Below are 70,308 nucleotides of genomic sequence, written 5' to 3' on the forward strand. Positions count from 1 at the left end.
GTGAGCCAGAGGCAGGCCCTGCTCACAGAAGCTGGCAAGGAAAGGGCTGATGCTGCAAGAAGATACGTACCTAAAAGGTACTGAACACTAGTGTTGGTGTCATTAGGCATAACCCTAGGTAACTCGGGAGGGTGGAAGACCACAAGTGTCAATGAAGCCTCCCTGCACTAGGCCTAAATGAACCAAAGCCCATCCATGTTTGAACTTTAATCGACCTAACAAGCCAGCAACAGAGAATGGAAGGTGTAACAGCCAGTTATCAGTTGCAACACAGCTCAAATCGGTCTCAAGATAACTGCAGAAGGAAAAATCACTAACGAGCTGCAGCTGCCAAGGTTGATGTAACTGCTACAGGGGGAAAAAGCAGGGGAATCAGCTTGGGTATAAAAAAAGGGAAACTGCTTGTATCAGGGTGCTTGATTTGAGACATGTCTGTCTCCTGGCATCGCTTTGAGATCTCAAATAAACTTTGTCTGCTTCTCCACCTTGGTGTGTTCATTGGCGCGAAGCACACCGGGCAACAAACCCCGCTGTTGCTGTCCTCGGGCCCTCTGTGCCGGCAACACTAGATATCAGAACATTCGCATACTTGTACATTCCACACAAATAACAAGGAACAGGCCGACCCATCCCAATGACAGGGTCAGAAGGGGAATATGATGGATAGAGTTGTTTTGTTCAAACCAACATGTACAAGGTGAGAGGCGGCACCTTGCTATGTAGAGGGGTTGCACCTCAATACGTCAGGGGTGATGTGTAACTTGTTTGTACCTGTGTATAAGAACGCATCCCTGGGGCGGTGTCTTTGTCCGGCTGAGGGGGCAGTGGAAAGTCCCGCCACTGACTGAGCCGAGTCCATTGACCGTGGACGCATATTGGTAGTATGCCCGGTAGACTAAGTACTCTACGGGGAACTATTACTGTGTCCAATACGGCAATAAACCTGGTCGACGTGCCTTCGTACCTTACTAGACTCTGTGGTCATTGGGGGTTCTCGTCGGGTCTTCTATGTCAGCGATCTGCGCAGAGCCGGGGCAGCACACAGAGGGAACACACACACACAGCCGAGTGATATTAACATTGGAGAAAGCAGAGCACACACCGGTAGCATCTGACAACATGAGTGACTGTGTGTGTGTGTATGTGTGCGTGACTCTGTGTGTGTGTGAGTGACTTTGTGTATCTCTGTGTGTGTATGTGTGAATGACTGTGTCTCTGTGAGTGACTCTGTGTGTGTGTGTGTGTGAGTGACTCTGTGTCTGTGTGTGTGTCTCTGTGTGTGTGAGTGTGTGACAATGTGTCTGTGTCAGTGACTCTGTGTATCTGTGTGTCTGTGTGTGAGTGACTCTGTGTGTCTGTGTGTGTGAGTGACTTTGTGTATCTGTGTGTGTGCGTGACTCTGTGTCTGTGTGTGTGTGAGTGACTCTGTGTCTGTGTGTGTCTGTGTGTGCGTGTGAGTGATTCTGTGTGTCTGTTTGTGTGAGTGACAGTGTGTGTGTATGTGTGCATGACTCTGTGTGTTTCTGTGTGTGTGAGTGACTTTGTGTATCTGTGTGTGTGTGTGTGAATGACTGTGTGTGTCTGTGAGTGACTCTGTGTGTGTGTGTGTGTGAGTGACTGTGTGTGAGAGTGACTCTGTCTGTGTGTGTCTGTGTGTGAGAGTGACTCTGTGTGTGTGTGTGTGAGTCTGCGTCTGTGTGTGTGTGAGTGACACTGTGAGCGACTCTGTGTCTGTGTGTGTGAGTGACTCAGTGACTGTGTGTGTGTGAGAGACAGTGACTCTGTGTGTGTGCATGACTCTGTGTGTGTGTGTGTGTGTGTGTGTGAGTGACTCTGGGTCTGTATGAATGTGTTTGTGTTTGACTCTGTATGAGTGAGTCTGTGTGAGTGACTCTTTGTGTGTGTGTTTGTGTGAGTGAGTGACTCTGTGTCTCTCTATGTGTGTGTGTGTGAGTGACTCTGGGTCTCTGTGTGTGTGTGTGTGTTTGACTCTGTGTGAGTGAGTCTGTGTCTGTGTGTGCCTGTGTGAGTGTGTGTGACTCTGTGTGTGTGTATGTGTGACTCTATGTCTGTGTGTGTGTGAGTGACTTTTTGTATGTGTGTGTGCGTGACTCTGTGTCTGTGTGTGTGAGTGACTCTGTGTTTCTCTGTGTGTGAGTGACAATGTGTGTGTGTGACTCTGTGTGTGTGCATGACTCTGTGTGTGTGTGACTCTGCGTCTGTGTGTGTGTGTGCATGTGAGTGATTCTGTGTGTCTGTGTGAGTGACAGTGTGTGTATGTGTGCGTGACTCTGTGTGTCTCTGTGTGTGTGAGTGACTTTGTGTATCTGTGTGTGTGTGTGTGTGTGTGTGTGTGAATGACTGTGTGTGTCTGTGAGTGACTCTGTGTGTGTGTGTGTGTGTGAGTGACTGTGTGTGAGTGACTCTGTCTGTGTGTGTCTGTGTGTGAGAGTGACTCTGTGTGTGTGTGAGTGACTCTGTGTGTGTGTGTGTGTGTGTGTAGGTTGTTGAAATTTGTCATATTGATATTGTCAGTTGTTATTGTATGACGGAGTAGTTATTTTAACATCCATGCTATGTTGTACAAAGTGAAAACAATAACAATGTCAACACTGTCATTTATTTTCATTAAATATGTAGACTAAATAATGAAATTAATAATTTTTCAAGCCAAACGTGTATTAATTCTAATGTACAATGCCACATTATGCAATATTAATTTTTGAATGTTTATAATAAGTGATGCTCCGGGAGGAGGGAGGGTTCAAGGTTGAAGTTTCACCTAGGGCGTAAAATATCCTTGCACCGGCCCTGCTTATCATGGAATTGGCGTGTTAACTCTGAAACCTATCAATGGCGGTGGGATCTAGACCAGCCGACATGACCCGATTCCAGGAAAAGATTTTCAGATTTCAGGCCTCTGGACTCTACGCTATTACCCTAAACTTCGGGGGAAGGCCTAAAAATCAGAGCGCATTGAAATTTTTCATTTAGAAACATTAACATTTCAAATTTTTAAAAATAAGGAGAAAATGTTTGTTTAAATGTCCCTTTTTCCCCCTAGCCAACTCCACTTGAAATAAAGTGGTAGAGCCTGCTGGGACCCTCCTTTCAATTCCGTTTCAAAAACTTGATGACATGGGCTGAGTGGCTCAGGTGGAAACATATTTTGAATGGAAACCTTTTTCCTCCAAGAAAATGGCTTTTTACCAAAAACAAACGTGTGTCTGTTTGAGAGCCAAGGTGGGGGAAGTGATCTCTTTTATTGGACCAACTTCTACGGGTCGAGAGAGATGAGCTTTCAAGCTACACAGAGCTCTTCAGGTCTGGGAAACATACCCTAACCCCCCCCATATTCACACCCTACATTCCACTGCAATTATATTTGTCCAAAATATACCATGTAAGATATTATTTGAATACTAATAGCATGCTGGCCAAATACGAGAAGTTCTGAATTCCCCGTGTATCATGGTGCTAGAACAGGCCTGTCCTATAGACAATGTGGCTTTGCCTCAGTTTATATATTAGCCGGAACAAAGGTTTCAAGCAAAGCAGCAGGGGTTGTCTTGAGCCCAAACTTAAGAGACAGAGAATTAACCTGGCTCCTGCACCTCAGAGAAACACAGGCATGGGCGGAGGGTGAAGCTTCCCCTGGGGGAGATTAGCTCCCTGTCCCGCCTTTTCCCCCCATGGCTCCGCCCACACTCCACCTTTGCTCCGCCCCCTCTCCACTCCCACCCTGCCCCCTCCCATGCTCAGATGACTCCCTGCTCATCCCCCTGCTACCGTGTCCCTCCTCTCCTCCACCCTCTGTGGGGACAGGGGGGTGAGGAGTGATACAGTGAGCAGCAGGCGGGGGGGGGCCTGATGAGGGCGGGGGATGAAGAGGGACATGGCAAGTGGCGGGTGGGAGGGGCTCACGGAGAGTGGTGGAGGAGAGGAGGAACGTGGTGAGTGGTGGGGACATCTGGAGGAGGAGGAGAGGGGCAGCAGTGAGTGGAAGAGGGGGAGAACAGGCGCAGGCGTCCGGCAGCAGAGTGGCAGTGGCTGCAACTTTGAAAACAAAGACAATTCTTTGGGATTATAAGGAACGGAGAGATTCTCCATCCGGATCTGCCCCTTAAGACAACAAAGGAAACCAGCACCTTGTACTTCTATGGAAGGCCCTGAGGCCATGTCTACACTACAAACTTATGGTGACGCAAGTTACATTGGCCGAAAGCCGCCGCAGGTACGACATCGCTTGTGCGCATATATACCTGGCTCCCTGCGTTGGTGGTGCGCGTAATCACCGAGAGCGCTTGGATCCATGTACAGGGATGTGCACCATGGGTAGGTGCCACCTGCCACTGCCAAGTTTTGGCCATGCAGGATGGGGCCAATATGAGTCGCATAGGGTGAGGTGGGAACATGGAGTCAGGGCCGGCTTTAGGCCAATTCAACCAATTCCCCCGAATCGGGCCCCGCGCCTAAGAGGGCCCCGCACACAAGCCCTGACAGTGCGCTGTACCGGGGTGGCCCAGCTTCCCCAGGGGGCAATTTAAAGGGCCTGGGACTCCCAGCAGGGACTGGAGCCTCAGGCCCTTTAAATTGCCACCAGAGCCCCACTGCTAGAGCTCTGGGGGCTATTTAAAAAGTCTGGGGCTCCCCTTGCTTCTACTGCCCCAGCCCTTTAAATAGCCCCTGGAACCCCACTGCTTTGCCAAGGCTCCCGTGGCTATTTAAAGGGAGGCCCTTTAAATAGCCCCGAACTCCGGGCTGCTGCTGCTGCTACCCTGGTGGGGAGGGAGGAGGCACTATACAGGTGGGGGGTACCCTGTACCCGCACCCCCTGCCTGCACCCAGCGCCGCACTCCCTGCCCTGCCTGCAGCCAGCCCCTGCCTGCACCCAGCGCCGCACTCCCTGCCCTGCCTGCAGCCAGCCCCTGCCCGCACCAGCCCCGCACCTCCTGCCCTGTCTCCAGACAACCCCTGCCGCACGCCCCTGCCTGAAGCCAGCCAGTCCCGCACTCCTCTGTGTCCAGCGCTGCCAACCCTTGCCACACCCCTGCAGCCCTACCTGAAGCCAGTCAGCCCACCCCACACACCCCTGCCTCCAGCCAGCCCCACACCCTTGCCCTGCTTGCAGCCAGACACACCTCAGTCAGCCCCTGCCCTGCCTCCAGCCAGCCCCATGTCCACTGCTGCCCTGCAGTTCCCAGGGCAGTAACCCTGCTTCAATGAGGGGGGGCAGGGAGCAGCTGGGACCCACACATGGGCACACCCTAGGGTGTCCAGAGAGCAAATGTGAAAACTGTCCCTATAAAATCTGGACATCTGGACACTAGCACACCCCAGGGAGTGGCGGGATCCACACACATGAAACGGAGCTCAGTTCTAGTTCAGGCTCATGTTTTTAAAAAGAACTTTAGGTCTGACTTCCTAAAGCCGGCCCTGCATGGAGTCAAGTTCCCAGTGGGCCACTGCTCAGACACACAGGGAGAGACAGTCCCTGCCCCAGCTGAGATCAGGGCCCCGTTGTGCCGGGCGCTGCTCAGACACACAGGGAGAGACAGTCCCTGCCCCAGCTGAGATCAGGGCCCTGTTGTGCCAGGTGCTGCACAGACACACGGCGAGAGACAGTCCCTGCCCCCGCTGAGATCAGGATTTTGATGATACCAGAAAGTCCATACAAGGGAAACCTGCTTCTCTCTTGAAAACGCCTAGTTGTTTATTTGTTAACTCCAGCACTTGGGAGAAAAGCAGCCTGTGTTAAAGATTCACTAGCTCCGCCTCTTCCATTAGCCCTGTGTCGTGACGTGCCTGGATTGTCCTAATCCTCCCTGGTTCACATCTCATAACTGCAAGATTGCTGGACGCTTCACCCCAGCTCCCTTTAGGCTGAGAGCCGGCGTGACCATGAACAACAGCAGAGGACAGAAACAGCGTGAGAACTTTCCGTTCAGTAGAGGTGTGATAACATCTCGGGTGCGAGGTGTCTAGAGCTCTGTTAACCACACGCTTGTTTGTTGTCTGGTTTTGCTAAAACACTGGCCATGTTTCTCCCTTGCCCTACCCCTCCCAACACCGTCTGGCTCACAGAACCCATTGTCACTGACCTCACAGATGTTATCCACGTAACAGGGTCAGACACCCCCTGCATAGCCCCTCATGGCCAGGTGTGGTGCCTCGGCACCCTGCCTCGGTTTCCAACAATCCGCAAGTCCAAACAAAGCCCTTCTTGGGGTACCATAAATTCCAAAACAAACAAGAAAAGGTCTCCCGGCCTAGCCTTAAGCTGGGTCTAGACCCTGGACCTCCTCCCTGAGTGTTCTCTGGACGGCTGGCAGAGACGCAAGACCTGGTCTGCCTTCCCCCCAACAGAAACCAAAACTTTCAGCTGGGTTTTTCTACCCAACCACACCACCCTTCCTCCAGGACCACTGCAGCAGCTTTCACTTCTTGTTCCTCTCTGGCTCTTTATAGAGACCAGCTACCCTCTCTGGGTACTTCGACCCTGCACTAAAAGCCCCACAGCATAGCTGGCCAAGATCAACTGACATGTGTTTCTTTAATGCCTTTATTACTGATTCCTAGCAGCACCCACTACGCGCTTGGAATTTTCCAAGAAGCCAGGAGAGGGAGTTCAGGATTAGAGATGATTTTACAAAACAAACTCACAGAATTTCCATCCCATGGGAAATTCCCATATTTTGAGATTTTTGTTTCATCCCAAATTGTGACAGAAAGTCAAGAGACTGATATTTTTCTAGGAGTAAAAAGTTCCAAAACCTTTTTGGTTTGGGGAAATGTCAATGAAAATTACATTTTTTTTTTCAGTTTTTGGTGACATTTTCAGCAGAAAACTTTAACTTGTTGAAAACTAAACATTTTCAGAGAAAACCTGGGGGGTGGAGGTGGGAATCGGTGTTTGGGTTTCCGATGGAAAAATCAAATATTTCCAAGGCAAGCAGAAACTTTCCGTGGAAATGGGCATTTAGCCAAAACATGCCAATTGTCCATCCAAAAAACATGGATGGAAAATTCCCCACCAGCCCTACTTTCAAACCCGTTTCTGAGCTGTTGGACATGAAAAAACAAGACGAACATTGAGAGCTGACGGCTGTGGGTGGCCGTCTCACTGGGTCCGGTTTTATTACCATTTATTCCTATAACGCAGACTAAAGCCGTGGGAAACAAGCGGTGATCCCAGACACATTGGCTCTGTCTGGTGCTCCAAGCTGGGTTCTACTACCTATCTGGGGTAGGATCCCCACTGATATTCATTAAAGTTGGGCACCTACCTCCATTAGAGACCTCTGCAAGAGCAGCCTAGAGCACAAGTGTGTTGGGGGAGAAAGTACAATATACTTAAGCCATTCCCCTAAGCCCACACAGTAAGGAGGGGGATGGGACTTCAGTTGAGATGACATTTCCTGGTATGGGGGGTGCTGGCCATTTTAGCTCACACACAAGCTGCCATTACACAGTACAACCCCGCTCACCTCCTCCAGTGACAGCCATGGCTGGGGAAATAGTCTATGCTGATTTAAACATCCCTGGAGATCCTTCCTCCAGAGGCAAAGTAGCTCCATCTCAGCATCACGGTGAGTTTTGCTTCGTGGTATTTTAACAGGGCTGGTGGATTTGGGGGGCTGGGATTGTGTCGGCTGTAATAGGTTTTTAACCAGCAGCTTGAGCATTGCATGGGGGTCGGGGAGGCAGGCCCCCAGATGGTGGACATGGACATAGCTCCACTGAATTTAGTGGGGACACTCTGGATGTATCCTGGTATAACTCAGATGAGAAGCTGGTCCTAACTCCAGCGATTTCACTGAGGTCACTCAATTTTCAATAGGGTAACAGGTCAGATCAGCATCGAGCCCTGACTCCAGGAGGGGGAGAAAATACCTAACATGTCGTTAAAATCAGTGTAACCTAACCTGGGACCAGTGAAATCTAACTCTGCATGTCCTGGGCTTGTTAAGCTTGGCTTTGGGATAATTACAGCCCCCCGGAAGGTTTTGAAGCATAAAATCCTGATACATGCTCTCAGCCTTTCCATCTTCATGTATGTTTTTGCCTTGAACTAAACAGAGGACTATGTGCTTAGCTTCGGGTTACCATCCGTCTGGGTTTTCCCAGAGATGACCTCTTTTTTGGTCCTCCGATCTCCGTCCGGGTGGGCTTCCGAAATATGAACAAGTGTCTTCAGAACTGGGTAGTCAGAGAGCAATGGGTGCTGGATGGCCACCCAGCTCTGAAGACAGTGCTGCTGCTGGGAGCAGCGCAGCAGTAAAGGTGGCATGGTACCTGTGACATTGCACCTCATAATGCTCTATAGAAATATGCTTATGTGTGTAAATATGACATAACTGGAATATGTTTTACGCTACATAGGCTATGTAACATAGCTCTGCAAAGGTTATGGGCTACTGAATATATTCATTCTATTTGTATGCATGGGTCATTTTTGTATTCGGAGTTATGAATAGTGGCTGTGTACTGGCTTGATTTTAAGTAGCCTCCGTGAAGCACTTGGTCAGCTTCTTGAGAAAAGACTATTCTCAGTAAAAGCAGCAAAGAGTCCTGTGGCACCTTATAGACTAACAGACGTTTTGCAGCAGGAGCTTTCGTGGGTGAATACCCACTTCGTCGGATGCAAGTAGTGGAAATTTCCAGGGGCAGGTATATATATGCAAGCAAGAAGCAAGCTAGAGAGAAACCTCGATGCCAACTCTGCCCACATATCTACACCAGCAACACCATCACAGGACCTAGCCAGATTAGCCACACCATCACTGGTTCATTCACCTGCACGTCCACCAATGTAATATATTCCATCATATGCCAGCAATGCCCCTCTGCTATGTACATCGGCCAAACTGGACAGTCTCTAAGGAAAAGAATAAATGGACACAAATCAGATATTAGGAATGACAATATACAAAAACCTGTAGGAGAACACTTCAACCTCCCTGGCCACACAATAGCAGATCTAAAGGTGGCCATCCTGCAGCAAAAAAACTTTAGGACCAGACTTCAAAGAGAAACTGCTGAACTTCAGTTCATCTGCAAATTTGACACCATCAGCTCAGGATTAAACAAAGACTGTGAATGGCTTGCCAATTACAGAACCAGTTTCTCCTCCCTTGGTTTTCACTCAACTGCTAGAACAGGGCCTCATCTTCCCTGATTGAACTAACCTTGTTATCTCTAGCTTGCTTCTTGCTTGCATATATATACCTGCCCCTGGAAATTTCCACTCTTGCATCCGACGAAGTGGGGATTCACCCACGAAAGCTCATGCTGCAAAATGTCTGTTAGTCTATAAGGTGCCACAGGACTCTTTGCTGCTTTTACAGAACCAGACTAACACGGCTCCCCCTCTGATATTCTCAGTAAGTGCCCAGTCAAGAAATACTTACTCTGACAATAGACTTTAAAAGGTGCCAGTCCACATCTGAGCTTTCCTGCGAACATTCCTGTAGAGAACTAAGTCATGCATGGACATGTGACTTGCCCAGGTGACACCAAAACTCCGTCTTGTAGAGGGGATTCTACACGCGGGGGGAGGGAGGAGTTTCTACCCACAAGAGAGAAACTATATAAAGTCCTGGGAGACCCCTCCATTTTGTCTTCAGCTGGCTCAAGAGATAGTCTCTCCACCCCCAAAGGATACGTGAAAGAAACTGGAACAAAGGACAGTAACCACTGGGGTATGAGCGATTGCTGGACCCAGACTAGAAGGAGGCTAGTCTGTAAAAGAAGCTGACTGGACCATCTCTGAGGGTGAGGTTTCATCTGGAATCACTTTCTTACTGTACTAGGCATAGACTTGTGTGTTTTATTTTATTTGGCTTGGCAACTCACATTGTTCTGTCTGTTATTACTTGGAACCACTTCAATCCTACTTTTTGTATTTAATAAAATCACTTTTTATTTATTAATTAACCCAGAATAGGTATTAATACCTGGGGGAGGGGCAAACAGCTGTGCATATCTCTCTATCAGTGTTATAGATGGCGAACAATTTATGAATTTACCCTGCATAAGCTTTATACAGGGTTAAAAGGATTTATTTGGGGTTCAGACCCCATTGGGAGCCGGGTATCTGAGTGCTGGAGACAGGAGCACTTCTTAAGCTGTTTTCGGTTAAGCCTGCAACTTTTGGGGGATGTGGTTCAAACCTAGGTCCTGGTTTGTAGCAGGCTAGCGTGTCTGGCTCAAACCGGGCAGGGCACTGAAGTCCCAAGCTGCCAGGGAAAACGGGCTCAGGGGTAGTCTCAGCACATCAGGTGGCAGTTCCAAAGGGGGGTTCTGTGATCCAACCTGGCATAGTACCCCTCATCCCCTTCCAATTCCCCTCCTCCTGGCAGTGTCCTGTCCTCTATTTGGAAACTTGAAAGATGGTAACCCTACCTCAGCTGGTATAAATTTGCATAACTCTATGCACTTTAGTGGAGCCAGAGTCGCGTTACAGCAACTACGGAGGAGTCCCTAAGTTCCTCTAGCCCCTAGGGACAGATCAGTGTAACGTGAAATGCTTTGACTTGCTTGTGAGACGGCATCACTGACCTCATTGCCTGTTACAGTCTGACTGCCAGATCCCCAGCAGGTGCACAGCACGGTAGCTCTCTTGCAACCTACAGAGCTTTGCTGATTCACAGCCGCTGAGGATCTGGCCTTGATGGCTCCATTTCCCAAGGTGCTCAGCACTCACAAGTGGCACCAGGGCTTCGGAGGATCTCAGCTCTCATTTAGGCACCAAAATAAGTGCCTAGATTTTCAGGAGGGTCCAGCAGGTTAGGTGCTGAGTGAAATTGGCTGGGAATCTGCCACCAAAATGTCTTTCCACTGGGAAAAATGAAACAGTTTGACTGGAACCTGTGTCTATTTGAGCTGCTGCAGTGCCTCATGGGAGTTGTAGTTCACCTCCCTCCTGCCCCCATTCTCTGCTATGCGCTGGAACAGGCTACATCTCCCATGGTGCACAGCAGCCTCCCCTCTGGCTGAGTCACCACAGTGCACCAGGGGCGTGCAACACAGACACGACCACATATGTCCAGCCATGCCCTGGCAGGTATATTACATCTGTGTCTGAGCATCATCTCGCTGTTTCACCAAAAGGGGTGGCGGGGGTTTCTGAGTTATTGTGCGATGTTTGTGTAACACAGAGACACTGGTTGTCAGCAGGCAGGATTGAACCTGGGGCCTCTGCAGCTTACCGCATGAGCTAAAAGCAAACTGGCTGTTAGCTAAGGCTGTAGAGCAGACTCATTTTGTCTCTCTCTCTAAGTGGTCTCGGTGCTATTAGCAGGGACAGAACAGCCCATCCCAAAGTTGTGTGGGTTACATTTGCACAGGAAACAGTTCGAGAGTTACGTAACATTCAGAATATTGGTTTCTAAAACTGGTGGAGAAGAAACTTGTCACCTGAGGCTGGGTGGGTGTCAAAGCTGACTCAATCAGCACTGAGAACAATCAACATCCACAAAGATGTGGACAAATTGAAAGCAACAAAAGTGATTGAAGGTCTAGAAAACATGAACTATGAGGAAAGATCGAAAAAAAATGGGCTCGTTTAGTCTGGAGAGGAGAAGACTGAGGGAGGACACGATGATAGTTTTCACATACATAAATGTTGTTACAAGGAAGAGGGTCAAAAATTGTTCTCATTAACCTCTGAGGATAGGAGAAACAATGGGCTTAAATTGCAGCAAGGGAGATTTAGATTGGACCTTAGGAAAAAAACTTCCTAACTGTCAGGGTGGTTAAACACTGGAATAAATTGCCCAGGGAGGTTGTGGAATCTCCATCACTGGAGGTTTCCACAGACAACCTGTGGAACTCTCTGCCAGGGGATGTTGTGAAGGCCAAGACTATCACAGGGTTCAAAAAAGAACAAGATAAATTCATGGAGGAAAGGTCCATCGATGGCTATTAGCCAGGATGGGCAGGGATGGTGTCCCTGGCCTCTGTTTGCCAGAAGCTGGGAATGGGCAACAGGGGATGGATCACCTGATGATTCCCTGTTCTGTTCATTCCCTCTGGGGCACCTGGCACTGGCCACTGTCGGAAGAGAGGACACTGGGCTAGATGGAACTTTGGTCTGACCCCATATGGCCATTCTCGTGTTAATAGGTTCGACAAACACCTGTCAGGACTGGTCTAGTTATTACATAGTCCTGCTGTGAGCACAGGGGACTGAACTAGATGACCTCTTTAGGTTCCCTCCAGTCCTACACGTCTATGATTCTATGACCCAGCCCTGAGTTTTCAGTCTGGGGCAGATGCCAACTTGATTTTGACAAAGATAAAGCTCTGGGACTGTGTAAGAGAAGGGAAGGAGATACAAATGTTACATGGCAGCAACAGTTCTGCCAGCAGGTGTCTCATGAAAAGTGGATCTCAGCTCTCTGGAAGAACGGACCATTGTGTGAGAAATACCTTATTAGCCAGGAAAGGACCATGTTAACAAGTACAGGCTGCAGACTAAGATTTCTGATTTTTTTTTTACCTATAACTGTATGTTTCCACATTATTTTACTGGCTTTAGTTTTGAATCTGTAGCTCACGCACCCTTAAAATAAACTTCAATTTGGTTTTACTAGAGACACGTCTAAGTGCCGTGTGCTAATGAGAGGGCCAAAGTGACGTGAAACCTGTAAACTGGGGCGCGGTGCTTTCCCAGAGCAGCGAATCGGTGTGCATTGCAGGTGTCCAGAAGACAAGGGATGGGGCGCCCGAGTGTGACAAAGTGGGGCTTATAAACTACACAAAGACGGGACTCACGGAGCCCGGAGCGGAACCCTGGAGCTGCCGACAGCTGGTAGCTTTGGGAGGGTTTTCCCTGGTGGGCACAGACAAGGCTCCCTCCTGCTGGGAGCGGGTAGCAGCGATTTACCCTGGACTCCTTGGGTTTCCCCAAAAAAGTGTCACAGGGAGTCCCTTGTTTGCAGTGAGAAGTGGAAACATGCAAGGCCAAATCCTCGGAGGGTAGAGACCCCCTTGCAAGCTCCAGAGGCCTGTGAGTGAAGCACATGGTATTAGCTCAACAGTGCACATTGACTCTTGCAGATCACCCGAGGTGCCCGCGCTGGCATCGGCTGGCTCTGGGCCTCACCTTGGCTGGGAACGTCGTGCTGCTGGGAGTTGTGACGGCGCTGGCTGTTTGCGGTGAGTGTGCCAAGACCGTGCATTTGGGCTGCACAGCAACGCACCACGAATGCAGCACAAGTTGCTGGGCTCAGTGCAGGAATGGCTGGGGGGACTTCTCTGGCCTGTGTAATACAGGAGGTCAGACTAGATCAAGGGTGGGCAAATTATGGCCCGGGGGCCACATCTGGCCCACCAGACATTTTAATGCGGCCCTCGAGCTCCCACCGGGGAGCAGGGTCTGTGGCTTGCCCTGTTCCACGTGTGCCATGGCTCCGCACGGCTCCCATAAGCAGCGGCACGTCCCTCCTCCAGCTCCTACACGTAGGGGCAGCCAGAGGGCTCCCACACACTGCCTCTGCCCCAAGCGCTGCCCTGCAGCTCCCATTGGCTGGGAATTGAGGCCATGGCAGGGGGGCCCAGCCCAGCCCCAGCCAGCGCGGCGCGCGGCTGCCAGCTCTGCCAGTCGAGGCAGGCAGGGGGCCTTCCAGCCTTCCGCCTGCTGCTGCAGGGTCCGCTGGTCCGCTGGTGGACCCTCTCCTCTCCCGCTGCAGACAGCAGCAGCCTGCCTGCCGTGCTTGGGACGGCAAAATGCCTAGAACCGTCTCTGCCAATGGGAACTGCAGGGGAGGCACCTGCGGATGGGCCAGTGTGAATAGCCGCCTGGGCACGCCTCCGCATAGGAGCCAGAGGGGGGACATGCCGCTGCTTCCAGGAGATGCTTGAGGTAAGTGCCGCCTGGAGCCTGTACCCCTGACCTCCTCCCGTGCCCCAATCATCTGCCCCAGACCTGCTGCTCCTACTCTCCAGACCTCTTGGTCCCAGACCGGAGCACCTTCCTGCACCCCAAACTCCTCATCCCCAGCCCCACCCCAGAGCTCAGACCCCCAGATGGAGCTGTCACCACCACTCCCGGCACACCTGCCCCAGCCCAGAGCCCCCGTCCACGCCCTGAACTCCTCATTTCTGGCCTCACCCCCAAGCCTACAACCCCAGCTAGAGCCCACACCTCCTCCTGCACCCCAACCCCAATTTCATGAGCATTCATGACCCGCTGTACAATTTCAATAACCAGATGTAGCCCTTGGGCCAAAAGGTTTGCCCACCCCTGGACTAGACCATTGTAATGCTGCCGTCTGACCTTGGAATGGAGGAATCCATTACACTTCTGCACACCAGGCCAGATTCTAGCTGCTGCAACTAACTGGTCTTGCTCCATTCATTTGCGCCAGCTCGGAGTCTGCCCCCATTGACTCCAATGGGACTTTGGCCAATTCACACCAGGTGGAGATCTGGCCTATTGACTCCCATGGAGCTCTGGCTGATTCACCCCAGCCCTGTCTTTTCCAATCTCTGGCTTGCAACAACCATCCACAGAACAATTTTTCTCCAAGGTTCCCTGAACCCATCATTGACCGGAGCCGTCCCCAAAACGATGGAGAACAAAACCTCAGCTCAGCCCAGTCCTAAAGGAAGAGGATGCAGCGACTTGGATGAGTTCCGCTCTCACCTGCGGCAACATTTGTGTTATACACAAAACAACAAGCCAGCAGGTAACCCCAGCTCATGCTGCCTCCCGCAGGCACCAATACAGGCACTGATGGTTCACAAAGCAGAGCCGCTCTCACACCCCCCTTCTAGCCCATCCCTCAGATCTGTTTAATAGCTCCAGTGACAGTGAGTGGCCAGTGCAGGTAACCGCAGGCTTGAATCATTCTGGGAATTATAACAGAATCCTGTAGTTTAGCTGCCATGAGACCAAGAGATGCTGAGATGGCCCCTGCCCCATCAAGTTCAGAGTGTTAATAGACAAGACACTCTGAAGGGGAAACTGAGGCACAGGGCAGGCCATGACCTGCCCAAGGACACAGCAAGCTAGTGACAGGGCCCAGAACAGAACATGGCTCTTCTGAGTCTTAGGTCAGGGTCTCAACCACAAGACCAACCTCCATTCTAATGATCATCAGAGCTCTATGCCTCTATTTTATCCTTCACCTGAAAGATGGCACCTCCTGGGGAACAGCATCTGGTATGGAGTCAAGAGCCCCCCACTACTGAGTCATACACCCCTCCTCCCGCTGCACAGCACCCCCTAGTTCAATGGCAGTGGGCTCAGCCCTGACTGTGAGGGGAGAGCGCCCCCTACAGAGTCCCCCATCCCACTCCCTGCAGCACAGCTAGGCCAACCAGCCAGCAAGTGTGAAAAATCAGGACAGGGGGTGGGGGGTAATAGGAGCCTATATAAGAAAAAGACCCAAATATTGGGACTGTCCCTATAAAATCGGGACATCTGGTCACCCTAAGCACAACATCCCCCAGTGCTGGAGCATTGGGGTCAGCCCTGCGTGTGAGCAGCCATGAACCCCCATCTCGGTCCCTACGGCGCCCAATGGCCCCACACTGGGGCATTGGGGCCAGCACGGACTGCGGAGAGAGAACGCCTCCTACTGAGCCCTCACCCTGTCCCGGCAGCACAGCGCCCCCTGCTGCTGGGACATTGGGGTCTGAACCCACTGAGGTTTTAGTCTTGCCCACATACTGATCCTGTCTCGCCCACATACTCACCCCATCTCTGCCGCTAGGCCCCAGTCCTGGGCTGAGTAAACCCCTCAGCGTGAAGGCCTCATGCCTCTCTGTAGAGGTGGTCAGCCCTGTTCAGAATGATCATTAATGACACCTCTCTTCCATTTCCCCCTCCAGAGGGTTCCAGCTGCAAACTCTGCCCCAGGGACTGGCTGCTGCATGGTGACAAGTGTTACTGGGTTTCCAAAGTGATTAAAGGCTGGGAGCAGAGCCGTGAGGACTGTTTAATGAAGCGAGCACAACTGCTAGTGATCAATGACTGGGAGGAGATGGTAAAGAACGTGCTATATGCAACTGGGGGATGTGTGTTGCTATTAATTACAGCTGGTCCAAAATCATAGGTTTTCCCCTAGTGGCAAATGAAATAAACATTTTTATATTTTTTGCAGGAAACTTTTGCTGTGAAAATGAAACCAACTTTTCGCTTCAGTTGCTTAAAACTGAAAAATGTTGAATTTTTTTCTCATTCCCCTTTTCCCCCGTACTGAATCCAACAGACTGAGTCATGTCCCTAGGAGATTTGTCTGCCCCTTGACCTTGACCAGGGTGGAGATGAGGTCCCACGTGCACAGCAAGCAATGGAGCCAGCGAATCAGAGCATGTTCTGGTCACTGACGTGTCGTCCATTTCACAGGCGTTTGTAGGAAATAGTACACAAGACCAACGTCAGATGTGGATTGGACTTAACATCACATCTCCAGGCAAGACGTGGACCTGGCAGGATGGATCCCCGGTAAATCAAACACTGTGAGTGATTCCTCTAGATTTTTTATCAATCTACAATAAATAAACCAATTTTGTCATGGATTTCAATGGGGCCAGGATTTCACACACACGATTTTATGGTATAAGGCCCTAATCCTGAAAATGCTTCTAGACGTGCTTAACGTTAACTCTCCTTGAAGCCAATGGGATGACTCACATGAGCCAAGTTAAGTGAGCAGATAAGTCTTTGCGAGATTGGGGGCTCCATCTGCATATCCCATCAATCCTTGGCAGAGCTGGCTGTGAAGCAGGAAAAAGAAAAAAAATATCACCCCCCCTCCATTTTTCATCAAAATCTGAAATTTGATCCGTTTCAAAATTCAGAAGGTTCCAACCAACTCTACCGTTGGTCAGATAAGATGAAAACAATTCACCCCATTTAACCAATTTTGTGTGTCCATTTTCTCCCGACACACAACGATGGCTGCAGTTTAAATGGAAATTGCAAAATTTGAAAAAATATTGAACCACTTTGATCTTTGGCCTCTCTGCTAAACTGTGCTCGTTTCTGTAGCATGGACCCCCTTTTCCCCCCCAAAAAAAAACTGGCTTTAAACTTATCAACTCGTTCCATATACTTGACCATCCGGGGAAAGGCTAGAAGTGCTGGATAAAACTGCAGCACCCTCTGAGGAGACGCACAGCTACTATCGATCCTCTTCTCCAACTCTGAACACACGGACAGCGACTGTCCCCTTTGCTCTTCAGGTTCCCAGTTTTCGATCCTAAAAAAGAGAACAACTGTGCATCTGTGAAGAAGAACAAGATCCATTCTGATATCTGCCCAACTGAGTTGAAATGGATTTGCCAGAAAGCAGCTGTCCTGGTTTAAGGAGATGGATTTGTGAGCTCTGTTTGCACAGGAGGAATGTAAAAAGCTCTGTGTGTTTCATCTTTATTTAGCTATTAAAAACGATGGGTGAGATGCTCAGCTGGTGTAAATCAGTATAAACGTCAATGGAACTACACCAATGACTGATTGATTGGGGGGGGCGGGAACCAGCGGGAGGGTTGAGGGGAATCAAAACTATCCAATCCATGTGACAGTAGAGAACAAAATTTAGAAGTGAAAATGGCCTATAGAAGTGGCCATGAAAAATCTCAGCTCAACAGAAATGGTTCCTTCAAAAAACAAAAGGACTTTGAAATTCTCTTGCATGTTTTGACCAGCTCCAGGCCTGCTCCATTGTGAGATAACGCCACCAGGCCGGATTAATTGTGGGAAGAAGGGATCCAACTCCCATCATTCCCCAGGCGTGTGGAGGATTCCCAGAGGGATTATATTACAGTAGTAACTAGGCGTGGGGGTCTCAACCTTTTTCTTTGGGAGGCCTTCCCAAGGTGCTATAAAAACTCCAGGGCCCAGTGGGGGCAGGGCTGTCCCTACCTGTTGCATCGCACTCGAGCAGGAACAGAGCCCAAGCAGAGAGAGAGAGAGACAGCGTGTGTGTGTATGCATATGCTTCTTTATTCATTTCCCAGCATGCTCTTATATACAAGATGGTGGCTAATTGATTAATCAAATCAATACAGCTGCAGCTATAACCCATAGGGTAATTATCCTACACACCTGTATCCTATTTACAATTAGCTGGCCAATGAGAACAAGCCCAAGGCCAGTCCTTCACACACAACTCCCAGCATAATCAGATCAGTATCTCACATTCTAATCCCACACCTACCCATATGCAAAGTACGTGGCTGCGTTGGGCACCAGGAAATTTGGGTCACCACATTTCCTGGTGCCCTACGCAGCTGCGTGTGGCTCCAGCTCCTGCTCTGCCTCCCCCGCTCTGCCCCAGCCTCGCCTCTTCCCACCTGTGGTCCTCCCCAGCCCTGCCCCCACTCCACCCCTTCCCCAAAGCCCCCGCCCTGCTCCGCCCCAACCCACCACTTCCCACCCCTACTCCGCCCCCACCCCGCCCCCACTCCAGCCCTTCCCCTGAGGACTGCAGCAGGGGTGGGGTGCCCTGCACTCACCAGGGGGCAGGAAATGGAGCGACCCGGGACCAACCCGCTCCGCTCCGCCCCTCCAGCTCCTGCTGGTGCGTAGGGCACCAAAATGGCCAGGGACGGCCCTGAGTGGGGGATGAGTGGAGGGGCTCCAGGCTTCAGCCGCTGGGCAGGGCGGGGGCAGGGCTCAGGCTTCTCCCTGTAGGGAGCCCAGGCTCCAAAGGGGCCCCAGCCCAACCCAGCCTGCTCTGCTTGGCTGCAGTCCAAGGCCCCCCAGCTCTTCTCTGCTCCCCCAATCTGTCCTGCACCCACCAGCAGCCAAGCTCCCCCCTCCCCCGCCTCTTCTCCGCCTCCTCCCCCAGCGTGCCACGTTCCCGCTCCTCCCCGTCCCTCCCAGCGCTTCCCCCGCCGCCAAACAGCTCTTTGCTGGCGCTCCGGGAGGGAGGGGGAGAAGTGGGGTCGCAGCGCGCTCGGGGGAGGTGGCTGAGAAGATGCGGGAGGGGCCTTGAAGAAGGGGGTGGAATTGGGGCAGGGCAGAGCAAAGGCAGGGCCCCCGCACTGCCCCTACACATCCCCCCCACTGTGAGCCGCTTAGGGCAGGGGGTGGGGTGGGGTGGGGGGCTGGGAGCACCTCCACAAGCCCCGCCCAGACTCCCAGGCCCCTGCCTTGACTCTTGCACCCCCCACATATACCCAGGCCCCCCATACCCCATGCCCTGACTCCTGCATCTCCCCCACATCCCCCGCCACCCTGAGCACCAAATGGGAGCTCCTTCACCCATCCAACCCCACATTCCCACCTGCACCCCTCCCACCAAACAGGAGCCGCCCCAGCTAAGCTCTCCACACCCCAACCTCCTGCCCCATCCCTGAGCCCCTAACTCTTGGCCAGACCCTGCACCCCAGTTCCCAGCCTGCTCCTGCACCTAACTCCCTCCCAGATCCTGTACCCCCAGCCCTGAGCTCCCTCCCACGCCCTAAGTCCTAGCCAGACCCCACACCCGATTTTTTTGTACATTTTTTAAATAAAGCATTCTTATCCAAAGCGCTTTACAATAGTTCGCTAACGGTACAAACAATATTTGGAAAGATCATTAAGTGGTCCGCCGAGACCCCCTGTGGTTTTCAAGTGGTCTGTGGAAAAATAAGTTAAGACTACAAAAAAAATCAAGGTACCTCACTTTATTTTCATTTACTTCCTATTACTTATAGGAGGAGGATGAAGAAATAAAGAATGAAAAAAGGGGGCAGGGGGGAGATAAGAGAGAATATTCTGAATTGTGACAGAAAGTCAAGAGACTGATTTTTTTCTAGGAGAAAAAAGTTCCAAAACATTTTTGGTTTGGGAAAATGTCAATGAAAATTACATTATTTTTTAGACTTTTTGGTGACATTTTCAGTGGAAAACTTTGACTTGTTGAAAACCAAACATTTGCAGAGAAAAACTGGGGGGTGGGAATCAGTGTTTGGTTTTCTGATGGAAAAATCAAATATTTCCGAGGCAAGCAGAAACTTGCCATGGAAATGGGCATTTAGCCAAAACATGCCAATTGTCCATCCCAAAAACATGGATGGAAAATTCCCCACCAGCCCTACTTTCAAACCTGTTTCTGGGCTGTTGGATGCGAAACAACAAGATGAACGTTGAGAGCTGATGGGTGGCCGTCTCACTGGGTCCGGTTTTATTACCATTTATTCCTATAATGCAGACTAAAGCCGTGGGAAACAAGCGGTGATCCCAGACACATTGGCTCTGTCTGGTGCTCCAAGCTGGGTTCTACTACCTATCTGGGGTAGGATCCCCACTGATATTCATTAAAGTTGGGCACCTACCTCCATTAGAGACCTCTGCAAGAGCAGCCTAGAGCACAAGTGTGTTGGGGGAGAAAGTACAATATATTAAAGCCATTCCCCTAAGCCTACACAGTAAGGAGGGGGATGGGACGTCAGTTGAGATGACATTTCCTGGTATGGGGGGTGTTGGCCATTTTAGCTCACACACAAGCTGCCTTTACACAGTAAAACCCCGCTCACCTCCTCCGGTGACAGCCATGGCTGGGGAAATAGTCCCTGCTGATTTAAACATCGCTGAAGATCCTTCCTCCGGAGGCAAAGTGGCTCCATCTCAGCATCACAGTGAGTTTTGCTTCGTGGTGTTTTAACAGGGCTGGTGGATTTGAGGGGGCTGGAATTGTGTCGGCTGTAATAGGTTTTTAACCAGCAGCTTGAGCGATGTATGGAGGTCGGGGGGGGTCAGGCCCCCAGATGGTGGACATGGACATAGCTCCACTGAATTTAGTGGGGCACTCTGGATGTACCTGGGTATAACTCAGATGAGAAGCCGGTTCTAACTCCAGCAATTTCACTGAGGTCACTCAATTTTCAACGGGGTAACAGGTCAGATCAGAATCTAGCTCTAACTCCAGTAGGGGGGAGAAAATACCTAATATGTCATTAAAATCAGTGTAACCCAACCTGGGACCAGTGAAATCTAACTCTGCATGTCCTGGGCTTGTTATGCGGCTTTGGGATAATTACAGCCCCCCTGGAAGGTTTTGAAGCATAAAAACCTGATACTTGCTCTCAGCCTTTCCATCTTCATGTATGCTTTTGCCTTGAACTAAACAGAGGACTATGTGCTTGGCTTCGGGTTACCATCAGTCCGGGTTTTCCCAGAGATGACCTCTTTTATGGTCCTCCAATCTCCGCCCGGGTGGGCTTCTGAAATATGCACACGTGTCTTCTGAACTGGGTAGCCGGAGAGCAGTGGGTGCTGGATGGCCACCCAGCTCTGAAGACAGCGCTGCTGGCGGCAGCAGCGCAGCAGTAAGGCTGGCATGGTACCCCTCCTTCCTTTCCAACTCCCCCTCCTCCCGTCCTCCTGGCAGTGTCCTATATTCGGGAGCTTGAAAGATGGTAACCCTACATCAGCTGGTATAAATTTGCATAACTCTATGCACTTCAGTGGAGCCAGAGCCGCATTACAGCAGCTGGGGAGGTGTCCCTAGGTTCCTCTAGCCCCTAGGGACAGGTCAGTGTAATGTGAAATGCTTTGACTTGCTTAAGCAGCAAAGAGTCCTGTGGCACCTTATAGACTAGCAGACGTATTGGAGCATGAGCTTTTGTGGGTGAATACCCACTTCGTCAGATGTATGCATTCACCCACGAAAGCTCATGCTCCAATACGTCTGTTAGTCTATAAGGTGCCACAGGACTCTTTGCTGCTTTTACAGATCAAGGCTAACATGGCTACCCCTCTGATATTTGACTTGCTTGTGAGACGGCATCACTGACCTCATTACCTGTTACTGTTTGACTGCCAGATCCACAGCAGCTCTATAGCACAGTAGCTCTGCTGCAACGTACAGAGCTTTGCTGATTCACAGCTGCTGAGAATCTGGCCTTGATGGCTCCATTTCCCAAGGTGCTCAGCACTCACAAGTGGCACCAGGGCTTCAGAGGATCTCTGCTCTCATTTAGGCACCAAAATATGTGCCTAGATTTTCAGGAGGGCCCAGCAGGTTGGGTGCTGAGTAAAATTGGCTGGGAATCTGCCACCAAAATGTCTTTCCACTGCGAAAAATGAAACAAAATGTCAAAGTCAGTTTGACTTAAACCTGTGTTCCAGTCGAGCTGCTGCAGTGTCTCATGGGAGTTGTAGTTCACCTCCCTCCTGCCTTGATTCTCCTCTATGGGCTGGAACATTTCTAGAGTTATGTAACATTCAGAATATTGGTTTCCAAAATTAGTGGCGAAGAAACTTGTCACCTGAGGCTGGGTGGGTCTCAAACAATTGACATCCAGACACAAAGATGTGGACAAATTGGAGAAAGTCCAGACGAGAGCAACAAAAGTGATTGAAGGTCTAGAAAACATGAACTATGAGGAAAGATTGAAAAAAGCAGGCTCGTTTAGTCTGGAGAGGTGAAGACTTGATAATAGTTTTCACATACATAAAAGGTTGTTACAAGGAAGAGGGTCAAAAATTGTTCTCTTTAACCTCTGAGAATAGGAGAAACAATGGGCTTAAATTGCAGCAAGGGAGGTTTAGGTTGGATCGTAGGAAAAACTTCCTAATGTCAGGGTGGTTAAACACTGGAATAAATTGCCCAGGGAGGTTGCGGAATCTCCATCATTGGAGGTTTCCACATTCAACCTGTGGAACTCTTTGCCAGAGGATGTTGTGAAGGCCAAGACTATAACAGCATTCAAAAAAGAACAAGATAAATTCATGGAGAATAGGTCTATCAATGTCTATTAGCCAGGATGGGCAGGGATGGTGTCCCTAGCCTCTGTTTGCCAGAAGCTGGGAATGGGCGACAGGGGATGGATCACTTGATGATCCCCTGTTCTGTTCATTCCCTCTGGGTCACCTGGCACTGGCCACTGTCAGAAGAGAGGACACTGGTCTGACCCCATATGGCCATTCTCATGTTATCAGGTTAGACAAACCCTTGTCAGGACTGGTCTAGTTATTACGTAGTCCTGCTGTGAGCACAGGGGACTGGACTAGATGACCTCTTGAGGTCCCCTCCAGTCCTACATGGCTATGATTCCCTGTGTTTTCAGTCTGGGGCAGATGCCAACTTGATTTTGACAAAGATAAAGCTCTGGGACTGTGTAAGAGAAGGGAAGCAGGTACAAGTGTTATATGGCAGCGAGAATTCTGCCAGCCGGTGTCTCATGAAAAGTGGATCCCAGCTCTCTGGAAGAACGGACAAGGCTCCCTCCTGCTGGGAGCAAGTAGCAGCGATTTACCCTGGACTCCTTGTGTTTCCTCAGAAAGTGTCACAGGGAGTCCCTTGTTTGTAGTGGGAAGTGGAAACATGTAAAGCCACAATATCTGAGGGTAGAAACCCCCTTGCAAGCTCCAGAGGCCTGTGAGTGAAGCACATGGTATTAGCTCAACAGTGCACATTGACTCTTGCAGATCACCCGAGGTGCCCGCGCTGGCATCTGCTGGCTCTGGGCCTCACATTGGCTGGGAACATCGTGCTGCTGAGAGTTGTGATGGCGCTGGCTGTTCGGGGTGAGTGTGCCAAGACCGTGCGTTTGGGCTGCACAGCAACGCACCATGAATGCAGCACAAGTTGCTGGGCTCAGTGCAGGAATGGCTGGGTGGACTTCTCTGGCCTGTGTGATACAGGAGGTCAGACTAGACCAGAGGTGGGCAAACTACGGCCCACAAGGCACATCTGACTCGTCAAACATTTTAATCCGTCCCTCGAGGTCCTGCCAGGGAGCACGGTCTGGGGCTTGCCCTGATCCGCGTGTGCCCTGGTTCTACACAGCTCCCAGAAGCAGCGGCAAGTCTCTCCTCCAGCGTCTATGTGTAGGGGCAGCCAGAGGGCTCCGCAGACTGCCCCCGCCCCAAACACTGCCCCCACAACTCTCATTGGCCAGTAACTGTGACCAATGGGAGCTGTGGAGGCAGCGCCTGCCGTCGGGGTAGCGCCGAAGCGCCTGGCCACACCTCCACATAGGAGCCGGAGGAGGGACATGCCGCTCCTTCTGGGAGATGCTTGGGGTTAGCGTTACCAGGAGCCTCCACCCCAACCTCCTCCCATGCCCCAACCCTCTGCCCCAGCCCTGATCCCCCTCCCACTCTCTGAACCCCTCTGTCCCAGACCGGAGCACCCTCCTGCACCCCAACCCCAATTTTGTGAGCATTCGTGAACCAATGTTCAATTTCCGTACACAGATGTGGCCCTTTGGCCAAAAAGTTTGCCCACCCCAGACTAGACCATCGTAATGCTGCCATCTGACCTTGGAATGGAGGAATCTATGACACTTCTGCACTCTAGGCCAGATTCTAGCTGCTGCAACTAACTGGTCTTGCTCCATTAATTTGCGCCAGCTCGGAGTCTGCCCCCATTGACTCCAATGGGACTTTGGCCAATTCACACCAGGTGGAGATCTGGCATATTGACTCCAATGGAGCTCTGGCTGATTCACCCCAGCCCTGTCTTTTCCAATCTTTGGCTTGCAACAACCATCCACAGAACAATTTTCTCCAAGGTTCCCTGGACCCATCATTGACCAGAGCTGTCCCCAAAACGATGGAGAACGAAACCTCAGCTGAGCCCAGTCCTAAAGGAAGAGGATCCAGCGACTTGGATGAGTTCCGCTCTCACCTGCGGCAACATTTGTGTTTTACACAAAACAAGAAGCCAGCAGGTAACCCCAGCTCATGCTGCCTCCCGCAGGCACCAATACAGGCACTGATGGTTCACAAAGCAGAGCTGCTCTCACACCCCCCTTCTATCCCATCCCTCAGATCTGTTTAATAGCTCCAGTGACAGGGAGTGGCCAGTGCAGGTAACTGCAGGCTTGAATCATTCTGGGAATTATAATAGAATCCTGTAGTTTAGCTGCCATGGGACCAAGAGATGCTGAGATGGCCCCTGCCCCAACAAGTTCAGAGTGTTAATAGACAAGACACTCAGAAGGGGAAACTGAGGCATGGGGCAGGCCATGACCTGCCCAAGGACACAGCAGGCTAGTGACAGGGCCCAGAACAGAACATGGCTCTTCTGAGTCTTAGGTCAGGGTCTCAACCACAAGACCAACCTCCATTCTAATGACCACCAGAGCTCTGTGCCTCTATATTATCCTTCACCTGAAAGATGGCACCTTCTGGGGAACAGCATCTGGTATGGAGTCAAGAGCCCCCCACTATTGAGTCATACACCCCTCCTCTCGCTGCACAGCACCCCCTAGTTCAATGGAAGTGGGATCAGCCCTGACTGTGAGGGGAGAGCGCCCCCTACAGAGTCCCCCATCCCACTCCCTGCAGCACAGCTAGGCTGACCAGACAGCAAGTGTGAAAAATCAAGACAGGGGGTGGGGAGGGGGGGGGGTAATAGCAGCCTATATAAGAAAAAGCTCCAAATATTGGGACTGTCCCTATAAAATCAGGACATCTGGTCACCCTAAGCACGGCATCCCCCACTGCTAGGGCATTGGGGTCAGCCCTGCGTGTGAGCAGCCATGAACCCCCATCTCGTTCCCTACAGCGCCCCCTGGCCTCACACTGGGGCATTGGGGCCAGCACGGACTGCGGAGAGAGAACGCCTCCTACTGAGCCTCACCCTGTCCCGGCAGCACAGCGCCCTCTGCTGCTGGGACATTGGGGTCTGAACCCACTGAGGTTTTAGTCTTGCCCACATACTGATCCTGTCTCGCTCACATACTCACCCTGTCTCTGCCGCTAGGCCCCAGTCCTGGGCTGAGTAAACCCCACAGCGTGAAGGCTCCATGCCTCTCTGTGAAGGTGATCAGCCCTGTTCAGAATGATCATTAACGACACCTCTCTTCCATTTCCCCCTCCAGAGGGTTCCAGCTGCAAACTCTGCCCCAAGGACTGGCTGCTGCATGGGGACAAGTGTTACTGGGTTTCCAAAGCGATTAAAGGCTGGGAGCAGAGCCGTGAGGACTGTTTAATGAAGAGAGCACAACTGCTAGTGATCAATGACTGGGAGGAGATGGTAAAGAACGTGCTATATTCAACTGGGGGATGTGTGTTGTTATTAATTACAGCTGGTCCAAAATCACAGGTTTTCCCCTCGGTGGCAAATGAAATAAACATTTTTGTATTTTTTACAGGAAACTTTTGCTGTGAAAATGAAACCAACTTGAATTTTTTCCTCATTCTCCTTTTCCCCCCTACTGAATCCAACAGACTGAGTCATGTCCCTAGGAGATTTGTCTGCCCCTTGACCTTGACCAGGGTTGAGATGAGGTCCCATGTGCACAGCAAGCAACAGAGCCAGCGAATCAGAGCATGTTCTGGTCACTGACGTGTCGTCCATTTCACAGGTGTTCGTAGGAAATAGTACACAAGACCAACGTCAGATGTGGATTGGACTTAACATCACCTCTCCAGGCAGGACGTGGACCTGGCAGGACGGATCCCCGTTAAATCAAACACTGTGAGTGATTCCTCTAGGATTTTTATCAATCTACAATAAATAAACCAGTTAACAAGAGTTTTGTCACGGATTTCAATGGGGCCAGGATTTCATACACACGAGTTTATGGTATAAGGCCCTAATCCTGCAAATGCTTCTATACGTGCTTAACTTTAACTCTCCTTGAAGCCAATGGGATGACTCACGTGAGCCAAGTTAAGTGAGCAGATAAGTCTTAGCGAGATTGGGGGCTTGTAGCAGGGTGAACCCCTGCTCCGGCCCTGAAGGGGTTAAAAACAGCCCTGGGAAGGGTCCGAGGCTTGAGAAGACAGCCTTTAGGCTGGGCTGATTGGGGAAGTGGCTGCAGCTGGGGCCACGCCCCAAACTGAGCAACAGGGCCACAGCTGGCCCTTATAAAAGGCCAGGGAAGCCAGAAGCACAGACAGTCTCTCTCTGCCTTCAGAGAGAGAAGGGCCTAGCTGTAGGGAGCTTGAGACTGGATACCTGAGTGAAGTAGGGCTGGGGAAAGGCTGAGGAGCTGGGGAGTTGCAGCCTGGAAAGCCCCAGGCTGAGGCCTAGCAAAGGGCTAACAGGTACTGGGGGTTGCAGAGGGCAGCCCAGGGGTAGGCCAAAGCAGCAGGTCCAAACCCCTTTGCCAGTGATGAATAGGCTGATACTGCAGTCTGCCCCAGGATGTGGGGCTAGACAATGACTGGCAGTAGCCAATACTGAGGCAAGGTGGGGATAGAACGTGGGGGTTCCCCAAGGAGGGGAGACCCAGAGAGAAAGGGGTTACCGCCAGGGGCAGCACCCCATGTGAAAGGGCACTGGGTCCAGGGAGGGACATGGAGGGGCCTGAAGACAGGCGGATCACTGGCCTGCAGAGGGTGCTCCAGCGCTGGAACAGAGCTAATTCCCAGAGTCACCAGCAGGAGGCGCCGCAGGGGTGAGTCCGGCCTGTCTTCAGGGCTCCATCTGCATATCCCATCAATCCTTGGCAGAGCTGGCTGTGAAGCAGGAAAAAGAAAAAAAATATCACCCCCCTCCCCATTTTTCCTCAAAATTTGAAATTTGATCCGTTTCAAAATTCTGAAGGTTTCAACCAACTCTGCTCTTGGTCAGATAAGATGAAAACAATTCACACCATTTAACCAATTTTGTGTGTCCATTTCCCCCCGACACACAACAATGGCTGCAGTTTAAATGGAAATTGCAAAATTTGAAAAAATATTGAACCACTTTGATCTTTGGCCTCTCTGCTGAACTGTGCTCATTTCTGTAGCATGGACCCCCCCCCCCCCCGCAAACTGGCTTTAAACTTATCAATTCATTCCATATACTTGACCATCTGGGGAAAGGCTAGAAGTGCTGGATAAAACTGCAGCATCCTCTGAGGAGATGCACAGCTACTACCGATCCTCTTCCCCAACTCTGAACACACGGACAGCGACTGTCCCCTTTGCTCTTCAGGTTCCCAGTTTTCGATCCAGCTAAAGAGAACAAATGTGCCTCTGTGAAGAAGAACAAGATCCATTCTGAAATCTGCCAAACTGAGTTGAAATGGATTTGCCAGAAAGCAGCTGTCCTGGTTTAAGGAGATGGATTTGTGAGCTCTGTTTGCACAGGAGGAATGTAAAAAGCTCTGTGTGTTTCATCTTTATTTCAGCTATTAAAAACGATGGGTGAGATGCTCAGCTGGTGTAAATCAGTATAAACGTCAATGGAACTACACCAATGAATGATTGATTGGGGGGGCAGGAACCAGCGGGAGGGTTGAGGGGAATCAAAACTATCCAATCCATGAGACAGTAGAAAACAAAATTTAGAAGTGAAAATGGCCTATAGAAGTGGCCATGAAAAATCTCAGCTCAACAGAAATGGTTCCTTCAAAAACGAAAGGACTTTGAAATTCTCTTGCATGTTTTGACCAGCTCCAGGCCTGCTACATTGTGGGATAACGCCACCAGGCCGGGTTAATTGTGGGAAGAAGGGATCCAACTCCCATCATTCCCCAGGCGTGTGGAGGATTCCCAGAGGGATTATATTACAGTAGTAACTAGGCCAGGGGGTCTCAACCTTTTTCTTTCGGAGGCCTTCCCAAGGTGCTATAAAAACTCCAGGGCCCAGTGGGGGCAGGGCCGTCCCTACCCATATGCAAAGTACACAGCTGCGTTGGGCACCAGGAAATTTGGGTCACCACATTTCCTGGTGCCCTACGCAGCTGCATGCGGCTCCAGCTCCTGCTCTGCCTCTTCCCCATGGACCCCCCGCTCTGCCCCAGCCTCGCCTCTTCCCACCTGTGGTCCTCCCCAGCCCTGCCCCCACTCCACCCCTTCCCCAAAGCCCCTGCCCCTGCTCCGCCCCAGCCCACCACTTCCCAGCCCTACTCCGCCCCCACCCCGCCCCCACTCCAGCCCTTCCCCTGAGGGCTGCAGCAGGGGTCGGGCGCCCTGCACTCACCAGGCAGCAGGAAATGGAGCGACCCGGGACCAACCCGCTCCACTCCGCCCCTCCAGCTCGTGCTGGTGCGTAGGGCACCAAAATGGCCAGGGACGGCCCTGAGTGGGGGATGAGTGGAGGGGCTCCAGGCTTCAGCCGCTGGGCAGGGCGGGGGCAGGGCTGAGGCTTCTCCCTGTAGGGAGCCCAGGCTCCAAAGGGGCCCTGGCCCAACCCGGCCTGCTCTGCTTGGGCTGCAGTCCAAGGCCCCCCAGCTCTTCTCTGCTCCCCCCATCTGTCCCGCACCCCCCAGCAGCCAAGCTCCCCCCTCCCCCGCCTCTTCTCCGCCTCCTCCCCCAGCGTGCCACGTTCCCGCTCCTCCCCATCCCTCCCAGCGCTTCCCCCGCCACCAAACAGCTCTTTGCTGGTGCTCCGGGAGGGAGGGGGAGAAGGGGGGTCGCAGCACGCTCGGGGGAGGTGGTTGAGAAGATGCGGGAGGGGCCTTGAGGAAGGGGGTGGAATTGGGGCAGGGCAGAGCAAAGGCAGGGCCCCCGCAATCCCCCTACACATACCCCCCCCACTGTGAGCCGCTTACGGCAGGGGGTGGGGCGGGGGGCTGGGAGCACCCCCACAAGCCCCGCCCATACCCCCAGGCTCCTGCCCTGACTCTTGCACCCCCCACATATACCCAGCCCCCCCACACCCCGTGCCCTGACTCCTGCATCTCCCCCACATCCCCCGCCACCCTGAGCACCAAACGGGAGCTCCTTCACCCACCCAACCCCACACTCCCACCCGCACCCCTCCCACCAAACAGGAGCCGCCCCAGCTAAGCTCTCCACACCCCAACCTCCTGCCCCATCCCTGAGCCCCTAACTCTTGGCCAGACCCTGCACCCCAGTTCCCAGCCTAACTCCCTCCCAGATCCTGTACCCACAGCCCTGAGCTCCCTCCCACAGACCCCGCACCCGATTTTTTTGTACATTTTTTAAATAAAGCCCTCTTATCCAAAGCGCTTTACAATAGTTGGCTAACGGTACAAACAATATTTGGAAAGACCATTAAGTGGTCCACCGAGACCCCCTGTGGTTTTCAAGTGGTCTATGGAAAAATAAGCTAGACTACAAAAAAAATCAAGGTGCCTCACTTTATTTTCATTTACTTCCTATTACTTATAGGAGGAGGATGAAGAAATAAAGAATGAAAAAAGGGGGCAGGAGGGAAATAAGAGAGAATGTTCTGAATTGTGACAGAAAGTCAAGAGACTGATTTTTTTCTAGGAGAAAAAAGTTCCAAAACATTTTTGGTTTGGGGAAATAATGAAAATTACATTTTTTTTAGATTTTTGGCGACATTTTCAGTGGAAAACTTTGACTTGTTGAAAAACAAAAATTTGCAGAGAAAAACGGGGGTGGGAATCAGTGTCTGGTTTTCTGATGGAAAAATCAAATATTTCCGAGGCAAGCAGAAACTTGCCATGGAAATGGGCATTTAGCCAAAACACGCCAATTGTCCATCCCAAAAACATGGATGGAAAATTCCCCACCAGCCCTACTTTCAAACCTGTTTCTGGGCTGTTGGATGCGAAACAACAAGATGAACGTTGAGAGCTGACGGCTGTGGGTGGCCGTCTCACTGGGTCCGGTTTTATTACCATTTATTCCTATAACGCAGACTAAAGCCGTGGGAAACAAGTGGTGATCCCGGACACATTGGCTCTGTCTGGTGCTCCAAGCTGGGTTCTGCTACCTATCTGGGGTAGGATCCCCACTGATATTCATTAAAGTTGGGCACCTACCTCCATTAGAGACCTCTGCAAGAGCAGCCTAGAGCACAAGTGTGTTGGGGGAGAAAGTACAATATATTTAAGCCATTCCCCTAAGCCCACACAGTAAGGAGGGGGATGGGACGTCAGTTGAGATGACATTTCCTGGTATGGGGGGTGTTGGCCATTTTAGCTTACACACAAGCTGCCTTTACACAGTAAAACCCTGCTCACCTCCTCCGGTGACAGCCATGGCTGGGGAAATAGTCCCTGCTGATTTAAACATCGCTGAAGATCCTTCCTGCGGAGGCAAAGTGGCTCCATCTCAGCATCACAGTGAGTTTTGCTTTGTGGTATTTTAACAGGGCTGGTGGATTTGAGGGGGCTGGAATTGTGTCGGCTGTAATAGGTTTTTAACCAGCAGCTTGAGCGATGTATGGAGGTCGGGGGGGTCAGGCCCCCAGATGGTGGACATGGACATAGCTCCACTGAATTTAGTGGGGTCACTCTGGCTGTACCTGGGTATAACTCAGATGAGAAGCCGGTTCTAACTCCAGCGATTTCACTGCGGTCACTCAATTTTCAACGGGGTAACAGGTCAGATCAGAATCTAGCCCTAACTCCAGTAGGGGGGAGAAAATACCTAACATGTCATTAAAATCAGTGTAACCCAACCTGGGACCAGTGAAATCTAACTCTGCATGTCCTGGGCTTGTTATGCAGCTTTGGGATAATTACAGCCCCCCAGGAAGGTTTTGAAGCATAAAAACCTGATGCATGCTCTCAGCCTTTCTATCTTCATGTATGCTTTTGCCTTGAACTAAACAGAGGACTATGTGCTTGGCTTCGGGTTACCATCAGTCCGGGTTTTCCCAGAGATGACCTCTTTTATGGTCCTCCGATCTCCGCCTGGGTGGGCTTCCTAAATATGAACAAGTGTCTTCAGAACTGGGCAGCCGGAGAGCAGTGGGTGCTGGATGGCCATCCAGCTCTGAAGACAGCGCTGCTGGCGGCAGCAGCGCAGCAGTAAGGCTGGCATGGTACCCCTCCTTCCTTTCCAACTCCCCCTCCTCCCGTCCTCCTGGCAGTGTCCTATATTCGGGAGCTTGAAAGATGGTAACCCTACATCAGCTGGTATAAATTTGCATAACTCTATGCACTTTAGTGGAGCCAGAGCCGCATTACAGAAGCTGGGGAGGTGTCCCTAGGTTCCTCTAGCCCCTAGGGACAGGTCAGTGTAATGTGAAATGCTTTGACTTGCTTAAGCAGCAAAGAGTCCTGTGGCACCTTATAGACTAGCAGACGTATTGGAGCATGAGCTTTTGTGGGTGAATACCCACTTCGTCAGATGTATGCATTCACCCACGAAAGCTCATGCTCCAATACGTCTGTTAGTCTATAAGGTGCCACAGGACTCTTTGCTGCTTTTACAGATCAAGGCTAACATGGCTACCCCTCTGATATTTGACTTGCTTGTGAGACGGCATCACTGACCTCATTACCTGTTACTGTTTGACTGCCAGATCCACAGCAGCTCTATAGCACAGTAGCTCTGCTGCAACGTACAGAGCTTTGCTGATTCACAGCTGCTGAGAATCTGGCCTTGATGGCTCCATTTCCCAAGGTGCTCAGCACTCACAAGTGGCACCAGGGCTTCGGAGGATCTCTGCTCTCATTTAGGCACCAAAATAAGTGCCTAGATTTTCAGGAGGGCCCAGCAGGTTGGGTGCTGAGTGAAATTGGCTGGGAATCTGCCACCAAAATGTCTTTCCACTGGGAAAAATGAAACAAAATGTCAAAGTCAGTTTGACTTGAACCTGTGTTCCAGTCAAGCTGCTGCAGTGTCTCATGGGAGTTGTAGTTCACCTCCCTTCTGCTCCCATTCTCCTCTATGGGCTGGAACATTTCTAGAGTTATATAACATTCAGAATATTGGTTTCCAAAATTAGTGGAGAAGAAACTTGTCACCTGAGGCTGGGTGGGTCTCAAACCTGACTCAGTCAACAATGAGAACAATCAACATCCACAGACACAAAGATGTGGACAAATTGGAGAAAGTCCAGACGAGAGAAACAAAAGTGATTGAAGGTCTAGAAAACTTGAACTATGAGGAAAGACTGAAAAAACCAGGCTCGTTTAGTCTGGAGAGGAGAAGACTGAAGGAGGACATGATAATAGTTTTAAGTACATAAAAGGCTGTTACAAGGAGGAGGGTCAAAAATTGTTCTCATTAACCTCTGAGGATAGGAGAAACAATGGGCTTAAATTGCAGCAAGGGAGGTTTAGGTTGGACCGTAGGAAAAACTTCCTAATGTCAGGGTGGTTAAGCACTGGAATAACTTGCTCAGGGAGGTTGTGGAATCTCCATCATTGGAGGTTTCCACAGTCAACCTGTGGAACTCTTTGGCAGAGGATGTTGTGAAGGCCAAGACTATCACAGGGTTCAAAAAAGAACAAGATAAATTCATGGAGAATAAGTCCATCGATGGCTATTAGCCAGGATGGGCAGGGATGGTGTCCCTAGCCTCTGTTGGCCAGAAGCTGGGAATGGGCGACAGGGGATGGATCACTTGATGATTCCTTGTTCTGTTCATTCCCTCTGGGGCACCTGGCATTGGCCACTGTCGGAAGAGAGGACACTGGGCTAGATGGACCTTTAGTCTGACCCCATATGGCTGTTCTCATGTTAACAGGTTAGACAAACACCTGTCAGGACTGGTCTAGTTATTACGTAGTCCTGCTGTGAGCACAGGGGACTGGACTAGATGACCTCTTGAGGTCCCCTCCAGTCCTACACGTCTATGATACTATGACCCAGCCCTGTGTTTTCAGTCTGGGGCAGATGCCAACTTGATTTTGACAAAGATAAAGCTCTGGGACTGTGTAAGAGAAGGGAAGCAGGTACAAGTATTATATGGCAGCGAGAATTCTGCCAGCAGGTGTCTCATGAAAAGTGGATCCCAGCTCTCTGGAAGAACGGACAAGGCTCCCTCCTGCTGGGAGCAAGTAGCAGCGATTTGCCCTGGACCCCTCAGGTTTCCCCGAAAAGTGTCACAGGGAGTCCCGTTTGTAGTGGGAATTGGAAACATGTAAAGCCACAATATCCGAGGGTAGAACTCCAGAGGCCTGTGAGTGAAGCACATGGTATTAGCTCAACAGTGCACATTGACTCTTGCAGATCACCCGAGGTGCCTGTGCTGGAATCTGCTGGTTCTGGGCCTCACACTGGCTGGGAACGTCGTGCTGCTGAGAGTTGTGATGGCGCTGGCTGCTCGGGGTGAGTGTGTTTGGGCTGCACAGCAACACACCATGAATGCAGCACAAGTTGCTGGGCTCAGTGCAGGAATGGCCGGGGGGACTTCTCTGGCCTGAGTGATACAGGAGGTCAGACTAGACCAGGGGTGGGCAAACTATGGCCCACAAGGCACATCTGGCTCATCAGATGTTTTAGTCCGGCCCTCGAGCTCCTGCCAGGGAGCACGGTCTGGGGCTTGCCCCGATCCGCGTGTGTCATGGTTCTACATGGCTCCCAGAAGCAGCGGCATGTCTCTCCTCCAGCGTCTACACGTAGGGGCAGCCAGAGGGCTCCGCAGACTGCCCCGTCCCCAAACACTGCCCCCGCTACTCTCATTGGCCAGTAACTGTGGCCACGGGAGCTGTGGGGGCAGCACCTGCCGTCGGGGTAGCACAGAGCCACCTGGCCACACCTCCACATAGGAGCCGGAGGAGGGACATGCCGCTCCTTCTGGGAGATGCTTGGGGTTAGCGCTACCAGGAGCCTCCACCCCGACTTCCTTCCGCGCCCCAACCCTCTGCCCCAGCCCTGATCCCCTCCCACTCTCTGAACCCCTCGATTCCAGACCAGAGCACCCTCCTGCACCCCAACCCCAATTTTCTGAGCATTCGTGACCTACTGTTCAATTTCCATACACAGATGTGGCCCTCAGCCCAAAAAGTTTGCCCGCCCCTGAACTAGACCATCGTAATGCTGCCGTCTGACCTTGGAATGAAGGAATCCATTACACTTCTGCACTCTAGGCCAGATTCTAGCTGCTGCAACTAACTGGTCTTGCTCCATTCGTTTGCGCCAGCTCTGAATCTGCCCCCACTGATTCCAATGGGACTTTGGCCAATTCACACCAGGTGGAGCTCTGGCCTATTGATTCCACTGGAGCTCTGGCTGATTCACCCCAGCACTGTCTTTTCCAATCTCTGGCTTGCAACAACCATTCACAGAACAATTTTTCTCCAAGGTTCCCTGAACCCATCACTGACCAGAGCTGTCCCCAAAACCTCAGCTCAGCCCAGTCCTAAAGGAAGAGGATGCAGTGACTTGGATGAGTTCCGCTCTCACCTGCGGCAACATTTGTGTTATACACAAAACAACAAGCCAGCAGGTAACCCCAGCTCATGCTGCCTCCCGCAGGCACCATTACATGCACTGATGGTTCACAAAGCAGAGCCGCTCTCGCACCCCCCTTCTAGCCCATCCCTCAGATCTGTTTAATATCTCCAGCACCACTCAGCCTCAGCAGTGACAGCAAGTGGCCAGTGCAAGTAACTGCAGGCTTGAATCATTCCGGCAATTTTAATAGAATCCTGTAGTTTAGCTGTCAGGGGACCAACAGACACTGAGATGGCCCCTGCCCCAACAAGTTCACAGTATAAATAAAGAAGACAGTCAGAAGGGGAAACTGAGGCACAGGGCAGGCCATGACCTGCCCAAGGACACAGCAGGCTAGTGGCAGGGTCCAGAATAGAACATGGCTTTTCTGAGACTCAGGTCAGGATCTAAACCACAAGACCAACCTTCATTCTAATGATCACCTCAGCTCTGTGCCTGAAAGATGGCACCTCCTGGGGAACAGCATCTGGTATGAAGTCAAGAGCCCCCCACTACTGAATTATACACCCCTCCTCCCTGCCGCACAGCACCCCCTAGTTCAATGGAAGTGAGATCAGCCTGACTGTGAGGGGAGAGCGCCCCCTACAGAGTCCCCCATCCCACTCCCTGTAGCACAGCGCCCCCCAGTGCTGGGGTATTGGGGTCAGCCCTGCGTATGAGCAGCCACGAACCCCCATCTCATTCCCTACAGCGCCCCCTGGCCCCACACTGGGCACTGGGGCCAGCACGGACTGCAGGGAGAGTGCGCCTCCTACCGAGCCCTCACCCTGCACCCTGCAGCACAGCGCCCCCCAGTGCTGGGCAGCAGGGAGTGTGTGAGCAGCCATGAACCCCCATCTCATTCCCTACAGTGCCCTCTAGCCCCACACTGGGGCACTGGGGCCAGCACGAGAACATCTCCTACCGAGCCCCCACCCTGCTCCCTGCAGCACAGCGCCCCCTGCTGCTGGGACATTGCGATACGAACTGACTGATGTTTTAGTCCTGCCCACATACTGATCCTGTCTTGCCCACATACCCCGTCTCTGCCACTAGGCCCCAGTCCTGGGCTGAGTAAACCCCTCAGCGTGAAGGCCTCATGCCTCTCTGTGAAGGTGGCCAGCCCCGTTCAGAATGATCATTAACGACACCTCTCTTCCATTTCCCCCTCCAGAGGGTTCCAGCTGCAAACTCTGCCCCAGGGACTGGCTGCTGCATGGGGACAAGTGTTACTGGGTTTCCAAAGCGATTAAAGGCTGGGAGCAGAGCCGTGAGGACTGTTTAATGAAGACAGCACTACTGCTAGTGATCAATGACTGGGAGGAGATGGTAAAGAACGTGCTATATTCAACTGGGGGATGTGTGTTGCTATTAATTACAGCTGGTCCGAAATCACAGGTTTCCCCCCGGTGGGAAATGAAATAAACATTTTTGTACTTTTTGCAGGAAACTTTTGCTGTGAAAATGAAACCAACTCTTCGCTTCACTTGCCTAAAACTGAAAAATGTTGAATTTTTCTCTCATTCTCCTTTTCCCCCTGACTGAATCCAACAGACTGAGTCATGTCCCTAGGAGATTTGTCTGCCCCTTGACCTTGACCAGGGTGGAGATGAGGTCCCATCTGCACAGCAAGCAATGGAGCCAGCCAATCAGAGCATGTTCTGGTCACTGACGTGTCGTCCATTTCACAGGTGTTCGTAGGAAGCAGTACACAAGACCAACGTCAGATGTGGATTGGACTTAACATCACATCTCCAGGGAGGACGTGGACCTGGCAGGATGGATCCCCGTTAAATCAGACACTGTGAGTGATTCCTCATTAGGATTTTGATCAGTCTACAATAAATAAATCAGTTAACAAGAGTTTTGTCCTGGATTTCAATGGGGCCAGGATTTCACACACACCGTTTTATGGTATCAGGCCCTAATCCTGAAAATGCTTCTAGATGTGCTTAACGTTAACTCTCCTTGAAGCCAATGGGATGACTCACGTGAGCCAAGTTAAGTGAGCAGATAAGTCTTTGTGAGATTGTGGGCTCAATCTGCAGGTCCCATCAATCCTTGGCAGAGCTTGCTGTGAAACAGGAAAAAGAAAAAAAATATACCCCCTTTTCATCAAAATTTGAAATTTGATCCATTTCAAAATTCAGAAGATTCCAACCAACTCTACAGTTGGCTGGATAAAATGAAAATAATTCACACAATTTAGCCAATTTTTGTGTCCTTTTCCCCCCGACACACAAAAATGGCTGCAGTTTAAATGGAAATTGCAAAATTTGAAAAAATATTGAACCACTTTGATCTTTGGCCTCTCTGCTGAAATGTGCTCATTTCTGTAGCATGGACACCCCCCCACACACACACAAACTGGCTTTAAACTTACCAACTCTTTCCATATACTTGACCATCCGGGGAATGGATAAAACTGCAGCACCCTCTGAGGAGACGCACAGCTACTATCGATCCTCTTCCCCAACTCTGAACACACAGACAGTGACTGTCCCCTTTGCTCTTTAGGTTCCCAGTTTGGGATCCTTCTAAATGGAACAACTGTGCCTCTGTGAAGAAGAACAAGATCCATTCTGAAATCTGCCAAACTGAGTTGAAATGGATTTGCCAGAAGGCAGCTGTCCTGGTTTAAGGAGATGGATTTGTGAGCTCTGTTTGCACGGGAGGAATGTAAAAAGCTCTGTGTGTTCCATCTTTATTTCAGCTATTAAAAACGATGGGTGAGATGTTCAGCCGGTGTAAATCAGTGTAAAAGTCAATGGAACTAGAGCAATGAATGAAACTCCCATCATTCCCCCTGCTGTATCCCAGAAAACAGCAGGCGTGTGGAGGATTCCCAGAGGGATTATTTTACAGTAGTAACTAGGCCAGGGGTCCTCAACCTTTTTCTCTCTGAGCCTTCACAAGATGGGGAGGGGGGTATGAAGTGGGGGCTGTAGTCTGCAGCCACTGAGGCTGGAGGTGCAGGGCAGGGCGCAGGCTTCTGCCCCACAGGGCTCCAAGGCATTGGCCTCGTGGGGCATCGGGGCTCAGGGCTTCGAACTTCAGCTGCTGAGCACCAGGGCTCAGGCTCTGAGCTTTCTGCCCTGGGCCCAAGCAGTCTAATGCTGGTCCTGCTTCACTGATCCCCAGTTCAGAACCACGGAACTAGAGGACCCAGCTGAGACAGGCCCCGTTGCGCCGGGTGCTGCAGAACATACCAAGTGGAAGGAACAGCTCCTGTCCTGAAGAGCTTCCGATCTCAATAAGGCGGGAGGGGAAACAGAGGCACAGAGACGTGAAGTGACTTAGCCAAGCAAGGCAGTGGCAGATCTCCTGAGTGACAGTCCAGGGCCCTCAGCCTCTGGACTATGCGGTCTCTCCAGTCCCAGATGGCCGCTGCGATCCCGTCCATCGCTGAGACAGAAGGGCCGAACCAGAGCATTTGGGAGTCCACAGCCTGGCATCCCAAGCAGCAAGAAGAGGGTGACTTGGCAGCCATCCAAGCAGAGACTCAGAGAAGCAATTATTCAGACAAAGGAAAGGGGCTGCCAGAATCAGTAGCATGAGCCAGGAGCAATCGCAGCACCTCGGAATCTAGGCGTATACACCTGCAAACACTAATCTAACCTTACGGCAGTGCAGACGTGTTTAACCGCAAACTGACCTACAGAAGGGCACAGGAAGCTGCCTTTGGTCAACAAGCTGTATGATGCCCCGTGGTGTGAACAGGTTTCAACACCCGCTGATGCCTCTGATCAGTCCACCCCATTGTCCTCACGGTCTCTGAGAGAACTGCTTCTCGTGCTGCTGCATTTCACTCCATGCACATTTGGTAGCACGTCTGAAAAAGTGGATGTGTAAATCATGTAATTCTCGTAGCATATAGAGATAGTAACTGAGATCAGGGTTCCCTGGGTACCAGGTTCTGCACAGACACACAGTGACAGACAGTCCCTGCCCCCAAAAAGTTCAGTCTTAATAGACAAGACAGATAAACCTTCCCAGTCTCCCCTTTGCAGACGCATGCCAATATGGGTCACATAAGCCCCTACGTTCAAATGGGTTTATCCAATAATTCCACAGCCGAGCTGAGATTAGAATGTAAATGTTCCTGGCTCTTAGTCCACTAAGTCACACGGCCTCTTATCCAGTTTGTCACTATACACCCATCTACACTTGTCACTGGCTGGTGAAGAGATGTGAAGGGGAGATGAGCTCTACCCACAGGCTGTGACATGAGGATCACAAAGGAAATATGAGAATGAGCAAAAGATGATTAAGGACTGTGTGCTTTATAGCAAAAGCCTCAAGCTGCTCAGTCTGTTTAGCTTAACCAAGAGACGGTTAAAGGGTGACTTGATCACACTCTATAGGTGCCTACGTGGATGAAATGTGATAATAGAGGGTTCTTCCATCTAGCAGACAAAGGTATAACAAGAGGAGATCCAATGGCTGGAAGTTGAAGCTTGAAAAATTTGGACTAGGAATACAGTGCCCATTGTTGAGTGTAATTAACCATTGGGAGAACTTACCAAGGGTCACCTCAGATTCTCCATCCATGGAACATTTTCCATGAGAACTGGATGTTTTTCTAAAAGATGTGTCCTGGTTCAAACAGGGAATTCCTATGACATGGGTTATACAAGAGGCAAGAGTGCAAGTAGGCTGGTACCCTCCAGTATGCAGTACCGGCAAGATTTTTTTTAGCGGGTATGGGGTACCGGAAAGCCTTGGGCCTATCCCCCGCCCCACTCCAGGGAGGGTGTGGGGCTGCGCTCTGCTCCTTAAAGGAGCAGAACGTGACTAGGGAGGGCATTCGTTCTTATGGCTTTAACAGCTCTGTTTAAGTCTGTTAACATCTGTATTGTGCTATTATCTTGGGCAGGAATCCTCAAGAGGAGAGGGGTGGAGGAGGGACGGAAGGTGTTTAAACAGTGTTTTTTATTCTGTTTCCCCCCCCATTGGTCTGAATTACCCATGACATTCATACCGCATCACATCAAGTCCAAATCATTAGAGGAATGCCTCTGCTTGCACTGACCGGAGGAAGTTTGAATTCGGATGTCAGCTCAGTTCTGCAGCCTGAGGGAAATCAGGTGTTGTCCCCAGTGTACATAGAATTCTTCTTTGCAGCCAAACTAGTCTAACATGCATTTTGTTAACTGGAATTGGAGCAGCAAAACAAAGAAAACAAATGCTTTATTTTCCAGCTTTGTGGGTGAGAGAACTATAAGTGAAGATTATAATGCCGGACACTGATGGCCTTAAACCAGCTCCCTCAGGAATCTGCCAAGAACTTCGCAGAAAATATGTTCCTCATCTTAGCAACGGAGCTAACACTTATCACACACCTGCTCACCTTTAGTGGCTCCTTCTGAGCCGACAGCTCAGGCATTGTCAGTTTCATCCAGAACAATTTACACACTTGGAACCTAATCCTGTAGACCCGTAATCATTTGCTCAAGCCCACTGAAGACAATGGGACTATTTGCATGACTATGGACCACTTTTGTGGACTAGTAAGAATTTCCGGAGTCTGTTCCTATCAAGGCAGTTGAATCCCCCATTGAAATGTAATGTTTGGGTACAATACCATAATGCAGTTTAAGATACAGTTCTACTTAAAATTTGTCTTTTAATAAGTCTTACATATGCTGAAATGGCTCCTTACCTAACTCCCATATTCCATCTAAACAGACTGAATACTACATATCTGGGGGGAAGGTGAGTAGTTAAGCATGTTGATGTTTGTATATACAAATGGCGGTGCTGGAGGGGACAGGGAGAGTGGGGGCCCCAGGCTGGGGGCAGGGCAGGGAGGAGTCACATGGAGGGTCACATGGGAAGGTCATGTGCCCCCCATGTCCCTCCCATGAGGGCAGTACCTCTGATTTCTACTTGTGCCACTGACAAGAGGTCAAAGTAGGTGAGCACAGAGGTCCCTTCTTCTGGCTTTGTAAGCTATGAATTTTGCACAGGGGGAGTTTGGTGCCGCTATAATCTACTCGGACTCCCCCTGTGATACTGAAGATCTCTTGACCCCTCTGTGGGGAGCAGTGGACGCAGAAGGGGAAATATACTAAGTCTCAATTGCGGATTGATCCTTTCACACTGTCCCTGACCCGTCTGTGCCAGAGGAGTGACTCTCCCCTGCGCTCTGCTGCCATCTCAGAGCTGCTCCCCATTCAGAGCCGGAAAGGCGGAAGTTGCCTGATTCACTCTCCAGCGGGAGCAGATTCTGTCACTGACACAATCAAACCCTCCTCCAAGGGCTCAGCTCGCCCCCTAGCGGTCAATTCTCTTTCTGCAGCAAGTGTGACTAGATCAGTGGTTCCCAAACTTGAACAACGTGTGAACCCCTTTCACTAGCACGTCAAACCCCCTCCTAAAAATGAATATTCCCAGGAATTTTCTCCTTTGCCTGAGTATAAATTATAAAAGCAGGGATCTTGGAAATATAACATTTGTTTTTATGACATGCTTACTACACACTATTATTATTATTTATCATTTCAGTATTTTTATTACATTATGAAAAAGGCGACACTCTTCCCAGATCTCACTTTCATAGTGTGTATCACTTTTCATAAGCCTGTTATGAGACAAGGCTCCTATGTTTCATCCAGGAGTATCAGATGTGACACAGCATGTTTTTAAGATGCCAACTCAAAGAGTTCCTCCTACACAAGCATTCAGGGCTTGAGCAATCCAGGCAAACAACACACGTTACAACAAAGCTTAAACTTGTTCTTCATAATAATTTTAAAAACAAGACTAGCTGCCTATTTAATTTAAAAAACAGCAAAAAAATATCCTTCTCCCTTTCCATTTCTGATAGAGTCTTGAAGTTTCAATCTCCTCAGTGTGATAGAGATGCTTTCTTTGATCTGCTTAGCTCTTGGAAGTCCAGGGGCTCCGGGCTGCTGGCCCCGTGCTGCCCAGGATCCCTAGGGACAGCTCTGTCTGCCATTAGGGGATTTTTCCCCCATGAATCCCCTGTAACATTTCACAAACCCTGAGGGGCTCACGAACCCCAGTTTGGGAACCACTGCTCTTGATCCAGACACAGCTCACCCTCAGCTCATCCTGCCTCTGCCTGACAATCCCCCGAGAGTTGAGTCTGCTGCCTGTGTGCTGGGCTGTGACTGATTCACCTCCCGGAGGCATTACTGGGAGCTGGGTCCAGGTGGAGGGAGCCTGTGAGCGGGAAGGGATGCATCAGCTTTAACCCTGAAGAGGGGGACGAAGGCTGTAGAGTGGAGCAGGGGCCAATACTGGGATCTCACTTCCCCTGTGCATATCCCCCTCACTCTGAGCTGCGACTCCATCAAGATCCAGGTTTATCTGGACTACGAAGCGAGACAGGCAGCATTTTTCTATGCTAATACTTGGGAGCCAATGTTCACTTTACCTCCGGCCTCTTTCACTGGGGGGCAATGCACCCATTCCTCTGGGTGGGATTCAAGGGACTCCCTGCTTTGTTCATGACCCTGAGCCAATAACTGGGGCTCATACTCTGTCCCTGAGACATGCCCCATGAAACACACTCCTGCAGCCTCCAGCATCTTACTCTCTATGACCCTGGAGGACCCAGCCAGCCTCTCCCCATGGAGCTGCAGCCATGAGCCATCCACAAAGCCATAGAGATAGTTATAAAGAGGGGTTGGGGTGCATCACTCCAGCCATCTCTCTGTGTCTGGGGGAGCTGTGTGAAGGGCAGAGAGGCCCTCGACGCTGGGCCTCTGTGCGCTTGGAGGCCAACTTTGTCAGGAGTGAGAAAATGCTGCTTTCAGCCTATTTTTACCTTCAATAAAGCTCACCCCATGTATTGGACCAAATTACCCCCTTGGGTTTGTCCACAGTGAGAAAAGACATCCTGGTTTAAAAAAAAAAGTGTGTTTTATCTAACCTAAAACTAAACACAGCTATGCAGCTAGCACACACATGGACAGTCCTTTTTAAAATCATGCCAGCTGGTCACTGGGCAGAACCAGCTCAAGACATTTTTAAATACAGTTGTTAGTCTCTATACGAGGTACTAATGCTGTGATTTGCAAAAGAACCAGAGACTTGAGACTCATTGAGTTTCAGTGGAACTTGTGCTGCTAAGTAACTTGGGGTGAGATTTTCAAAAGCATCTAAGTCCTATTTAGTGTTGTGTTAGTCAATCCATTTTCTCAGGGTAGGTAAACTCCTGGTGTTCACATTAGAGTCCCCCAATGATGATTGGGGCCTGGTAGGACCACCCCATTTGTAAGCCTAACTGGGGGAAACGGATAAAAGTGTTACAATATCCTATAGCTATAAATGTTAATGGGTTAAGGTGTAAAAGAAAGACAAACAGACTTAGTCAGTCTGCACAAAAAGGCCTATTGATATAACTCAAGGACGGTGTTAAGATCATGCCTGGTAAACAAGATGTGTGGAGCCAGAAACCTATGAACCAAAAGTGGTGTGTCAGAAATTAGACCTAACTGGTGGACAAAATAATGAGGAGATGAGAGATGCTACCCACCCTTCCCTTTTGGGCTCTGTAAAAGAAAAGACTTTAGGAGGAAAAGCAATGGCAACATTGGCAAAGACAGGAGAACAGTAAGGAGCAAGATTCACCATCACACCGTCTCTTGAGACCCTGGGGATCCACAGTAACCTCATTGGGCTTTTGTTGTCCTGATCCTGAGAGATGTTCAGACTAGTGGGCCAGAGAGAGGGACCCAGATGACATTTCTAGGTCTACCGTCTCCAGCTAATTCCTAAGCTGCAACGTGAGACTGTCTCCCCACCTCTGTGTGGGTCCTTTTACTTCCCCACCTTACTTCTTTTCTTTCCCATCCCTCTTCTTTTGCCTTCTGTTTAAAGCTGTTTATTTTGCAACACCGCTGTAAACCTGTGACAAGAAAGAGGCAGCTAAAATCAGTGCCCTATCCCAGCCCAACGCTGGTTTAAATTTGCCAGGTCTTGGAGTAGCTAATAAGACCTATGTCTGTGTTTCTCCAACAGAGGTCACATGTGAGAGGTAACACCAAAGACAAAAGCTGCATTGTCTCTCTTTGCTGTTCTTTATTTTTACCTCTCGTGTGTGTTTTATTGTTTTGTCTTTTAGGAAGGAGCCGCTCAGACATTAGGCAGTAGCTCCAGCCTTTCTCCTAATTATTAGCATCTTTAATACCATATAAAGACTGTCAAGCAGGGGTGATGCGTTCTTTATAAAAAGACTCTACAGCGAAAGGGAAAGGGAACAGGCAAGGCTGTTAAAATGAAGCCTTAATACTTTACATTTCAAATGCTTTAATTGGTTTTCCTTCTTTTGAGTACCTTTCATAAAAGCTTAAAGGGATTTTTAATTATGGATTTGCCATGGTACTAAGCAGCTTGAGATTTTTGTATACCAAACCCCGAACCTTGTTTAGTAAACTGTTCAGTGTTGGACAATGATGAGCTCTTTTTAATCAAGCGTTCACATATTTCATTTAAATTAATACAACATTAATTCTATGGGGAATTTGTCTCAAAACCTTTGACAAGTTATGGTTTGCTATCGAGCTGATAAAACTTCCAGTTTTGCATGACACCATCTGATAACTAATATCTGCAATGCTGTTAAACTGTAGTCTTTTAAAGCAGGAAATTTAGGAGCAGATCATATAAACTGAATTGAATATAAAACTAAACATCCCAAAGGAAGCTACTCCCGTGACAGAGATGATAAGATGACACTCATAAAGGTACAATTCCCCACAGACACACGGCTCTGGTTAGTGGACGCCTGGTTTGGGACTCAGGTGATCTGGATTCTATTCCCAGATCTCCCCACAGACTCACCATGTGACATAAGCCCCCTGAGGAACTGACTCAGGCCAACTGTTTCCTTCCAAAAGCGAAAGTAGGTGCAGTTTGAAATGGGAGGGAAAAGGAGTCTCAAAATTATGGAGCTTTTGTAATAAATATTTAATAGATAGAAGAGGGACCAAATATAAGGGGATTTTATATCAACATTGTAGAATCAGAGGGGAAAAGGGGCAAAATGTCAGGAAATTTGATATCAATATTTCAATAATTAGAACAGGGGCCAAATCTGAGGGGATTTTATATCAGTATTTGAGAACTGAAGGGGGAAGGCACAAAGTCTGAAGCAATTTTACATCAATATTCAATTAATCAAAAGAAAAGGTCATCTGGTGGAACTCATTGCCAAGGGGTGTTGTGAAGGCCAAAAGTATAACTGGATTCAAAAAAGAACTAGATATGTTCATGGAGGATAGGTCCATCCATGGTTATTAGCCAAGTGATGCAACCCCATGAAGCTGGGGGTTGGCCGACAGGGGATGGATCACTTGATAATTGCCCTGCTCTGTTCATTCCCTCTGAAGCATCTGGACTGGCTTCTGTCGGAAGACAAGATACTTGGTTGTTGGATGGACCATTGGTCTGACCCAGTATGGCCACTCTTATGTTCTTAAAATCTGAAGGAGTTTGCAGCCCGTATTTGAAAATCAGAGGGAAAAGACGTCAAATCTGAAGGGATGTTTTATCAACAATTGATCATTGGAGAGAAAAGGCATTTAATCTGAAGTGACAGTTATTCACAGGGGGTTTAACCCCTACCACATCATCTATCCATGATGTGGGGCAATAGTTCAGGCCAACTGTTTTCCTCCAAACCCAGAACTGCTTGCAGTTTAATATGGGGGGAGACCTCCAGATTGAGGGGATATTTTCATCTGTATTTGAGAATTAGAGGGGAAAGGAGGCAAAATTAGAATGGATTTGAGATCAATATTCAAAAATAAACAAGTGTCAACAGCTGAAGGGATTTTAGAGAAATGTTTGAAAATTTGAGATGTATCAACATCTGAGGAGCTTTTTGATCAATATTTGATCATTATGGAAGTGGGGGAATGGTCCCGCTATTGTGGGGAACTTTCCTGGCTTCTGTGCTACCTCGGTGAAGTGGGCTAGCGAAAGGATCTAAGTCCTCGCTCCCACTTCCTTTACCCAGAGGCCTCCCTGCCCTTGAGGACTCTCCTGTCTGGCAGAGTTCTCATAGCCCCAACAAGGCTGGGCCCAGGATTCCTGGGGGGCTCGACCCCCAACCCTGCTGTGGTCACCTAGGACAGGGGCTAAGGTGTCCCCACTCTGGGGTACCCTTTCTGCACTGGGCACCTCCCTGACCCACTGATTACTTCATACAATTTAAAGCAAATACAAGTTGTTTACTTAACAATTAATTTAAAGAAAAGAATAAGAAAAAACGGGAAAGGTTAAAGGAAAACACATCACCCTGCTCTGTGGCAGGGAACATTACAAACAGTGTCTCTGAACATCAAGGCACTTTGCAGTCTGTTCCTTGTAGGCCCCAGGCCTCCTTCTCAGGCCCTGGCTGTGCTGCAGGTATGCTGCTGGTTAGACACTTGCAATGGTGGTGACCACACACCTCCAGGCTTTGGGTGGTAGGACCCTTTTTCCCAGTGTCAGCCCCCCGGTCAGGTTAGGATCCCCCTCCCAGCCTGGCCTGCATGGACCCTTGGCTGGGGGTGTCTTTCTGCGCTGGGCCCTTTTACCAAGGTTCCCCCCTTGGCTGGCACCAGTTGCTCACCACACCTGGCTCTCTGGCTGCAGCTCTGCTCCCAGCACAGGATCTGCTCCCCCTGGGCTGTGCCTCTGGCTCTCTGGCTGCGGCTTTGACCCCTCTGAGTCTGTCCGGGCTCTGCTCTCCAGCTCAGTTTGGGCCCCTGCTTTCTCCTTAGCTCGGCCCCACTCCATCTGACCCAGGCAAATTCCTGCTCACAAGGAGGATGGGACCCACCCTGGCCTTCTGTCTCCTTGATTAGCTGGCCCGCCCTGTCAATCAGGCTGACCTGGAGCATTGGCCTCTTGCCATTGTTCCTGGGGACTGTCAGTCTCAGGGTCCTGATTTGCCATCGACCCCTCCCCTTTTAGTGCTGGGAGCAGCCAACCAACCCCCCCCCCCTCCCCGCCGCCACTGAATGTTAGCAAGGGGGCAATGGGCCCCTTACAATTAGACAAAATAGTGACGGACTCTGAGGGATTTCAGGTCAATATCTGAAAATGACAGAAGTGTCAGCAGCCGAGGGGATTTTAGAGCAATATTTGCTCATTAGAGAGACCAGCTGAATCGAAGGGATGTTAGATCCATATTCAATCACTTGGGGGAAGGGGTTAAATCTGAGAGCACTTTACACCCATAACTGATCACTGAGGGCTAAAAGGACCAGCATGGGAGGGTTTTCGCTAGATAATATTATGTCCCTGTAGCAGGATCCGCTCACTAGGGCACAGACTGGTCTGCGACTGCACGGTGAGTGTAACTTGAGTGTTTACCGCCAGTCGCCTTTTTGCAGAGCCTGCTCTGAGGGCCCTTTCCTGTACACTTCCTGTCAGCCTGTAGAAAACCCACATACGCAGGAAGTCTTGGGGGGGCGGTCAACCGCAGTAGGAGGTTCAACCACAAATAACTGAACATCATCCCACCTCGGGGGTGCAGCCAATCCCTGGCAGCGACTGAACGGATGTGCTTATTACAGTCCCGCCCATATGCGCACTTCCGCTAGGTTGTGTTCTCTCCGCTTTGTCAGCAGAGGCAGCAAGGACGGTGAGTGTCTGTTACTGCCCGGCTGGGGCAAAGGGTGCGCGGCTCTGAGGGGAGAGACCCAGCCCCTGAGGCACCCCGGGGGGATGGGGGATATTGGGGGGGCTGGTGGAGACCCGGCCGGGGTGCGGAGGAAAGGGAGTGGGGTGGAGGGAGCTGGAAGAGAAGAGGCGGGGGGGGGGGGGAGTGACACGTTGGTGACGGAGAAACCGACTCACTCCGAGTACATGGCGGCGGGGTGGAGGCAGATCACGCTGGTCGCAGGGTAATTTCTGGGGGGGCTGATTCCCCACTTAGCTCGGGACCGAGCTGCCGATGGGCTCAGCCCCGGGCTGAGGAGACCCGGGGTGGGCCAGATGCAGGGGGTGTGTGTGTGTCAGGCTGGGGGAGCTGCCTGGGCAGAGGTGCTGGAACTAGGGGTTCTGGGGGTGCTGCAGCAGCCTCTGGCTTGAAGAGGTTTCTATTATATACAAGGTTTACAGTTGGATCTTATATCAGAGGGGTAGCCGTGTTAGTCTGGTTCTGTAGAAGCAGGAAAGAATCCTGTGGCACCTTATAGACTAACAGATGTTTTGCAGCATGAGCTTTCGTGGGTGAATACCCACTTCTTCGGATGCAAGAAGTTGGATCTTGTGGCACCTTATAGACTTAACAAATTTATCTGGGCATAAGCTTTTTGTGGGCTACAGCTCACTTGGGATTTTAGTCCACAAAAGCTTATGCCCAGATACATTTGTTAGTCTCTAACGTGCCACAAGGCCTCCTCCTTGTTTTTGCTACTACAGACAACCTGGCTACACTCTGAAACTTGTTGGCTCTTGCAACGGCTCTCAGCACTAACAAGATCACTAACAGGGAGTTTCACAAGGGAGTTTGGAAGGGGGCAAGGTTCACTTGCTTTTCTTTAAAAGCTTATAGTAGGAAGATATAAATAGCAGTATGTGAAAAGATGGGAGTTGCCTTGCCAAGTGGGGAGTCAACACAATTTAATTAAAGTGGTAATCAGGGTGGCTCATTTCAAACAGTTACCAAGGTGTGAGTAACAGTAGGGGCAAATTAGCACGGGGAAATTAGTGGGTTTTTTTTTAAGTTCTTGTAGTGACCCAGCCACTCCCAGTCTTTATTCGGGCCTAATTTGATGGTGTCCAGTTTACAGATTAATTTCAGTTCTGCAGCTTCTCGTTGGAGTCTTTTTTTGTTGAAGAATTGCCACTTTTAAGTCTGTTGTTGAGTGACCAGGGAGGTTGAAGTGTTCTCCTACTGTTTTTTGAATGTTATAATTCTTGACGTCTGATTTGTGTCCATTCTTTTGTGTAGAGACTGTCCAGTTTGGCCAATGTACATGGCAGAGGGGCATTGCTGGCACATGATGGCATATATCACATTGGTAGATGTGCAGGTGAATGAGCCCCTGATGGCATGGCTGGTGTGGTTAGGTCCTATGATGGTGTCTCTTGAATAGATATGTGGACAGAGTTAGTGATGGGGTTTGTTGCAGGGATAGGTTCCTGGGTTAGTGCTTTTGTTGTGTGGTGTGTAGTTGCTGGTGAGTATTTGCTTCAGGTTGGGGGGCTGTCTGTAAGCGAGGACTGGCCTGTCTCCCAAGATCTGTGAGAGTGAGTGATGGTCCTTCAGGACAGGTTGTAGATCCTTGATGATGCGCTGGAGAGGTTTTAGCTGGGGGCTGAAGGTGACAGCTAGCTATTAGAATGCCACTAGCCATCACCAACAACCTGTCCTGTGAGAATCCAGAGCTCTGCTGCACCCATGAGGTGTGAGTAGGAATTGCGCGTTTTCCGGTTGTTTTTAACACTCCTGGTTACAGTTTCATTAGCGTGCTTTCAGTACCCTCACTACTGAAGGGGGGAGGGGGATGTGAATCTCTCCTGCTCGCTCTCCTCCCGCCCCCCCCCCCACCCCTAGCCTTGAGGACTGCAAGCCTGGGAGGCAGAAGAAGTGAAGCAGCGATGCGTGCTTGGGGAGGAGGCAGGGCAGGGGTGAGCTGGGGCGGAGGAGCTGCTGGGGGGGGGGGGGGGACTCAGGGCAGGGGCTCGGGGCCAGGGGAGGATGCAAGGTGGAAGTTTTGCCTAGGGCGCGAAACATCCTTGCACCGGCCCTGCCCAAACCCTGATGTAAGAGGCACTCTTTGCTGTTTGGTTTCTGAACCTTTTGGCTGGAAAAAGGTCACATTTTGTATCCTCTGCATCCACTAGGGCTAGAAACTCAATTTTGTTATTACTGAGTTCAGTGTAAGCTGGTCACTTTCTGTGCTTCTTTTTTTAGCCAAAAAAGTGTTGTATATCCCTTGTAGCGCACACACAATGTGAAGCAACTCTTGTGGTGGGGGCTGCCTTTGCCAGTGGGTTCCTCCCAACTGGACCCTTTGGGGAGACTGCTGGTGGCTGTGCACCAGGATGCTCTGTGTGTGGTGCTGCAGCAGTAGTAGTCTGTGTACTCTCCCTGCTGGACCCCTACAGTCACTGCTGTGCCCGCCAGCCCTGGAGCTGCTTGTGGGGCTCAGCAGAGAGATGTAGCCTCTCTCCCTGCCAGCATCTTCCTGCTTCTGCTTCCTCCTCTCATGCTGTGTGATGAAGCAACAACAGAGCAGAATCATCCATTGCATAACAGTCACCTGCTTCTGGCTGGCTCCTCCCCCTGCAAACTGATTAGCTTAGAGCCATGGTGCCCTTGGTGAGTGACACTGCCCTCTTCCAATGGAAGTGAGCAGGGAAACAGGGCAGTCTGGCTAATCAGGGCCCTGCAGCTAGTGCCCCTTATGAATCAAGAGAAGGCAGGCAGGGAGAGAGGGCTCATTCCGTCCCACATCCAGAAGCACCAGCAGCCTTGCTAGGCTCAATGAAACACCCCCAGGCTCACTAGGGATGGGGCTCTGGCATCCCAAAAGTTGTGGTGGCTGCATGCAAAGTCTCTGGTAGCAGCACTTGACAATCACTGGCCTAGATGATCCAATCTTGATCTAATCTTGTGCACTTATCTTCCTTTAATTTTAGTGGAAGATGTGTCCAGATCTCAAAGATTTGAGGGGGGGGCATTAAAACCATAGATTTGGTGTTTTTTGGAGGAGGAGGAGTACTCCTGCAGCTGTACCTCCTTCTGTCTTATTAGTGGCCAAGATATCCTTACTCAATCCCTTATTTCACTACATTTAACTTTCTGGAGGGGGAATCACTCAAATGTAATTTTCCGTGAGATGACATGGGGAAGATAAGCCGGAAGGAGCAGTATTTATATCTTCCTTTTTCCCCTGGGGAAAGATAGGGGAAAGCAAACTGAAATTGACTTCTGCTAAAGTAGTTGCTTGATTGTCGGTGTGGAAGAGTTGCTGTTTCCCTTCAGGTGATTTAAAAGACATATGGGTCTCCACAGTGAGAGTGAGGACTTGGGCTCTGTACTGGTTCCTGGGATGGGCGCGAGGTCTAATGTTTGGAGCACAGACTTTATGCCCAGCTCAGGTCTGGGGAGTTGTACAATGGTTAAAGTAGAGCAGCAGTCCTCAACCTTTCCTGTGGGGCGGTGGCCAGATGGCTTGCTGCCGAGGACTATGGCCACCAGACAAGCAGCCGCTGAAATGCTGCCATGAAGCAGCAGCATCAAGAGGTGTCGCTGCTGAAGTTGGGCAGCATTTCAGCAGTAGCACTTCTTGACGTTGCCACTTCTCAGCGACATTTCGGTGGCTGCTTGTCCAGTGGCCAGTACGCGGGCGCACATGGCGAGGACCCCTGAAGTAGAGGATGAATCAGGATATACAGTTCTAGTCCAATGTCTGTTACTGCAGTAACAATGTGAAGATGGCGGAGGGTTGGTTACTGCTTCTACCTTAATTTCACCCTCTGGGAAGTGGATGTAAGCATGCTCACCTTATCCAGACATCTCAACGTGGTTCTGTTTAAATGAAAGTAGGGATAATCCATTAGTGTTGTCAAGCCATTGAACTCCTCAGATGAAGTTATAGAAAACAAGCTAATTCTGGCCTTGATTAACCAGAGGGAATGTAATGCTGACACCTAGTGGTGTTTTACAGCATTGCAGCAGACTGAGGGGGGAGGCAGTACAGACTTTACTCATTGCATTACATTGGTATCCTGCCATCAAAGAAAAGCTAACTGGAGAGGAAATAAGCCGGAAGAGCCAACCTCCAGTGTAGTTAATGGGCTGGGCTGGCCAGCTATAGGCCCTGTGAATGGAGCTAGGGTTGCAGATACCTTGCAGAGCTCCAGCTACTCTTCAGGCAAGCCCCTTCTGCTAGTGTAACTGTTGGCTCAGTATTGCCCATGAGCTCATCCTACAGACCAATCCAATGGAGTTAACAAGAAAAGAGTAAAAATGGGACCAAGGACTATAGAATGGGGCAGCAGCAATACCTACCAGAGTTACATAATTCTGCAGTTTACAATATTTTATTTGGTTGCTTAAGTATGTAAAGAGAAATCTTAAATGACTGTTTAACAATCACCCCCCAATAAAATAAATGAATGTTTAAGTACATCAGAAACAGGAAGCCTGCTAAACAACCAGTGGGGCCCCTTGACGATCGAAATACAAAAGGAGCGCTTAAAGACGATAAAGTCATTGCGGAGAAACTAAATGGATTCTTTGCTTCAGTCTTCACGGTTGAGAGTGGTAGGGAGATTCCCAAACCTGAGCTGGCTTTTGTAGGTGACAAATCTGAGGAACTGTCACAGATTGAAGTGTCACTAGAGGAGGTTTTGGAATTAATTGATAAACTCAACATTAACAAATCACTGGGGCCAGATGGCATTCACCCAAGAGTTCTGAAAGAACTCAAATGTGAAGTTGCAGAACTATTAATTAAGGTTTGTAACCTGAAGATGTACATGCAGTGTGCAGAGGTGGTCAAAAAAGCAAACAGGATGTTAGGAATCATTAAAAAGGGGCTAGGGAATAAGATGGAGAATATATTACTGCCCTTATATAAATCCATGGTACACCTACATCTCGAATACTGTGTACAGATGTGGTCTCCTCACCTCAAAAAAGATATACTGGCACTAGAAAAGGTTCAGAAAAGGGCAACTAAAATGATTAGGGGTTTGGAGAGGGTCCCATATGAGGAGAGATTAAAGAGGCTAGGACTCTTCAGCTTGGAAAAGAGGAGACTAAGGGGGGATATGATAGAGGTCTATAAAATCATGAGTGATGTGGAGAAAGTGGATAAGGAAAAATTGTTTACTTATTCGCATAATACAAGAACTAGGGGTCACCAAACGAAATTAATAGGCAGCAGGTTTAAAACACATAAAAGGAAGTTCTTCATGCAGCACACAGTCAACTTGTGGAACTCCTTGCCTGAGGAGCTTGTGAAGGTTAGGACTATAACAGCGTTTAAAAGAGAACTGGATAAATTCATGGTGGTTAAGTCCATAAATGGCTATTAGCCAGGATGGGTAAGGAATGGTGTCCCTAGCATCTGTTTGTTAGAGGGTGGTGATGGATGGCAGGAGAGAGATCACTTGATCATTGCCTGTTAGGTGCCCCAGAGGGAGTGAACCTGGCATTGGCCATTGTCAGTAGACAGGATACTGGGCTAGATGGACCTTTGGTCTGACCCAGTACGGCCGTTCTTATGTTCTTAGAAACGGTTTCCTTGTCAAATCCCCCCCTCTCCTTTTTTTTTTTTTTAGTAGTTTATGCGTAACATAGTATTGGGTTTTTTTCTGTCACTGTTGTTGCCTGATTGTGTACTTCTGGTTCTAAATGATGTGTGGTTGACCAATCAGTTCATAACTCTTGTGTTCTACTCTACTGAGAGTAAATTGGTGTTTTCATCATGAAACAAGTAGAAACTCTTTGGGTCTGAACATTGAGTGGCAAAGCTACAATGAAAAGTGAATTAAACCTAGAAGGCAATGCTGAATAATTAACCCCCCCCCCCCCCAGCACTATCCCCTATCCTTTTCTCCTCCCTCACTAGCCAGGAAAGTGTGTGCTGTGGGATGTATGGAGAGATGCTGTAGTAGCAGGACTTCTTTACAAGGGTGATCAATACATTTGGATCTTGACAGAAAATAATTGGTCAAAGTATAGTCAAGGTCCAGACTCCCGAAAAACAAATATAATAAGTAAATAAAGAGTTTGCAGTCAATTCAAAAGTATCTGGCAGTCTGGCTTTGGCCCACCATGTTATGCAGACAAAACTACATAGGATTGTTTTGGGGGACAAGGCAAAGATACCACATTTATTATAACAATTTGATCTAGCTAATACATAAATACACACACACACTCCAAGTGTTCTGCAGCTGCTGGATAGTTACCAATCCTGAAGGTAGCTTGAGTTCATGGCTTGAGTGTGCAGCTTGGGTTCATAGCTTGTGGCAGCTAACTGGTCAGGAAAGCTGGGCACAAGGAAGGACTGGGTCTGCCTCCCATGTTGACAGCAGAACGTTCTCTCCTTCCGCCCCCCCCCCCCCTCCCCCCCAGTCTTCCATCTCACATCTCACCCATCTTTGTTTAATAGGCTTTTAGTTTGAATCCAGAGTCTATAGGTCTTGCTGTGTCACGCTGCCTCATTTGCAGACATGACTTTCAGCCTGGGACCTGGCTTTGATCTTCCTTCTATTGTACCTTTGTTCTTTGCTGTTTAGGGTGGACTCTTCTTACTTTGTTAGGGAAGTTGTCTGCATCTTCAGCTCTTGGTGTTGGAACTCTGTTTCATCAGGACAGGCTGATTCCATCATCCATACATACCTCATTCACACATCTAAACTAAACTAATAAGATTACAGGAAGCTTTTACAAGCAAGCATTTTAAAATGGAGTTTGAATTACAATATGGACAAGTGTAAGGAATGACAAAGAGTGAACAGAAGCTACAATGTAGACAAGAATAAGGAATGGCAAACAGTGAGCAGAAGTTACAATGTTGAAACAGTGCAAGTTTCAGTCATTTAAGCAGCAATTGGATTGAAAGTGAAACTTACAAGGGCAGCTGGCTGAAGGCTATGGCTCTTAACAAGCATCTTAATTGTCAATTAGCCAGTTATTGGGGTAACCAGTTTTATGAATGAATGTTGTTTCATGAAACGTTACTTATGAAGTTACATTAATAATGTCGGAGGAAAAACTCAGTTCTCGCTTTTTGTTTGGGTGCAGCAAAATCAAATACTTTATTATTTCTCAAGCAATTGCCATAAAGGGAGGGAGTGTCCTAGGACACAGGGTCACCCCAGTCCTGGACAGGTCTCTCAACAGGTAAACAATTCCATCAAGCATTTATACCTTTAGTTACAGACAATAATAATCAACAGCTGCATTTTGTTTATACATAGACCATCCTGCTATCTTATTTTTCTCACTTCTATTTAGATGCCAGTCTACATATTTTATCATTAGTGCAAGGTCGCAACAACTTCTCACACAGTTCTTTCCCACTTGCCTCACACCATCCTTGCTTCTACAAATCTCGCGTCATTAGGGTTACAGTTAGCCTGACTCTTGCTAACAGACTGTCATGCATTAAGATCCCCTACAAATCCCTGTCAGTTCTTTCTCTGCTTCCACAGTAAAGTGTCAAGTATCAGAGGGGTAGCCATGCTAATCTGGATCTGTAAAAGCAGCAAAGAGTCCTGTGGCACCTTATAGACTAACAGACATATTGGAGGAGGAGCTTTCGTGGGTGAATACCCACTTCCTCGGATATAAGTGGGGATTAAACCTCGAAAACAATGCTGAATAATTAACCCCCCGGCACTACCCCCAATCCTTTTCTTCTCCCTCACTAGCCAGGAAAGTGTGTGCTGCAGGATGTATGGAGAGATGCTGTAGTAGCAGGACCTATTTACAAGGGTAATCAATAAATTTGGACCTTGACAAAAATAATTGGTCAAAGTATAGTCAAGGTCCAGACTCCAGAGAAATTAAATATAATAAAGAGTTTACTGTCTATTCAAAATCATCTGGCTTTGTCCCACGGTCCAAATATTTACCCCTGATTTTTACATTCTTCTGATTTGGATTCCTTCCTCTTCTCCTGAAGACAGTATAGAATTAGCTGGCTCTTGATCCATCTCTTCTTGGACAAAATCTTTTTACAACATAGTAAATGACTATTGTAGCAATAATCAGAATGGGGAATAGAGCCCACAAAGCTGGATCTGAAATCAAGCCAAACAGAACAGGAGTCAAGTTAAACTATTTGGAGAACAGGTGTATATACACACACAACCACCTCTGCCTTCATTTGGTTGGAAGGCTGCAAAATACCAGTATTCATGTGGGTTAACATGGCTCCATAACAAATTTTATTGTGTAATATTATGGGGACAGGGAGGAGCTCCTGATGGATTTTCATTTAGTTAGTAATCAGCCTTGGCTTTGGAGTCAGAGGATGAACAGCACTTAAATTTAGCTGATATCACTGCCCCTCAGATAAGTCCTTCTTCGAATCCAAGAACATCCTGCAGCAGAGAAGTTCCACAGGTTGCCTTTTTTTTTTTTAAAAAAGCACACTGTAAAATGAGCAGTTTGAGATTAGAGCAGATCAATATCCACCCGAGTAATTATTTGCTGAAAGATGGGCCATGAGGGACTTGCTGACAGGAGCTGTGCAAAAATGAGAGCAGTGAGCATGCCTGGAGGGATTTAAAAAAAATCCTTCATGTCTCTGCAAGATTGCCTGCGACTCCAAAATAACTTCAAATGTGGATCACTAACCCTGCCCTGCACCTCCATGAGGCACACCAAATTTTAAGACAATCCAGCTATGCCTGTGGATTTTAGAGCACTAAGAGGAATCTTCCTTTAAACAGCAAAGTCTTCTCACTCTTAAATGTAGCAGAGCTGGCACTCCATTATAATACAGTAACTCCTCACTTAGTCATCCTGGTTAATGCTGTTATGTTGCTGATCAATTACGGAACGTGCTCATTTAAAGTTGTTGTGCAACGCTCTTATAGTTGTTCGGCAGCCGCCTGCTTTGTCCACTGCTTTCATAAAGAACAGCCCGTTGGAGCTAGCTGGTGGGGGCCTGGAACCAGGGTGGACCAGCAGGTCCCCCCCCCCCCCCCCCATCAGCTCCCTCTCCCCTAAGTTCCCCCATTTACATTAATTCTTATGGGGAAATTGGATTTGCTTAACAATTGTTTTGCTTAAAGTCGCATTTTTCAGGAACATAACTACAGCGTTAAGTGAGGAGTTCCTGTACTGTATTAGATTAATCACCAACCGCTTTGCTCTATCCAGATCTCCAGCACAGGATGATGCTGAAAGAGGGGACATATTAGGAAGGATAGAGGTATGATGGGGAGAAGGGGCTGATCTCACTGTGACACACTTAGCTGAATGAGAACACCCTAGGGAGGAGAATACAGCCTGAAACAACAGCTCAGAGACTAACTGCTCCCTGGGTGTTCCCGTCTCCCTCTCCCCAGTGGTAGAGACCCTGGGATAGGCATCAAGCACACCCATCCTCAGTGCCCTGCCCCAGTGTCAGTGGTGTGTTCTTGCTGCATGCTCCCAGTGTGCCTATTGATACTCAGCACTGCCTTCAGAGGGGAAGAACTGCTCCAGGTCCTGGCTTACGTGCGGGAGGCAGGGATAAGGGTCAGACCCCACAGCTGGAACCTCCAGATCTCAGCACACATACAGTGGAAGGGGGAAAAACACAAACCTCCCCCCCCCCCCCCCCCCGGCCAATCCTAAGGTGCGCGCACAGCAGGGAAGAATGTTGGACTCACAGGCACACCTGCTACCTGCCACCAGGTTCCCCTTCCCAATGTCAGTCCATTTCCACTAGCCCTAATGTGAGCTCCCCAACCCCTCTTTCCCTACCTTCCTCTGGCTGCAGTCCCAAACCTCTGTCACTCATATGCCCTGATGGGCCACTATACCAGGGTAATGAAGGCAGTGTCTACACTAGTGATTTTTGGGGGGGGGGTCAAGGGTGTGAAAAACACCCCCACAAATGTCACTGACAGAAGCACCAGTGTGTACAACGCTAGAGATGAGCTTTAGGAAAAGAATAAGTGCTTACGTGCTGCAGGAGCTTGGTTCCCAGGTATAACCGATGGAGGTGCCGTAGGAGCTGGAAGACAGAGGAGATCAGGGTGAGGATTTAAAGCACCCTGCAGGAAAGGGAAGTGCTGCAGACTTCCCCAGTTGCCACAAGGCTTCTTCCAGGAGTGTCCATACAGCAGGCAGCTATTCTCAATACAGTGCAGCCCCTCAAGTGATCACTGCTCTTAGCCACCCCCCTCAGGAGGCCTTGGAAATGCACGACATTCTGCCTTATCCCAGGGGTGGGAGTTTGGTGCAGCTGGTGATTTGTCGTTTGATAGCACATGCTAGCTGGTCCATTACTCCATCGACGCAAACCCTCATACCCACTGCTAATCCGTGGCATTCACAGCTCTTCGTCTGCAAAGTGCCTCACAATCACTAACATGACACATGAAGTTAGGGCTCTATAGGGCAGTGGGCCCCAAACTTTGTGCCTCCTTTACCTAGTGCATGGCCCCTCCCCCATTCTGCCCCACTCACCCCTCCACCCTGGGGGAGGGGAAAGAGAGAGCTTGGATCAGGTGTGTGTGTCTGGGGTGGGGGTGCAATCAAAAAAGTCTGGGGGCCACTGCCCTAGAGTCACTTGGGGTTATCAGGGGATCAGTGTGGAACTTACCCTGCACTGTCAGATTGATAAGAGCCACACACTTCCCAGACAGGGATAGTCTAACCCTGTAAACTCCTTGTGCCTCTCTGCTCATGTTCTTCACTATGAAATGCCCCAGGAATACAGTGAACCGATCTGTGAACTTGCTAGTCCAAAGAGGAGACTTTCCATTGTTGATAAGAAGAACCGATTCCCAACTGGAATGGGTGGAGTTCCATTTCGCCACCTCTGTCACCTCTGATGTGTTGAGCGGAACAGCCATGGTGTCTCCTTCAGTCACTAATCTGGAGATATTGTGACAGTCTTTGAAATCTAAAGAACAACAGAGTAGATTTAGTTTGGCTCAGGGAGGCCTCTTCATGTCAGATACTAAGAAACTGGTAACAAGGGGTGGAAGCAGGTAGTGTTCAGGGTACCCCACACCACACACTATTCATGCACATAGCTATTCCTTCTGCCTTTGTCTCCCTCACGCTCTACCATCCTCTGAGGAAGCTCTCAAGATAGACCCCATGTCAACTCCTCTTGTTGTGAGTATATGAGGCTGTTGAAAAGAGTAGCAGAGACACAGGTTGTGGTGTTGATGACCCACAGCCTTCTATCTTGTATCCAACCAGAACAGTCACCTGTACTGGGCATTGTTTGGACAAGACTGGAGCATGGATAAGAGAGCTGACTGTGACTTAAACTGGATGAGACTACGGTGATGTTGGTTGAGGGTGGCAAGGCCTCTGGAAGCATCAGGGTCTGTGTGCCATTTGATACTTAAGTTTGCAGTCTGAGGAGGGGGGTGTCTTGTCAGACACCCAGGTGCTTGCTGAAGATCAGGTGGCAGGAAAAGTCAGGTTGGCTCTATTGCTGATGTACAGCCACGATTTTACAACTGTGCCTTTATCCTCTGTGCCTTTGTCACCTTGAGGCTAGACCAGCCCAACATGCTCTGCTTGGGGCCATGAAACCATTTGGAAATTTAAGCCGGTGCAGAATTTAGCAGCCCACTTGGCAAGCTGTGTTGTTGTTGTTTTTTGGGACTTGGGGATACATTAAAACTCAGGCTCTACAGAGTGCACTAGTTGCCTATCAGCTTCCAGGTTGATTAAAGTGTTGGTTTTGACCTAGAAAGGCCTAAATGGCCTGGGACCTGCCTAAGAAACTCTCTCTCTCGTTTTGCTGTAATTTGTTCAGTGGGGGCACGTGAGCTGGAGTCTCTTGAGCATAAATCAGGGGACTGTTGGCAGTGTTTTGTTAGACACAAGTCTTGAGAATTCTCTTTTTCCCCCCCTATATCCTGGTCTCTGACAACCCAACTCTGTTCCTAAGCAACAACCCCTCAGACTCTCCAATGCCATGCCCTCCCCCCCCAGCCTTCAGTGTCCCCAGTCACAGCCCCTCCTCAAGGGCTGTGGGGCTGCTGTCCACCCCACTGCCAGTCACTATAGCCCTGGTGCAATCTCACAGTGGCCACTGGATCCCAGACTTCGATACCCCCTGCCCCCTTGGAAACTGGCTGTGGTACTCTGGGCCCTGCTTGCTATGGAGACCCCCTCCCCAAAGCCCACCAGATAAGTCTAATACCCCCCCCCAAAAAAAAACCTTAGCATCCCACTTAATCAGACTCTGGGATCAGTTACCCCCCTGCAATGGCCTCGGCACCCCCAACTTCTACCACATGCTCCCGTTCTCTGCTTCCCCCCCCCCCTTAACCTCCTGTCTCCTCTCCCCCAGTTCCTCCCTTGCCGCCGCCCGGAGTGTCCCCTCAGCACCGTCCCCCACCCCCAGGCCCGGCCCGGCCCGGCCCGGCCCGGCCTTCTGTCCACAGCCTCCCCACCACACTCCGGTCCCGCCTCTCCAGTTGCCCCAGGTGGGGGGAGGAGCAACCGGAAGAGGGCAGCCGCAGCCACTTCCGGTGCCTCCGACGCTGTCCCCCCATCCCTGGGGGTAGCAACAAGCTCCCCCTCCCCCCCCTTACCAGCCTCGGCCTGGGTCCCCGGGGTGCGGGGGGCCGCCGCCAGCAAGCCCAGGGCGAGGGCAGACAGGGCCGCTGGCAGCCCCATGTTTTTATTCCGGGCTCGGCCAGGGGCGCGCTGGGTCGGGTCGGGTCGCGTCACGTCCGGGCTGCCCTCCCCACACGCCGGAGGGAGGGAGTCGCCGCCGGCAGCCCCTCCCGCCACTTCCGCTTTAGCACGCACTGTTGTTTTACGACAGCCCCCCCCTCCCCGGCTGTTCCTGTGCCTTCATGGCCACGCAGCATCCCCCTTGCAACAGCCGTGAGCCCAGCACCACCGAGCCCCGGTGCATAGAGCCCCCACCCGGCATCCACCCCTCACTAGCCAAAACCCCCCCTCCGCGGCAACAGCCCGCCCCCCCTTCCCAGCTACTCTCCCTCCCTAGCAGAAACGCAGGCACCCCCTTGCTGTGACAACCCCTGAGCCACCCCCACCCTTGCTGCGTATCTGCCCCCCCACTGCCCCGACCCCCAGCAACAGGCTCATCCAAACCCCTCTCACAGCTGAGTCCCCCTCCTTAAAATCCCTGCCGTGGGGAACATTGACATCAATAACAATTTTTAAAAAGCTTAAAAACGAGCGTTGGTGTTGAGCACCTTTAACCTCAGCTGGATGCTGCTGTTCTGTTTAATTCAAATTAATAAAGGAGGAGCATCTAAACAGGGCCACCCAGAGGATTCAGGGGGCCTGGGGCAAAGCAATTCTGGGGGCCCCTTCCAAAAAAAAATGTTGCAATACTATAGTATGTATTTGGAAATGTAAAAAATAACCAGTGAAACACATTCAAAATTAATTTTAATAATTTGAAAATACACAAAATCCATTATTTAAAAACATTAAATGCTTTAATGGTCTGTATATATTGGCAATTACATAATGGGTGATGGTTGGTGCCAATGGGCTGTTGCTCCCTGGGAGTGGCGTGGCTGTTGCCCGGGGCTGTGTGGGGAGCTGGGCTCTGGGTTGGGGGTGTCCGGTTCACAGAGGCTGGGCTCAGAGCTGTGGGGGAATGGGGTCAGGGGGTGCCTGGCTCAGAGCTGGGTGTCAGGGGTGTGGGGATGGGGTCAGGGGTGTCCGTCTCAGAGGGCTGGGCTCAGAGCTGGGGTCAGGGCTGGGAGTGTCGGGAGGGGTCCAACTCAGACAGGCTGGGCTCGGAGCTGGGGGTCAGGTGGGTGTCCGGCTCAGAGGGGTTGGCTCAGAGATGTGCGTTCGAGCTGTAGGGGGGGGTGTCGGGGCGGTGGGAGGGGCCTGGGGAGGTCCAGCTCAGAGGGGCTGGGGGTCAGGGCTGTGGGCGGGGATTGGGGGGGGTGTCCGGCTCAGAGGGGCTTACCATGCTCCTTACTCCCGCCTTTTCCGGAGCCTCAGCGCACCCACTTGCCCTCCCCCCCCCGCAGCAGCCCAGCATATAAACTTCCAATGCTAATAGCTCAGCTGCCCCCATCTGTGTTTGCTTGTACAGAACTCGGCTTATCCTGATTCTCTAACTCAGTGTTACCTAGAGCTCAGTGGGTCAGGACCCCAGTTTGCCACCAGCATCACCCAAAAGAGCCACAGGTTTGGGAATGACGGGGAATATTCAGTTTATAACTCATTTGCTGTGAGAATAATTAAATTAATTGGTTAATAAAGTAGTACAAGCATCCTGATTGGTTAATAATTAAGTCAAACTGTTTTAATATCACATGCTTCAAAAAGTCACAGGAGACACATTGAAGAGCCATTTGCAGCTCTCACCTCAGTCTGTGTTATCGCTGTTCTAATTTATATTCTATTTCTAAACGTTTGTTTTTTCTCCTATAGCATGAGCTCCTTTGTTGTCTTGTGACTGAAGAACGTCTGGTTTCTTGGTTTGTCATCACAACTTCTCCGTGGTGGAGCACTGCTGCACCTGAGCGCTTTCTACACATCACCACTGACGAGGACAGCTCCCTTCCCAAATACTGACGCAGGTTACCATATCATCTTCTTTGAAATTCCGCCTTGCTGGAATTTGTACTAAACATGGATATGTGCATGTGCCCACCTAGACACATGTGCCATTGATATCAATGGGAATAGTCACATAGCTTAAGTTAAGCACTTGTTAATTTTTTTTCTGGATAAAGGCCTTAGTTTACAAGGCAGTATTAGAATAATCGACTCACTGTTCCTTCTACCAAAGAATCCATATCTCCCCCCATGTCAGTATATTCCTATAATATTTTTATCAGTTTGGACTTCCAGTGATAATCTTGTTTATCCTTTACATAGAAACTCTTCCTCCTGATCATGTCTTTAGCCAATTTCCCCAGCCTGCAAATCCTGAAGCACGTTTCTCTTCAATTCTTTTTCTTAATGGTGTGTATTATATTAGTACCCAAGAGCCCCAAGTCATGGCCACTGTGCAAACACACACCAAAAAGAGAGCCCCGCCCCATATGGCTTAGTTACTTCCTTACGTACATTATTTTTCTACTGCAATGTTTATTTCTAATTGGATAGTTTATTTTCCTAACATTTTCTCTGTGCTAAGTATTTTTGTTCAGACATTTATAAAGGGCGTCCTTCATTCTGGTAAGTGTCCTTTTTTCTAACAAAGCCAATAAAGATTTTTTTTAACAAAAAAGTTACTTGTTTGCATTGATGTCAAAACAAATTCTATTCCTCTACCACAGTGTAAAAAAAAAGCGCACATAATTCCACCAAATGAAAATAGGCAGCAGGTTTAAAACAAATAAAAGGAAGTTCTTCTTCACGCAGCGCACAGTCAACTTGTGGAACTCCTTACCTGAGGAGGTTGTGAAGGCTAGGACTATAACAGCATTTAAAAGAGAACTGGATACATTCATGGAGGTTAAGTCCATTAATGGCTATTAGCCAGGATGGGTAAGGAATGGTGTCCCTAGCCGCTGTTTGTCAGAGGGTGGAGATGGAGGGCAGGAGAGAGATCACTTGATCATTGCCTGTTAGGTTCACTCCCTCTGGGGCACCTGGCATTGGCCACTGTTGGTAGACAGGATACTGGGCTAGAGGGATCTTTGGTCTGACCTGGTACGGCCGTTCTTATGTTCTTATGTAATCCAAATCAATTCTGTTCACAGTATCACACTTCCACAATATGGAACACAGGCTATAGGCATCCTCAGAAGTTAATCATGAGTTCCTTTTACTTCAGTATCAGTTGCATTTTTCAGTGCCCGAGGTTTGATTGAAATCAGCACAAAGCAACCAGATTATACCCAAAGCCTGACTCTTGCAGCCTGAAGCTCTGACTCTGATGATAAAGCACAATTGTTTTTAAGGGAATAATCCTGACACTGCTACTCTGAGTGGCTACCAAGGCTCCTTCTCCATTAGAGATACTTGCATATGAATATCTACAGACCCTAGTTAGATCTACACTAGTTATACTCCTATAGCTATGGTGGCTAGGGGTGTGATTTTTTCCCCCCACCAATATAGTTATACACCAGTGCCCCAATTTGGCTGAAGCTGTACCAGGATAAAGGCGCCTCATACCAGTAAAACTTACTTCCCTTCCAGTGTAAAGAACAGACACACCAGCACAGACACTTCTAAATGGCTAGAAGTGTGTCTGCACCAGTGTAAACTGGCAAATCTTTCTAAGCTAGACCAGGCCTGTGTGGCTTTTGTGCAGGGCCGCCCAGAGGGGGGGGCAAAGGGGGCAATTTGCCCTGGGCCCCGGGGCTCCGCAGGGGCCCCCAAGAGAACAGCGGGGGCTCCCGCCTCCGCCCCTCTCCTAGAGCCTCAGCGCACCAAGCGCCGAGTCTCCGCCAGGGCCCCTGAGCCCCGCCCCGCTCCGAGCCGCGTGGGGGAGGGGGCGGGGCTGGGAGCTCTGGGCTGAGCTCGGCTCCCTCCGCTCGGCGTGGAGCTCCCAGCCCGCCCCTCCCACGCGGCTCTGGCGGGCGGAGCTCAGGCCCCGCCGGCCACACGCTGCGGCTGTTCCGGCGAGGCGCTGAGACTCCGGGTGAGGAGGGAGCCGGGGGTAAGAGGTTGGGGGCGGGGTGGAAGCGGGGGCCGCCGCCGAAGTGCAGCCCGATCTTCGGCAGCGGGGGGCCCCTTCCGTTCCGGGACCCGCCGAGTGCCCCGAAGACCCGCGGTGGGGGCCCCCCGCCGCCGAATTACCACCGAAGACCGGGCTGCACTTCAGTGGCGGGTAATTCGTCGGCGGGTTGGGCCCTGCCGCGGGTCTTCGGGGCACTTCGGCAGCGGGTCCCGGAACGGAAGGGCCCCCCGCCACCGAAGACCCGGGGCCCCCGGAATCCTCTGGGCGGCCCTGCTTTTGTGGGGATGCTGCCGAAAACTAAAGCCTATTAAGCTTAAAGAATTCACATAAGCTTTAAAACGGCAATACTTTGTTTTTCAGGCATCTGGGGGTTTTGACCAAATCAAAATTTCCCACAGAAAGTAAAGATAAAATTCATTTCACTGACAACCTAATTTTCCAATCAAAAAAATTTTAGGGTGAAAGTTTCTCACCAGTCCCCATTGACACTGTTAGGCCCACAAGTTAGACTGTAAGAAAGGCAAAAGGTAAGTGACAGACACTGATTGATAGAAAATGATCACTCCCTTGCAGCCCCTTAGGGTGAGTAACCTTCCCTTCATCCATCTTCTGCCATCAGCTGTTAGGGCGAGGATGGCAGGATTCCAGGAGTCCGTGCCTGGAAGTCCTCCCAATCACCAGGGCCTTGACTTGTCTGAAAGTTTTGTGCAGTCCAGGCACAATCTGTATCTAATTAGTCCATCAATCGAAGGCCCACTTTCCAAAAACACATCCAACTACGGCCTCTACTTACAGCTGTCTTGGTCAGCGTGATGATGGGTCAAGGAAATAAGGACGTCTTAACATTTCACGGGAACCGGCCATAGACTTTACACAGTTAGCGTCTCCTGCAGTAGGCTCTGTTGGTCAGTGGGTTCCATCGCTGGCACACCTTCCGTTTCTCGATGGCTTTAGCACACCATCCCGACATCAACAGGAGCCCCAAAGACAAGTCATTACTTTACAAAGAAGAGGCCCTGATGGGCTCTTAGCTGCATCTGCTGGTTTCCTGGACCTCCAGCCCCTCTAGTTTTTCACATGGTATTTAGTCCTAGATGTTGCTATGGCCTTCAGCCGAGCACCACACAAGTATTAAGGAATTTAGCTCCCCCACCCTTGTGATCAAGGATATTGCTGGTTTACAGCTGGCTAACCAGGTGCAGAGAGGCACAGGGACAGCACCGATCTGTGGCCAAGGAGGGAATAGAACCCAGGAGTCCTGTGCCTTCACCCCAAACCCCGCTTCCCTGCTAAGGGGGGCAGACAGTGGCCTTGTCAGCAGTCCCATCCCCTCCCCAAACTCCCACCTTTTCCCGGCCACAAAAGTCCCTCTTTAGATCTGAGTTGAGGTGAGCGCTGGCCTCCAGTGGGGGACAGAGGGACTAAGGACAGGCTCCCCCAGCCAAGATGTATGTTGTGGGGAAAGTTTTACATTCTGCCTTGGCTTTTCTGTGGCCTGAACCCCTCCACCAGGGGGTGCCCTTTAGCATCTTACAACCTGGATTTGTTATCCCCCTGCATGGAGGGAAATTCAAGTCAGAGCTCCCCTGCTACACCATGCCCACCTGCAGGGGGCACTCTGTGTCAGCCAGGAATGATGACATCTCACCAGCCATCCAGCAAATATAAATCTTTTAAATTGGAGCTTTATTTAGTCCTCTCAACAGTTACAAAAAAACTATTTACAGGCGTTGGGCTGGATTCTCCTGTTCCCCTCGTGTAAATCCAGAGAGACCCTATGGAGCCAGGGCTGGATGCTAAGCACGGTGTCAATCCAGAGCAGCCCATCGATGGCAGTAGAGTAAGGGCTGGATTCTGATCCGGTCAGCCAGTGTGAATCAGGTCACTCCAATTCCATGCATGGAGTTGCCACTGGTGCAAATCAGGTGTGACTTCAATTTAGTTATTCCTGATTTACACCAGATGAGAGAGGAATCAGCCTCACTAAGGCCAGTGCGGTTACTCATTTACACCCATCAGCAAAAGCAAGGTCAGTCGCTTTGTCTCTCAGGCCCCTGGCCTAGGGCAGGATAGGAGCTGGCGCCCCGTAGGGGAGAAAGGCCCCAGAGGAATCTCCCCTGGCTGCTGGAAAGCAGCAGACCCACTCACACCTGCTTCTAATACAATCACAACCCTAAGTCACATCTTGGAAGGTGCATCCAACTCCACCCCCAGCCAGGGGTTCTGGGGTGATCAGTGAAGTAGCCCCTCAAAAACATGCAGAGGGACGGGACCAGTTAGCCCCCACCCCTGTGACAGGAGGGAAGGGGGGCGTGTCATCATGTAACCCCTTCGCTGCTGGAAAGAGATCTGCCAAAGGAGAGATCCAGTTTGGGGGAAGGGGCATGAGGGGTAGGTGCTGCAATTTAACCCCTTCCCTGCTGGAGATCTACTGAGCTTCCTGAAGTAACCACTGGACAATCAGTGCAGCGGAATCTCCCCGCCCTGCACCGCATGTCGGATGGTGGGAGCCACAGCCCACTCCTCGGGGCCGGGCGCGGGGTCCCCTCAGGAGCTCTGCTTCTGCCTCTTCCAAAAGCGCTTGACGTCGGAGTGGCCGGCGGGTGTCACCACCATGAGGCGCTTGGCCGGGTTCTTGAAGACCAGCACGCCCAGGTCCCGCGCGTGGTTCCGCAGCAGCTCAAAGTCCACCTGGGACAGGAACTGGTTGTACAGCACCCCTGTACGGGGGGAGAGGGAGGGAGGGATGGAAAAGTGAGAGACATGGAGGGATGGAAGAAGAGGGAATGGGGTAGAGAGGAGGAGGATGGACAGAAGGAATAGTGGGAGACGAGAGAGGGAATGAGGCAGAAAAGGGGAATGAAGGATGGATGGATGGGTGGAAGGGGAAGGACAGATGGAGGCGGAAGGAGGCAGCAGAGAAGGGGATGAAGGACAGAGATAGATACATAGGAGGGGAAAAGGGAGGGAAGGATGGAGGAGGGAGATGAAAGGGGGAATGAGGTAGAGAGGGAGGAAAAAAAACCCATCAGGGAACCATCCCCTCCCCCGCTGCCGCCCCCCCAGCGTCCAGCCCTCCCCCCAAGACACTCACCCTCGGAGAAGCGCAGCCGGTCGCGCTCCAGCTCCCAGAGCCGGATCTGATCCGTGATGGTTGGGGGCAGCACTGGGGTCTGCGGGGGGAGCAGGCGAGGAGTCACTCAGCAGCTCCGGCCCCACGACCAACCCCCAGCTCCCAAGGATGGAGACCATCTAAGCACCCATAGGGCCCTGATCCCTATGGTATCTGCCCTCTGCATCACTGGACCCTCCCCCGTCTCTAACCCCCCTCCTTCACCGGCCCTGCTCCGTCAATGATCAGCTTTTCTTCTAGCCCAGCCCCTTTCATCTCTGCCCTGGCTAGGTCACTCCAGCCCCTAGCAGTTAGGGAAATATCATCAGTGGGGACCCAGGAGTCCTGGCTCCCAGCCCGCCCCCCCCCCCCACCTCACTCTAACCCACTAGACCCCACTCCCTTCCCCGAGCTGGGGATCGAACCCAGGAGTCCTGGCTCCCAGTCCCCCTCTAAACCACTAGATCCCACTCCCTTGCCTGAGTTGGGGATAGAACCCAGGAGTCCTGGCTCCCAGCCCCCCAGCTCCTCACCTGTCTCAGCATCACAGGGTGCGCTCTGGTCCGTAGGAAGTGGATGATCTGCAGGCGGAGGGGACATTGTTACTGGCTGGTGCCCCCTAGCAGCCACCCACAGCCTGTCCCTGCCCCCAGGGCTGGGGGTACAACCCCATCTTAGATGATCCTTCCCCATAACCAGACTGTCCAGTCAGAGGGGTGAGCGCGGGTCCATATGTCTCAGAGACCCCCCATGCTCTAACCACTAGACCCCATTCCCCTCCCAGAGCTGGGGATAGAACCCAGGAGTCTTGGCTACGGGTGTGGGTGCAGAGAAGGGGGCTGGGCTATCCAATGCAGGAAATGTTTGATCCGTTTCTCCCCCAAGGGGCAGGCTGGGAGCCCCATTGCTCGGGATCCCGGTGGGAGCCCTCACAGGGTCTCTGTGATCCCATGGCCCCTGCCCCCGGCTCTCACCTGCTCGGCCGTGATGCCGTTGGCGATGGCCTGCTGGATGCTCTCGCGGGTCACGTGGGCCACCACCAGGTTGGGGAAGCGATACTGCATCTCGGAGAAGAGCGCGATGAGCGCGATCTGCAGCTCCGAGTCTGGGGCGGGGCGGGAGCAGCGGATAGGAGACAATCAATCAGGTTGTGGCTTTATCGAGGGAAGCCCCGCCCCCTGGAGGCGTGGCCAGCACCATCCCATGGAATCAGTGCCCCCAGGGACTCATCACCCTTCGCAGCATATGGGGGATCCCACCCATAGAACTCCCTGCATGTACACACGGGGGTCAGGATCACTGACCCTGTGTCGGAGGGGGAAACTGAGGCATGGGAAAGGGCACGTGCCCCTCAAGGTCACAGAGATCTGGGAACGGAACCCAAGAGTCCTGACTCCCAGCCCGTCTGCTCTGACTCATAAGACCCACTCCCCTCCCAGAGCTGAAGATAGAACCCAGGAGTCCTGACTTTCACCCCTCCCCCGGGCTCCAATGATTCTGGCCTGTTAAGGCAGCAGCTGCTGCTCTCATTTACCCCCGCACTCCCCATGTGCTGGCGCCGTAGTGATGAGGGGATTGGGGATCAAAGACTAGCCACATGGGCGACCTCTGACCTGTGTACGCGTAGACCCTGTAATTGGTCTCTACGACGACGAAGCCCTGGTTGTGGGTGTCTGTGGTGGTGCCGGAGATTCCTGAGGACAAGTTAATGGCCAGGCGGGTGGGGTAATAGCGCCGCGACTTCCTCTGCAAGGGGGGGGACACGGGGTGTCTTCAGAGACCCACTTCCCATGCGCAACTCTGCTGGTGCCCCTCAACCCCGACCCGGAGCCCCCAGATCCCCCTAACTCCCCACAGCTCTGCTGGTGCCCCCCAGTCATGACCCACAGCCCCCCACTAGCCCAAACTTGGGCTCCCCCCACTCCAGCTCTGCTGGCGCCTCTCAATCCCAACCCACAGCCCCCTGTTATCCCAGCCCTGGGCTCCTCCCACCCCAGCTCTGCCAGTGCCCCTCAGTCCTCCTCCACATACCTTCCTCTGGAAGACCAGACCAAATTCCCGAAGGTGTTGAAGAAAATTGAGCAGCGAGTCGCTCATTCCCTCCACCGAGTAATCCTGGGAGGGGGCGAAAGCAAAGTCGCTTTGTTTCCAGACATAAGGAAGCCCCAGTGAGGCTCCATATAATCAATCCCCACAGAATCGCTCCCCACAGCTCTGCCCTGTCTGATCCTACATGTTCCCAGCCAGGGGCTCCCAGCCCTGACCCCTTGGGGGGACGATTTCACAGCCCAACACGCATCCGGATTCTCCCCACACAGCCTGAAATTGACCAGTAGCGTCAATTTCACGCAGCGCCCCTTAACTCCCCTCCCCTCCTCTCAGCAGCAGCAATGCCCCTGTAGATGTTTTCTACCATGTGTTGCAGGAGCAAAAGGAAGGAGAGTCTAGTGGTTCGGGCGCTGTGCTGGAGCTCAGGAGATCTGGTCTCAATTCCCTGACCCTGCGTGACCTGGAGCAAGCTGCTTCATTGTTCCCTGCCTCGGTTTCCCCATCTGCGCAATGGGCGCAATACCCTTTCCCAGTGAGGCTCTCCGACACTATGATTGTAAAAGGGAAAGAACAGCCACCAGGTCTCCCATGGCGAAGTTCATGATAGAACCTACTGTGTTTTCCTTCTTGCCTTGAACAGTTGATCCTAACTCCAGTTAAATCTATTTGCTCAAGAGGAGGGGCCTGGGAGCCAGGACTCCTGGGTTCTATCCCCGGCTCTGGGAGGGGACTGTGGGCCAGTAGTTAGAGCAGAAGATTCCCAGCCTACCTTGCCAAGGGTGGAGAAGCTGAGCTGGAAGAGGAAGGACAGGATCTCCACTAGGTCCATGCCCCGGGTCTGCAGGGGAGACAATGAGGGGTTAAAACAGCCGGGGGGATGGGGGGGCACAGATGCAAGAGGCAGAGCTGCTGGGAAGTGGGGAGGTAATTTGGTGTGGGGGGGGCAGACAGTG

General features: G+C 50.6%; 3 protein-coding genes across 3 annotated transcripts; all 3 read left to right on the top strand.

Annotated features, from left to right (window-relative positions):
• Positions 1-7,464: 7,464 nt before the first annotated feature.
• On the top strand, positions 7,465-17,320 carry LOC120383729 (killer cell lectin-like receptor subfamily B member 1B allele B). The gene is made up of 6 exons (XM_039501933.1): positions 7,465-7,589; positions 13,063-13,161; positions 14,535-14,693; positions 15,841-15,995; positions 16,358-16,470; positions 17,197-17,320. Exons 1-6 carry the CDS (start codon positions 7,505-7,507, stop codon positions 17,318-17,320), a joined length of 735 nt encoding a protein of 244 aa, XP_039357867.1. The 5' UTR covers positions 7,465-7,504.
• Positions 17,321-20,480: 3,160 nt separating this feature from the next.
• LOC120383730 (killer cell lectin-like receptor subfamily B member 1B allele B) lies at positions 20,481-27,954 on the top strand. Its single transcript, XM_039501934.1, has 6 exons — positions 20,481-20,577; positions 23,372-23,470; positions 24,460-24,618; positions 25,774-25,928; positions 26,260-26,372; positions 27,822-27,954. The coding sequence occupies exons 1-6, from the start codon at positions 20,493-20,495 to the stop codon at positions 27,943-27,945; spliced, it is 735 nt and encodes a 244-aa protein (XP_039357868.1). The 5' UTR covers positions 20,481-20,492; the 3' UTR covers positions 27,946-27,954.
• A 2,849-nt stretch (positions 27,955-30,803) lies between these two features.
• Positions 30,804-37,577, top strand: LOC120383728 (killer cell lectin-like receptor subfamily B member 1B allele A). Its single transcript, XM_039501932.1, has 6 exons — positions 30,804-30,888; positions 33,731-33,829; positions 34,806-34,949; positions 36,111-36,265; positions 36,628-36,740; positions 37,454-37,577. The coding sequence occupies exons 1-6, from the start codon at positions 30,804-30,806 to the stop codon at positions 37,575-37,577; spliced, it is 720 nt and encodes a 239-aa protein (XP_039357866.1).
• Positions 37,578-70,308: the final 32,731 nt, after the last annotated feature.

This window comes from Mauremys reevesii, linkage group 15 (genome assembly GCF_016161935.1).
Source record: "Mauremys reevesii isolate NIE-2019 linkage group 15, ASM1616193v1, whole genome shotgun sequence".
NCBI classification, from domain to species: domain Eukaryota; kingdom Metazoa; phylum Chordata; order Testudines; family Geoemydidae; genus Mauremys; species Mauremys reevesii.

Bases quoted from the DNA above. Each gene is read 5' to 3' on its own strand.
- LOC120383730 (XM_039501934.1), top strand. From the start codon at position 20,493: ATGGCTGGGGAAATAGTCCCTGCTGATTTAAACATCGCTGAAGATCCT. The intron at 20,578-23,371 runs GTGAGTTTTGCT...TGACTCTTGCAG, and splicing joins GGCTCCATCTCAGCATCACA to ATCACCCGAGGTGCCCGCGC. The intron at 23,471-24,459 runs GTGAGTGTGCCA...ATTTTCTCCAAG, and splicing joins GATGGCGCTGGCTGTTCGGG to GTTCCCTGGACCCATCATTG.
- LOC120383729 (XM_039501933.1), top strand. From the start codon at position 7,505: ATGGCTGGGGAAATAGTCTATGCTGATTTAAACATCCCTGGAGATCCT. The intron at 7,590-13,062 runs GTGAGTTTTGCT...TGACTCTTGCAG, and splicing joins AGCTCCATCTCAGCATCACG to ATCACCCGAGGTGCCCGCGC. The intron at 14,694-15,840 runs GTAACCCCAGCT...TTCCCCCTCCAG, and splicing joins ACAAAACAACAAGCCAGCAG to AGGGTTCCAGCTGCAAACTC.
- LOC120383728 (XM_039501932.1), top strand. From the start codon at position 30,804: ATGGCTGGGGAAATAGTCCCTGCTGATTTAAACATCGCTGAAGATCCT. The intron at 33,830-34,805 runs GTGAGTGTGTTT...TTTTTCTCCAAG, and splicing joins GATGGCGCTGGCTGCTCGGG to GTTCCCTGAACCCATCACTG. The intron at 36,741-37,453 runs GTGAGTGATTCC...TTTGCTCTTTAG, and splicing joins TCCCCGTTAAATCAGACACT to GTTCCCAGTTTGGGATCCTT.